Genomic DNA, 72,089 nt, shown 5'->3' with positions numbered 1-72,089 from the left:
TTCCAAGATCTATGCAAACTGAATAATGGCTGGGACGACCTTCTCCACGAGGGACTTTCTTTGAGATACTCGCAATAGTTATCTGATCTGTCAAAGGCCAGATATCCAGATCCAAAAATGTTATCTTATAGACGAGAGCGTCATTTCAATTCAATTACACGATTTTGGAGATGGATCGGAAGCTGCGTATGCGGTAACAGTTCATCTAAGAGTTGAGACGAGACAAAGAGTCTAGATTTGGTTATTTTTTTCTTTGAGTTTTCGTTCATGCCTATTTCAAGTCCCTCAGTTTGGAATTTTTTACGAAGTAAAAGGAGTTTTATTAAAACTCAGTGTGCTGATCATTTTAATTACTTATTTTCTGTTGTGAAGAGTGCACCTGCAGGTGAATGATGAGTTGAAAAAGCGTTCAAGATGACTTGGCAAGGACAATTGTTAGGGATTTAAGCAAATTTTTTTCTTCAACGAGTTTTCTATGAAGTGTCTTTGAAAAGTTCCTTTTACTGGAAAAATGTGTGCAGCGATAACTTTCCACAGAAACTTTCTGGTGAAAGAATCCCGTAAATAAATACGGTTTATGCTTTTTCTCTTATACGCGTGTTCTCTTTCTCTTGAATGTCTACAAGAGTCATATACTTTTAGCGCTTTGTTTAGCCAAAGACTGGAAACATTTTTAACACGTATTTGTTTGCAAGTGTCTTAGTACTTGACTTTTCCTCGCTCACGGCGCCCTAAAAAGGCTTAGAGCAAAATGTCCTCGTTAAAAGGTAATTCTGATTTCATTAACTATATCGATCAAATATCATAAAAAAAGTATATGCCTGCCTCAATGAAGCAAAGAGAAACTGCTCACAGCAAAGTAGTCGAAGCCAGGCAATTGAAAGCCACTACATTAGTATAAACTGAGTTTGGTCACTTAGGAGAGCAAAGATACCGATCACAGACACTTTCTAACAAGCACCACAGAAAATAAGGCAATCTATGAACTGCATGGCTTTAGGGTTGGTATGACATTCGTACTTAGCTGCCCGCTCCCGATATTGACGATGATCTTTATTCTGTCAGACATACTCTACGAAATGAATATTGATAGATGATTAAATAAGTAATAAAAGGCAATAGAAAATAATTAAAAAGCTGACGTTTTGAGTAGAAGCTCTTCGTCAGAGCGAATGGAGGAATTGTGGGTTGTGTGTGGGTCTTATACAGAAAGTGGAGCTACGCTATTGGTGGGAACATGGTGACGAGATAAAAATGAATAGATTAGTAGAATGAAAAGCGTTCGTTGATACCTATGGGGTTAATAGTGCCCATTTGAAGGATAAAATTTTGTTCAAGAGTTTTGCAGCTCTCCGAACTACCTAAATGTAAGGAAATACCGCAGATTGCCATATGCTAGTCAGAATGATTAGGTAGATTAAAAGGTCTAGCGTTTTTCTCGTCACCATGTTCCCACTAATAGCGTGGCTCCACTTTCGGCATAAAACCCCCACACAACCCATAATTCCTCCATTCGCTCTGACGAAGGGCTAATGATTGAAACGTCAGCTTTTTAACTCTTTATGGTGGCCAATTTACAATTTCAATTCGTTGATATTACCAAATGACCTTGTTACCCCCACCGACACAGAATCACAGTTTCTTTAGAAACTTACGCCTTTATTCAATAGAAAATAATGTCTGTCAGCATCCTCTTTAAAATTGCTAAGATTTTCCTTCCTTGTAATTGAACTAAAAGAAAAAATAGGCAGATAGGTAAAGAGATGAATTTTTAACTAGTGAACTATTGATCAATAGAGAGAGCGATAACTCCGATGAATGGAATTTCCTTCTGTATTTGATTTTGACGGACAGGGTAATAAAATTAACTAAAATTGATGGTGAGGATGACGCACATGAGAATATCAGCTGAGAGTTGATATTCTCTTGCAACGAAATGATGATGACGTTAAACGGGATAAGTTGAGCGTCACTGATTCACACTGTCACAGGTCACAGATAAAGTTATGAGTTAGGGCCTGTTTACACGGAGGTGGAGGACCCTAGGTTGGTGAGGTAACCCGCCTGGTCGTGGTCGGAAAATAAAATGCCTTTACATACAATCTTTCAACCCTGTGGTGCCGGGGTGAAGTTTGTCGAGATTGTTGTTGTGCTTGTAACTAGGGAATTTAAGCATAGGCGTCCCAAGCTGACGTCTCGAGAAAGACGAAAGATTTATTCTCGGAAACGTTTGTGCTTATTCATTAAAGCGCCACGCGATGTGTTACACGGTGTTAGGTTACGCGAGGAACGTACCGTTGAAAATTTGAACCTGTTTTGAACCTAAAAGATTAAGATCTAACTCTAAGTGTGAGCGTGGGACGTTAAAAAAAAAAAAGGAAAAAATATAAAAAAAAATTAAGAAAATTAAAAAGGATAATAAAAGCAACGAATATAACGTGTTGAGTCTCCTTACTTTTTTTTCCGCAGCCGCTTTGTCGTTTACAGTCCTTTTAACGCTTTGCTAATACCTACCCGTTCAAGCAGCATTATTATTAGGTATTGATAAGGCACTCTCACGGATGGAAATTTGAGGGATATCGGTCGACTTTTGTGGAATTTATCAGCCTTCGAGTGGAGATGGTTGGTGTTCGAGACAGGTTGAAGTGATCAGCCTCTTGTTTTTCTTTATACAGTAGACTGGTAAGATCACACCAGTTATAAAGAACGTCGCCAGAACAGCGTTGAAACGACCGTTGGCGATAGAGCGGCCACGGAAATATGATAAGGAGACTTAATATGTTATGTATCCGTTTTAATTTTTACTTAATTTTTTTATAATTTTTTTCCCTTTCTTAACGGCTCACGCTTATGCTTAAAACTGGATCTTATTATTTTAGGTATTGCCGCTAATGACCTTTAGACCCCAAAATCACAAAGCACGCTTGGGTCGCCTGTGTTGAAACGTTATATGGAAATGTAGTGATAACGAAATATGGCTGATTTACAACGCTAATTATTCCGAAATGTATATATTTTAGGCTCTTTGTGTGTCCGTTGCCATTTCTGGTGTTTTCTGCTGTTTTGGACTTGCTTTGCCATCACTGTTATTCCTGTTAGACTCCTTCTTATGGGACGTCATTTGTTTTTCCATAAGATTTCCACCAATAGGTCGATAACATATGAATGCGGCAGTATTGAGTTCAAAAAACTCGAACAACACAATGTTTCGTTACATGAAGTCCATGGCCACTAAAGAAGTGGCAGTGAACGTGCGTCAGACCACTTATAAATAAATTTTGCTGGGATAAGGAAAAGTTTAAATTTCTTTTTTTTTTGAGATGGGTCTGTAGAAACAGGCACAATGGCAGAACTTTCTCGGCATAAACTCGGAAAACTTTCTTGACAAAGAAAACTTTCCTAATAATGTAATTTCTGTAAATGGATTAAGCATAAATACTGTTGGAAGCTGCAATGTCGACCAGCTGAGGAGCTTAGAATATTGAACGCCTATTATTCTTGATCTTTTGTCAAACAAAAGTAGTCGCTCTGATAGAAAAGAACTATCACCGTGTGACGAATCCGCGCCACAAAGGTGGGCGCCCTCCAACATACACAAAACACGAAACATGAACAAGCCCGAGAAGACACTCCGAAACACAACTAAATGTAGGCCTAGAAATATTTATCACTGTAACTAAGACAATATGGCAATTAGAAATTACAAACAACAAAATTAAAAAACAATAAACTAAATTATTTACCCTAATTACAATAATACAATAAAACTAAATTGCTAAATTATTTACCTAAATTACTTTACAAGAGTTTACAAGAACGTAATAATTTTAAACTAGAATGCGCTAACTATATTTACAAGAGTATTAGTAAGATAAAAAGGAGGGTTTTTTTTCAGTTCAGTTCGGTTAGATTTAACCTTACGCCCGCGTCCGTGTTCTTGTCTTGCCCACAACTCACCATGCTCCACCAACAAACGGTGCCCTGCCGAAACAAACTTCCGTTTCTCCCACCAGGTTCCCGTCTCATTAGTTTTCAAATTTGCTCGTTTCCTTCGTTTCAGCTTTGCTCCGTCTTCTGAAAAATTTGCAGTTTTCAACTTTTTACTTCTCATAACTTGACTCACTCAAACTTGTCGTAACTTGACTCAGTCAAACTTGTCGTAACTTGACTCACCCAAACTTGTCGTAACTTGATTCACTCAGACTTGTCGTAACTTGACTCAGTCAAATTTGATGTAACTTGACTCACTCAAACTTGTCGTAACTTGACTCACTCAAACTTCTCGTAACTTGACTCACTCAAACTTCTCGTAACTTGACTCACTCAGACCTGTCATAACTTGACTCACTCAGACTTGTCGTAACTTGACTCAGTCAAACTTGTCGTAACTTGACTCACTCAAACTTGTCGTAACTTGACTCAGTCAAAGTTGTCGTAACTTGACTCACTCAAACTTGTCGTAACTTGACTCACTCAAACTTCTCGTAACTTGACTCACTCAGACTTGTCGTAACTTGACTCAGTCAAACTTGTAACTTGACTCGCTCAAACTTGTCGTAACTTGACTCACTCAGAGTTGTCGTAACTTCACTCAGTCAAACTTGTCCTAACTTGACTCAGTCAAACATGTCGTAACTTGACTCACTCAAACCTGTTGTAACTTGACTCGCTCAAACTTGTCGTAACTTGACTCGCTCAGAATTGTTGTTGAATGAGTTACTGTCTCTTCTTCCTTTTGCTCACAGTCTGGTAGATTCTTTGCACACCCGTTCCCAGGCAAATGGTTACCAACCGTGAAGTGGAACGATTTCTCTGAATGAATTTGTCAGAAATGATATTGTGCCTAGTCTTCTTTCCCTCAAATTTATCCACGCTCTTCGCTCGTAACTCGCCAACCCTCTCCTCATTTCTTCGTAACCGTGGCCAAATCCTTCATTAAATACGGATGCAAGGTGCGAGAAAAAAAGGGAAGAAAACTATTGAATATTTAGAATAAGGGTTAATTACATAAGTAAAGAATAGGAATTACTTGACTGATACAAATACCACACACTAGACATATCCTAAGAGAGTAAAAAAATGCATTACATAATCCTAAGTTATTTCTTTTGAATGCGTTCATGACACTCTCCGAATTTTCGCAAGCTGGCTGTTTGGCTAGCTGTTGTTTTTTGCCTAGTATAAGAAACTCTGTTTTGTCGTCATTTAGCATTAGATTGTCCGATATCCTCCAGCTCCTGAAATCACTGATGCAGTCAGTCAGACTTTATAGCAGCATCCGCTTATGGCGACTTCGTCGCCGACATTATCCAAAAGTTACGAACTTTGTAAGTCCGCTCCACGCACTTTTTCTCTTGCGCGGGATGAAAGGGGGAAGTCCTGAGCGGGTAAGATGGGCCCATCTTGCCCGCTCGGGTAACCAATCAGAACATACGATTCGCTTCGTCTTGCCCGCTCGGATAGCCAATCAGAACATAAGATTTCGCTTAATCTTGCTTGTGGGCGCTGCCAGCTCTATCAGCCAGCTATATAATGAATGAAATCATCGCGCCATATTTTATTTCTATCGCGCGATAAAATGTGACATGTCTTCTATAGGCCACAGTAGAAAACAGTTTTTTCAGTCTTCCTAACAGTTTTCTTAAGAAAATGCGGTTGTAAAACAAATCACCTCCGTTTCTGTTGCAAACAGCCGAAAGAAAGAAAAACCTTCATGAGCACATTTTTGGTTTTTGAAATTTTTTTTGGTCGTTCGGGACAGCGAGATTTTAGTCTTTTTCTTCAGACAAAGTTCACCAAGAGAACTAAGTCCATGATCAGCCATCTTGAGCTCCCCTCTACCAACTAACTATAGCTACAAACTAAATCCAATATTGAAACTATTTCGAGGCAGTTTTCTCTTTCTCTCCTCCTTTGTATTTTTGGGGTATTCCAGCGCGACATGCATGACCTGATCAATTAACGACTCACGTTTAGAGACCTTGAACGTGACACTGGGATTAGCATGGACTCTCCTTTGGAATTGAGTTGAGTTTTGTGGCCTTTTAGCATCATGAATTTGTCGCTGGTTTTTTAATTGAAATGTAAGACTTTTCCAAGGCTTTATTCTCATTCAAATGCTGTACGCAACGTAAACGTAGACATATACTTCATCTTTGTTGGCGGAGTTTACATTATAGCAAAAGAAATAACCTGCCGGCAAAAGAAAAAACCTCGCGGCAAAATAAATAACCTCGCGGCAATAAAAATATCCGAGCAGTAAAAGAAATAACCTCGCCGCAAACGAAATAACCTCGCCGCAAAAGATTATCTCGCGGTAAAAGAATTAACCTCCCGGAAAAAGAAATAGTCTCGCTGCAAAATAAATAGTCTCGCGGCAAAAGAAATAAACTCGCAGCAAAAGAAATAATGTCGCGGCAAAAGAAATACCCTCGCGGCAATAGAAATCGTCTCGCGGCAAAAAAAATAATCTCGCGGCAAAAGAAATTATCTCGTGGCAAAAGAAATAACCTGGCGGCAATAGAAATAACCTTGTGGCAAAAGAAATAGCCTCCCGGCAATAGAGATAGTCTCGCGGCAATAGAAACAGTCTTGCGGCAAAAGAAATAGTCTCGTAGCAAAAGAAATAATCCCGTGGCGAAAGAAATAACCTCGCTGCAAGAGAAATAATCTTGCGGCAATAGAAATAATCTCGAGGCAAAAAGAAATAATCCCTCGGCAAAAGAAATAATCTCGCGGCACAAGAAATAGCTTCACGGCTGAAGAAATAACCTCGCGGTAAAAGAAAAAGACTTACGGCAAAGGGAAAAACCTCAAAGTAAAAGAAATAATAATAATAAGTGATACTAAGGGTAGTGCTTTACTACGCTCTGTAATTTGTCTGTAGAACTTGTGACACCTTCTTAACAAACAAGATGCAAAGGAAAAAACAGAGCAACAGAGCTCATTGACGCCGTCGGTTATCAGTAGACAGAATCCTCATCGACAACTTCAAAATATTTTTCTCACTTCTAATTGGGTGTTTTAATATCTTTCGTTTTGGGTTTACCAAAAGCGTTGAAACCTCTGCAAAGCAGTATCTATTTTTCTTTGTCGAGACAAAGTATGAAATGGAGGCGAGACTCACCAAGTGACGTTCCTTCATGCTCTCCGAAGTTGGCGATCCTCTTCGATTATCTCCTTCTCTCTCTCGACTGCAACAAGACCGCATAAATAGAGAAGAAAAGAAAAGTAGTACCACGTCGGTAAAGTGTTTTAAAGACGATTGATTTTGAAAGAAGGTTAGTATTTGAAAACGTTCCGACCGCGTTTCCGCTAGTAGGAAGTTCAAGGAATGATAATAGTGATAATAATAGTCATAATAATCATGGTAATAACAAATATAATAATCATCATCATCACCATCATCATATTAATCATAATAATAATTGACCGCTCCCCAGTAAGGCTTTTCAGGGCCTTTTCGGTCGCCACGATATCAACAAACCTAAATTCAATCGTAGCACTAGATTTCCCAATCTTTCCTCTAAAGAGTGGCCAGCACTAAAAAGCCTAAAAAAACGCAAAGACATTGTTATCAAAGCGGCCGACAAGGGCGGCGCAGTAGTTGTTTGGCGGACCGACCTCTACCAAAAAGAAGCTTTGCGGTAACTTTCTGACACCTCTTGTTTTCGAAAGGTTGACAAACATCTCACCTCCATTAATCAAAACATGTCAAAAATACGATTAACAAACTCATAGCTGAAAAAGAGTTGCCGCCACTGTAAAAAATCTCATCGTTACCACTCCTAGAACCTCTTGTATTACTTTTCACTTAACATTTACAAACATAACAACCCAAGCCGACGCATTGACTCGGCTTGCAGTTCTCCTACTGTCATGAAAGCATGGTAGCTAACTAAGAATTTCTTTAAGTGTATGTAATTCATTCTTTTACTCTTCGGAGGCAGCGTGGCCGAGTGGTTAGGGTGCTGGACTTGTAATCCGGTGTCCCATTGGATTTGTTCTCGGTTTCCCTTAGTTCGACTCTTTGGGCAACGATTTATGCACTAGTGTGTATTAAAAACCTAGACTCACATAGTTACTTGCTGTAGACATCTATATTTATACAGGATAGCCCCTTCAGTGTTTTAAACACTGGTATCAACGTGGGTCCTGTTAACCACCCATCCCACCCCAGGGGAGAACATCCATCACGCAGTAATCTCGTGCGTGGGAAATTAACGTCTCCTGCCCCTAACCCTGCAGGAGACGGGACCTCCATTTATTCGTCCCTATCCGAGAAGACTAGAATATCTAAACATTTCTTGATGTTATAGAAAGGCAGCATATTCTTCTCAATTATTTTAAGAACCCGAGCATTGGTCCAGCCGGGGCTCGAACCCTCGACCTCTCGCACAACAGTCCAGCGCTCTATCCAGTGAGCTAGCCGGGAGGCGGTTAGTATGTATCTTTGCATCCATCTTATTTCAAGAATTCCATTCCCTTTTCTCAGTTTCTCAGACTTAGTCGTTTATGTAGTGTTGACTGATTTTGTCGACAAATCAAGGTCACTGTGCCACTTTTTCGAAAAACTTTTTCTCGTCATCATGTTCCCACCAATAGCGTAGCTCCACTTTCTGCACATCATGACACACACACAACCCACAATTCCTCCATTTTCTCTGACGAATGGCTAACGCTCCAAACGTTAGCTTTTTTAACTCTTTTACAGTGGCCAATTTACAATTTCAACTTATTTGATAAAACCAAATTACCTTGGTAACCCCCACTGACGCAGCACCACAGTTTCTTTACTGAGAAACTAATACCCCCATTATTACTTAACTTTCACATTTAGAGAATTGGGGAGAAAGTATGTTGAAGTCATACATGTTTTTCCTCAGGTGGTTTGAAAGGTACATTTAGTAAGCTCAAATAAAAAAAATGTAGAGGAAGCATGATCTTTTTTTAGTCAGGTTGTTGAAGGACAATAATAAAGAAAACACTATTGTCAGAGATAAACACAGATAATGTTGTCATTAGTAAGCTAATGGAAAGAAATTAGTGGAGGACCCAATTTTGCCAATTAATTTAGTTGCAGCTGAGGCATTCTTGTGGAAAAATAAAAAACATAATGAAGTAAAAAGAGCAGTAATATATCAGCCATTCTCTCTCATGGTGGTGTGAACTTCCCAAATTAAATGTCCTCACTGTGGTAAAATCACTATACTTGAGCTGGTTAGGCAGGTTTCCAAATTTCACAAATGAGACCTGGCAAGCTATTCCTAATAGTTATTTTAATAAATATGGAGGATTATCTTTCCTACTGAAATGTAATTACAACTCTAAGCACTTTGACAAGAAAATGCCACTTTTTTTATAGCGAAGTGTTAGACTATTTCAAGGAATTACGCAGTGGTTATCCTGATGTGTACATTAGTGAATTTATTCTTTGGAACAATAAAGAAATTACAATAGAGAGCAAATCTATTTCATGGAAATATTTGTTTGAAAAAAGAATTTATTTCATACAGGACTTACTAAATAGAGATGGTAAGTTCTTATCTCAAGAAAATTTGAAAAGGAAATATAATGTTGAACTAAACTATTTAAAATATTTTCAACTTATTGCTGCAATCCCAAACTATTTGAAGAGAAAAACAGAAATATGTTAGAGGAATGGAATATTTTCTATCTGTCTAAAAACAGATGTATCTCTTTAACTAAATGTAGATGTAAAGATTACCACAAATTACTTCAGCAAAAGATTAGGATGGGATGCCCCTCTCGATGAGGGACTTTTTTTGAGGTACTCGCAATGGTTATCGGATCTGTCAAAGGCCGAATGTATCCAGATCCAAAGATGTTATCTTTCAGACGAGAGCGTAATTTATATTCAATTACACGGTTTTGGAGGTGGGTCAGAAGTTGCGTACGCGGCAGCAGTTTATCTAGCTGACAGTTGAGACGAGTCAACGAGTCTACGTTCGGTTGTGGTTGTCTTTGAGTTTTAACTCGCGTTTATTTTAAATCCCTGAGTTCGGAATTTTTACGAAGTGAAAGGGTTTACTCAAACCGAGTGTTGTGATCATTTTAATTACATTTCTTCTACGGAGTTTGGACTCTAGTTTGTTTTTTCGTTATTTGATTTTTTACAACAAACGAAACGGAAGGAGGGAATGCAGCATACGCAAGCATGCATCAGTTGAGTTTGATCCTGGCACCAACGCACGCGCTCACGCCGTTGCCGGACTCCTCGAATCGCCTTTTTCCCTATTTTCTCTTTTGTTTGTTGTTGTTGTTGTCGCTTTTTTATCTTTGCACGAAGGGCCTAAGTATAAAGGTGGACCTCGGGGTGATTGCAACGATTACAGGCCAATCTTGGTCCTTTCAGTTATTTATACAGCTATCGAAAGGCACGCTGCAAACTCTTTACTTGCTTACTTACAAGATAATGGCTTGATTTTCCGAGTGCAACCAGGATTCTGACCAAATCACCCGACGGAGACTGCTCTCATCAAGCTCACTGACAAATTTCTGTTTGACGTGGATGGTGATAAAGTATCAGGCCTTATCTTTCATTGACTTCAAAAAGGCCTTTGACCTGGTAAGCCATAAAGTTCCATTAGATAAGATTGGAATATACAGCCGAACTGTTCGAACTGTCAAGTGGTTTGAATCGTATCTGAGTCAGTCTGTTGAGGTTAATAGCACTATTTCCTCTCTTATGTCAGTTAAACAAGGAGTACCCCAGGGTTCAATTGTTGGACCTATATTGTTCTTGCTTTTTGTTAATGACTTGCAACTCTGTGTTAGTAATTCTAACTTTCTAAATTTGATATTTGCGCGGATGACGCAACCCTTTCATATGGTACAACCTGGAATAATGAGAAATCATTAATGGAAAAGTATATCTCAGAGGAAAAAGAAAACATTGGAAATTGAGCTAGAAGAAAAAAGTACCTCAGTGAAACAAAACAAATCCATGTTATCGACTGGCAAGCCTTTAAGGAGGCGGTCGGGCATAATAATGATAGTTACACAGCATTTGTAGTGCGCAAATTCCATGTGGATGTGCTAAAACGCGTAGATAGCAGAAGGAAGTCCTCATATCCACAAAAATTATACCGAGATCGAGCAAGTTAGGACCCATAAACTCCTGGTTGTTGAAATTGACAAGGACTTGAACTCTGATGCACTTACTGGTACTTTATGCAAAAAGTTAGCTAAAAAAATTGGGCTGCTAAAGCAACTCAGCCCCCTTTTAACTCGTCCACAGCGGGAAACGTACTCTATCGCAGTAATCAAACCCACTCTTTAATATGGATTAAGTTTCTGATCATCTACAAACAAGGCTAATCAAGACAACATTTTAAGACTTCAAAAGAGAGCAGCAAGAGTAATTCTGGATCCGCCTCCCAAATCAAGATCCGTGAACCCATTTAAAACCCTAAATTGGATCCCATTCTACCAAGACTCGTACATCAACAGAAGCTCACTGCTTTATAAGAGAATAAAGGAGAACACTCCTAAATATATGAACGATATTTTGAAAACAAACTCAGATATTTATAATAGGAACACTCGATAGAGCAAGTTAAATCTAAGGTGCCCGATATATAAGAATGTTACTGAGGATGGCCGAAGTTTTACAGTGCGTTCAATTAAGGAAAGGAATTCCTCTCCTAGAGCACTTAGAGAATCTAAAGCATCATTAAAAAAGGACATCCTAAGTAAACAGGAAGTTGATTTAATGTTTTCCAAATCATTTGATTATAGATATCTATGCGTTTCGACACACTAGGTATTCGCTATTGTAAGTTATCCATATGACTTTTAGGTCTCGGCAACTCCTCCATCTATAGTAGCTTATGGATTGTATAAATTATGACTAATAATTCTTAATTTTTATTTCAACTATTGTGATACCTTCTCATATTTTACATTTTCACATTTTTAAATCGACCTATTTATACATTTTGAATTTATTTCTATATTTATCATGTGATACACGTTTTTGTTTCGTTTTATTTGAAGGCCACTGGGTCATCAGTTCATTAGTTCTGTCACTGATATGCATGTGTCACCCACATTAAATAAAGTTACTCACTTACCTTCTTACTTACTAAGTGAGTAGCGCTACGAGGCAATAACATCGTCAGCCAGTAAATTGTCAAAGAGTAGTGGCAAGTATGAAAGTTGATAGAGAAAATGAGTTCCCACCCAATATCCGCATTGTTTGGCTTTTATTGATGTGCTTTCAGCCAAGCATGTTTTGAAAAATGACAACAACCGATTCCTACTCATGGAAGCGCGTGCATCATTGATCAAGTTTTGGTACCACTGCTTTTGAACGCCTCTTCAAGCAACAGAAATCTCTCAGTGTGAGGACAGATAAAGCATTTTTAACCTGCTGGTTGCCAATAACCTTTCACTATAACCCTAACGCGAATCGCGAAAGGGTAACACGTTAAAATGTTACACACAGACACTCACGTGCTTATAAAATCTCCCTAAACACGTGCGCACAAATCACACTTCACGTAAGTTAACTGTAACGGTCTTCCTAACTAGAGACATACTCTGTCTTCTCTGAGATGACAGAAACCCTGAGAGTACGAGTACCTTGAAAAAAATGGAAAATACTTCTAAGTTAAAAAAAGAAACTTTTATGATTGAAGCTGCATATATACAATAAAAATTGATTAACTACGAATTACAAGTCAGTTTACAATTAAAATAACTTATAACCTGGTTGAAGACTTTTTCTGTGGTAGCAACTGATGAGCTGTCACAAATGTATAAGGTAAACACGTAAAAGTATCGATCGAATGGAAACTCCGACTTACCCGCTGGTAGATCAACTGCTCATGTCTTAAGAAATATTGGTAAAATCCGTATCAACCAGTCATATATTTTGGACGATTTGAAATCCGCTCTTTTATACTTTTAAAACTCTTTGATGAATGATGTAGAGACGCAATGTATAGGTATTCCCATGGTTAGATATCCGAGGGGCAAATAATACAGGGGAGGGAAGATTTTATCGTCTAGTTTGATATTTTACGTCTGGTCTAAGGTAAATGGCCACTTCTTCATTATGACATTACAGCAGTTGAGAAAACTTTCTTTTTCTTCAGCTTTAAAAATTTGATTAGCAAAAACTTCTTAGATTGGAATGTACAAGTTATCGCCCGACGAGGACTGGGAAGGGGATAGAGGAATAGAACTTAAAGCTATTCTGAATGAATCGTTAGGCTTGAGATTTCTCTGCAGTGTCCGTTCGATCTTGAGAAACCGTCGTGTGACCTTTTCCTTCTTTTCTATAAGAGCCTAAATACTTTCACTCTGATAATGATGTTAATCGAAAGGGTGAAAACTACAGTTTATCTCTACCAATCTCACCTCAACAACAGCTGAGCATTAAAAGACAAATCTAAATAATGTTCCTTTGTCCCCCTTACACTCTCTTCACCCTTATAGCTAGGCTAAGCCACTTGAATAGCTTGGCTGACTACAGGGCTTTTTTTTCTGTCCCACTGATGAATTTTCAGATGCATTCGGGCCGTGTGAGGTGACTGGAGGTAGTTTAGGAAGTTCTGGGTCTGTACTAGGCCTTTGCACTGCCCTTGATGAGGTCCACTGCTACTGGTAACCTGCAGCGATCCCCTGCTTAACCTGCAATGGACTACAGAGTATATGTATCATGCAATCCGGAGGAAGTAGCTAGCAGCGATACTTCCTATCCGCTGGTGTTACTTTCTGTTGTAAGCCTAAGATACGATTCCGCAATATTGGTGGCTCAGCCTAAAAGCAAGATTGAAATTTTTTTATAAGGGAGACAATAGTACAGTTTCACAGAGAGTCTTGCATTCTGTGAGCCAACCGCAAAGTATCTATTGTCATATTACTAAAATGTGCATTACAGTTACTAATCACCAACCTATGCGTGAGAGCATCTGTGTTCTGTGTAAGATTTCTGTCGTTTCGCGTCGCAAGTCCTGTCAACGTCTCATTGCTAGCTAATCACTTTTATAAACTTCGTTTCCATCTTCACCATCATGAACATTATTATTGTAACTACCGTTTCTTTAAGCGCGTCAAATAATTCTTTGTTTTAATATGGTATTAACTTGCGAGTAATGTTCCGCACTCAAAATTAAAAAGATCTTCTAATTTTTCTAGTTATAACCACATATCTTGATTTTGAAAGAAATCTTACAAATTGAGATTCAACTAGCTTGGTCCGCTTAAGGAGCGATGCACAACTAAATAAATGTCCACAGCTTCTGCTCGAGTTCCCATTATCTTAATGTCCCTGATAAGATCCCCTGAGGAGTTCGAAGAAAAGAGTGGCCTATCAAGAACTTTAGATTTTTCTCAACCAAAGTATCACTTGATCTAGGTATTTTCTCATGTTTTTCTTCGCTTATTTTATCCCTCCAAAGCGGAGCAACAGCTTGATAAAACGATTTCCATTTCCGGTGACAACGACTTTTGTCCTTAGAAGAGGTATATTGTCAGACGCCGTAAATTGTTTATTGGAAACGTTAAAAAGTACGAAAACAGGCTTAAGACACATAAATATAACTGATAAGACTTTATTGAGTAATTTCCTAGCGATGTATGGCTGAGTTTGTAATACTTCGAGACCACTACGCGATGATGATTTCACCCGATAAACCTTACGCAAGGAGAGAAGTTTACTGGTATGTTTTATAACATATTTCGTGCTTATTCGAAAAAAAACTTAAATTTCCCTCGTATCAGGTTATCTTAATCCATTTATGATAAAAAACCGTTAAAACCCGTTGATCTCTTACCGCAGCTACACCAACTCTATGAAATAAATTACCGTCGGTGCGTTAATCTTTCAAAAGACTTCTTAAAACTCACCCATTCCAAGAGGCTTAGAGCTTTAGAATAGTTCTATCTAGTTCTGAGCTCACCTAGTTTTATGAGTTATATTTTAATTTTAATTACCATAATATAATTGCTGATTGTAAGGCGCAGTTATAATATCATTACTGATTGTAAGATTGCAAAGCGCGAGAGAACATCTCCGTATGATTTCAGCGCCAGAGAGGTTTTAATTTATTGTTATTATTATTATCTTTAGTGTAATAGAAAAATCCGACCCCAGATGGGACTTGAACCCACGACCCTCCGTGATCTAGTCTGATGCTCTAACCACTGAGTTACTGGAGACTCTATGGTTATTATCTACCTATAAATTCGCTCTTTTTTAACGTCAAAGCAACCTTTCGCCAAATGTCTCCTTCTAGCAGCTTACAATGTTTGACCAGTGGCGATCCCACAAATCTTTGCGCAAACTGAAGGATCCGTTCATTGATATAAACGGCCTATGCTTTTTCTCTTGTATGTTCTCTTTCTCTTGATCGTGAATGTCTAAAAGATTCATTTTTTTTAGCGCTTTGTTTAGCCAGCGACTGGAAAAATTTTTAACACGCATTTGTTTTCAAGTGTCTTATTGCTTGACTTCTCCACGCTCACTGAGTCCTAAAAGGCTTAGAGCAAAATGTGCTCGTAAGAAAGTAATTGTCATGCCATTAAATAAATCGAATATCATAAAAAAATATATGCCTGTATAGATGAAGCAAAGAGAAACTGCTCACAGCAAGGCTGTCGAAGCCAGGCAATTGAAAGCTATCGCGTTAGTATAAACTGAGTTTGCAGTTGGGGAGCAAAGATACCGACCACAGACACTTTCTAACAATCACCACTGGAAACAGGGCAAGCCATGAACTAGCTTTAAGGTTGGTATGACTTTCATATTTAGCTTCCCGCTCCCGACATTAACGATGGTCTTTATTCTGACAGAAGTACTCTACCAAATGAATATAGATATATAATTAAATAGGTAATAAAAGGTAGCAGAAAATAATGTCGATCATCATCCACTTTAAAATTGCTAAGATTTTCCTTCCTTGGAATTTAACCAAAAGAAAAAAGAGACAGACAGGTAAAGAGATTAATTTTTAGTTGATAAGCTAAGGAGTAATAGAGCGACAATTCCAGTGAATTACATTTGCTCTTATCCGGCTCATCAGGGTTTGTAAAAGCGACTTAGTCTCCCCAGGCGTGTTAATGCAAAAATATCCGCAGAAATATTTGTTGAGTTCATCACATTGAGAGTCCACGCTGAAGGCTCGCGAGAGGGAAGTAGGGCCCCAAACTGAAAAGTTGGCAAAGGAATCATGTCTGGAAGATTTAGAAAGCGAAAGAAAGCTGTGGAAAGAGGATAGTGAAAGAGAAAATGTGGGGATAGGGGCGTCGTGTGACATGTGATGACTGCGATCTCAAAACTATGTCCACTTTTCAGGGCAGTTTGTGAGGAAACAAGCGCGGTGACACCTACTTTTTTTTCGCAGGTGTTTGCTAAAAACAGTCTAATAAAAAACATATTTGAGGAAAAAAAGGTTTGATTGTAGAACATGATTTTTTTTGGAAAATAGTTCCGTATTTGGTGTATTTTGGCCAAGGCGAGGATTCAAGCAAACAATGGGGCGGAACTGTGCGAAAAAGTGCGAAATCCCCCCAACCAGGCGATCAAAAACAGCTAAGATGAAGCAATACTGCTTATTTTAATAAAAGAAGCTTTAATTTCAAAATATAATTTTGTGTCTTTCAAGTTACCAAAGCTAAATTCTGATGAGGGTGATTCGAGTTTTTAACGCACAACCAGTAAAAATATCCCATTCTAAGAGCCTGCTGACGTGTAAACAAGCACGGTGACCCCCTTTTTTTTATATCATGAATGTTAATTATACCAAGTTTCAAAAAAAGTTTAATAGTAGAACAAGTTCAAGGAGGTTACCTTAAGGTAAAACATGGAATCTGAAAACAGAATACGACGTTGAGAAAACCGTTCTCAAGCTGGATTTCAATTGAAAAATCCAATTCTAGATCGCATGGGTTTCTATGTTTCACGCCTTTTAGGAAATCCAGAGAGAGATTTGCAAAACTGGAGCTGTTCACGAAGGCTCTCTGTAGAAGTTTCTTTCATTTTTGACTTTCAATTTCGCTTCTCCCCTCTCCCTTCCCCGCTATTTTGTTTTCACGCCTGGCGCGCGTGATTTTTTGTGAACTGGTTTATCGCGTCGGGGACTTTGGGCTTGGCCTTGATATTGAAAAGAGGCTGGCGTGTACATTTTGCTCTTGTATCTTAGTCTTTTTTACTTATTTTCAGTACGGAGTTTAGTTTGGGTTGTTGTTGTCTAATTCCTCAGTTTGGAATTTCAAGTTTAAAGAGTTTAATTCAACTACCTATTGTGAATTTCAATGACATTATTTCTACGGAGTTAGGATTCTAGTTTCTTTCTTTTACTTTTGGATTTCTTACATGGTGCCGAGACCCGAAAATTTGACTCACTTAAGAATTTCCTCTCTCAGGAAATGCAACTGCTGACAGGAAAACTCATGCCCGCTAGACGGAAACTGCCTTTAACAATCTGTTATCTACCAAGCTACCGTCACACCTAAAGACAACTCGACGGATTCATACATCGGACTCGCTGTAATCGACTTCAAGACCCGCTACAACAGCCACACCTTATCATTCCGACACACAAAACACCGCAACGCTACCGAACTCAGTAAACACATCTGGACACTTAAAGACGACAGCATCGGCTATTCCATCTCCTGGCGCATTCTATCTTCACATCTGCCCCACAACAGCTCAAGCAAACGATGCAACCTATGCCTTAAAGAAAATTTCCTAATCATCTGCCAGCCCAACCTATCTACACTCAACAAACGTAACGAACTCGTCTCTTCCTGCCGACACAGAAACAAAGCCCTCCTACTCAATAGCTGACTTGACACTTTTCGCACCAAATCAATGATGTCATTAAAATCCCCTGATGAGTGGGCAACTACAAAACAGGTCTGTAGCGATGAAATGTAGTTGATTTTTTTCTGCTTATCACACGTTATATCTTATTACATGTTTTGTTGCGTTGTACCGCTGAGTATTTTTACTAGTTGTTTGCATTTTGACTCGCCTTACGGGCTCGTGAAAATACAAACAACGAGTAAAAATACTCATCGATACTGCAAATACTATGTCTAATAAGAGATTTATTATCCGACACGCTAAATTGTTATTTCAGTGCGGGCGAATTTCACGGATATTTCTGGAGTGCAAATATCGCTTAACATTTGTACTCATCTCGCGCGTTACTTGTACTCTACGAAGCACATTTGGATAATAAAAAGCATTGCTTGATGAATTTGAACCTACTCTGGCGAATCAATTGAAAACTTATCGGATTGCTATTACGAAAAATGTAATGTCCTTGGAACCCTGGACGACGAAATTCTGGCTTTAATGACAGAAGAGCATATATAGCGAGGATGAAATCCAGCAAATTGGGAACTTCAGGGAATCTATTTATCAAATGATGTGGAAATTGACGAAACCATAAACGCAGTTGAACTGGAAAGGGCCGCAAATACAGTGATGTCAATTCCTCTCTCTAATTCTAATTCGTTCACTGAAAATCTGGGAATCGGAAAGGCAAAACTATCGAAGATTGATCTAAAGAAGTAAATTCTACGTTGATCCCATTTCTTTCAAACCATTCTAGGACTCGTTTGTAATTGCTGTCGGTGAGAACCCTGGTTTATCGGATTTTGACTAATTCAATTATTTGGGAAATTTTTTGGAAGCGTCAGCCACAGGAGCCATTCGAGGGCTACCGCTAACAGCAGAAAAACTACGAGTTAGTCAAATCCACCCTAATGAGACGATTTGGGCAACCCCAACTCAGATTATCAATCGTCACATGAAGGGATTAGTGAAAGTATCAGCTCTAAGCGCAGACAATGATTTTAGACGTCTACGCCTTCTTTATGATCGAGTTGAAGCAAACGTTCGAACTTTGCAAACCCTGAGAATAAACTCTGAATCGTATGGAAGCTTTTGATTCCCCTTCTGATGGAAAAATTACTTCCGAATATGCGTTTGATAATTTCAAGGGCTGTGGATGAACCAGAATGGGACTTGGATGTTTTTTAATGCATTTGACCGTGAAATTGAAGCGAAAGAGCGATGCGAGCCGATTGGAACAAACCCGACCGATCCCCTACCCCTAAGAAGCCTTTCTCAGTGCGGTCAAGAAAAAGTAAAGAGTTTTTCTCTCCTTCAGTCTTTGCTAATCGGTCTGAGGAATCTGTAACCTGTACCTTCTGTAAGCAAGGGCACCCCAGCGCGAGATGTGCTGTAGTCACTAACATCGAAGCCACAAGAAATCTGTTGAAACGAGAGGGCTGCTGCTTTATTTGTTCACGTCGAAACCACTCGGCGAGGAATTGTTCTCAAAGCAAGACATGCTGCATTTGCTTAGGAAGACATCACATGTCAGTTTGTGAGAAAGCCAACAGCCGTCTTCTCACCTCAGAAAACACAGCTCAAGGAAATAAACTAATGACCGTAAATGTCGTAAATGAAAAAAATCGCCGAGAAAGCAAGTCCTCTTCAACAGTGTACGTGTACTCAATCACGTCAATTTTGTTGCTAACAGCCAACACCTCTATGTCACAGATCAATCAACCTCGTTTTGGCTATGCTCAATTCTATTTGACAGTGGCAGTCGGCAGAGCTACATTAACAAAAGAGCAAAGGAAAGATTGGGAGTGTTTCCGAAGATAAAAGAGAAGCTACCCATCAAAACATTTGGAAAAGAAAAGAAAGACTTACAAGACTGTGGCATTGTCGAATTCTGTGTCAGAGGATTGAGTCAAAGCTTAGGTGTTCAGATGACTGCTCTTACCACTCCTCTCATCTGCAGTCCTTTGACGAATCATGCCGTACAGTTCGCTCAATAGTCATACGGTCATCTGGAAGACTTAAAGCTTGCAGATCAATCGTCCGAGGACTGTGGTTCAAAAGTGCCACACCCATACCTCTCCCTCCCAGACACTTTAGTGGAAATGAACAATGCAAGAAGATCACAATTCTTTTTGCTACACCAACAGTATTTTTTTTTTAATTTTTATATTAACATAATGCATGTTTACTGAAAAGTTTGTGTTGAGAGTTTAACATATAACTGATAATACTCTCATCAGTCTAATTTTTATATGAGACATAATTTGCAGACCGGCTCCATATGGCACGCCCGCAAACAGCAACTTTAAAATAACTTTTAGATAAGATTGGTTTTTGATAAGCGTGAACGTTATCAACCTCGCTTTATTCTATCGGCGTCTTTTATTCTATTGGCATATATGTTTTGTAACTCGTGTACTATTAGTGAATCACCTTTATATGGTTTTGTGCTGTTTACTTTGGCTCGTTATTGCATGCCTCCAAAAACTAAATTACTTGCACATGAAAGAACAGTGCAATGAACCGCACGTATCAGACGTCCCATAACCTAAAAGTGAGTACGCGAGAATTAACTAAATGTATAAAGAGAAGTCTTCACTCACCTGCTCCGATAAGAACAGTCTCCTTGAACTCAACAAATATTTCTGCGGATATTTTTGCATTAACACGCCTGGGGAGACTAAGTCGCTTTTTCAACCCCTGATGAGCCGGATAAGAGCAAATGTAATTCTTACGGCCAGGCCAGTAGGTAGTTAAGTGTTTTCTATGTTTGGGGCAGATGATTAAACATCCTCTCTAAACATACCAATACGTCCCGCCCGGTTTAGTATCAGTTCCGATTCGCTGACTTCTGCCTCTCCTCGACCACGCTTTCCACTAATTCCAAGACTTATGAGGTGCGAGGTAAGTAAGTAAGTAAGTAAGTTAGTTATGATTGTAAGTAAGTAAGTAAGTGAGTTTATTTATTCACGTTGAACACAAAAGGGCTTACGACAAAGCTCGTAACAACGTGCACGTGCTAAATACTTAGTAAATAAACCCCTTCGGCCGGCTGATACGTCGGCTGATAATGTCCGCGGCTGAGATTGTCCGAAAAATGAATATTTGGCCGAGAAGCGAGGCTTCGAGTGCAAGTATGAAACCTTGAGGACAATCTCTCAGCCAAGGATATTATCAGCCGACATACCAGTAAGCCAGAACAGGGTTTATTTATTTCATAACCTTCCCATTCATTTTCACATCGCAATTAAACTTCGCGTAAACACAGTAAAAAAGCCAGTGGTGATCTGATGGCAAATGGGCGTGATTGACGAAAGCAAAAAAAAAACAGCTTTGTTTCCTTCCATGTTTTACAGAACGGAAAAGTTGAAACTCTTGTGTTGACTATGTTTCTTTCACACGGAAAAAATCGGAGGACAAATATCGACGCGGACGGGGGTTATTGCGTGATAACTGTCCTGTGATTTTGCACCATGTGACGTAAAGTAACCAATAAAATCGCGCTAAAATTAATGGGTGGGTTCTAATAAAACGGAAGTGGTTAATGGCCTATGCTCCAACCGGAGCTAAGGGAATATATATATAATAAAAATAAATAGATTAAAACTTCTATGGCGCAGGAATCATAGGGATATGTTCTCTCGCGCTTTGCAATATTGCAATCAGCAATGATATTATAATTGCTCTTTACAATCAGCAGTTATTTTTATAATAACTAAAATTGAAATAAACTCATAAAACTAGGTAATCTCAGGACTAGATAGAATTATTGGATTAAGCTATAAGCCTTTTGGAATGGGTGAGTTTTAAGAACTCTTTTGAAAGATTGTACATTATCTGCACAACGGATGGTAATTTATTTCATAGCGCTGGTGCAGCCGCGGTAAAATATCGACGGGTTTTGACGGTTTTTTTTTTTTATCTTAAATGGATTAAGATAATGTGGTACGAGGGAAATTTGTTTTTTTTTTCGAATAACCACGAAATATGTTATAAAACATACCAGCAACGGTTTATGGTGAAATCATCATCACGTAATGGTCTCGAAGTATTATAAGTCAGTCATGCATCGCTAGGAAATTACTCAATAACGTCTTTTCAGTTATATTTATGTGTCTGAAGCCTGTTTTCATACTTTTTAACGTTTCCAATAAACAGTTTAAGGCGTCTGACAATATACCTCCTCTAACGAGAAAAGTCGTTGTCACCGGAAATGGAAATTGTTTTATCGAGCTGTCGCTCTTTGGAGGGATAAAATAAGCGAAGAAAAACGTGAGAAAATCCCTAGGTCAAGTGATACTTTGAGAAAAATCTAAGGTTTTTGAGTGGCCACTCTTTTCCTCGAGCTCCTCAGGGGATCTTATCAGGAACATTAAGTGTTATTGTCAGAGAAAACCGGGCAGGAGCAAAAGATCGAGGTCGGCGTTTGACCTCCACCTTTTAATCATATAACATTCACCTGCAAAGATTATCAACGGAGGTATTTTCAGAAGTTGGGGGTTTTTTGTTTGAAGATAAAAGTTTTCTTGAGATCACGGCCTTCCACGGGCGTGAAATATCGAGATCTTCGGTGAACTTTTGTCGAACCTATATGCATTAGCACGAAGTGAAAAAAATTGCTCTTCTCTTTCTGAGATCTTTAGCCTATAATAAGCCGATTGAAATATAATTTTCAATATTTGCCCCAGTTCCAGGGGCAAACAGGCTTCAGACACGTAAATATAACTGAAAATTAATAAATTACCATCCGTTTTGCAGATAATGTACAATCTTTCAAAAGAGTTCTTAAAACTCACCCATTCCAAAAGGCTTATAGCTTAATCCAATAGTTCTACCTAGTCCTGAGATTATCAAGTTTTATGAGTTATATTTCAATTTTAATTATTATAAAAATAACTGCTGATTGTAAAGCGCAATTATAATATCATTGCTGATTGCAATATTGCAAAGCGCAAGAGAACATATCCCTATGATTCCCGTGCCATAGAAGTTTTAATTTATTGTTATTATTATTATCTACGTACAAAATGTTTTTTTTTAACGTCAAAGCAACCTTTCGCCAAATGTCTCCTTCTAGCAACTTCTTATGGTTGTCCCGTGGCGATCCCAGAAATGTTTGCGCAAACTGAAGGATCCGTTCATTGATACAATTGATTTGTCGCCATACTTTATGATCATGACCGATATTGAGGGAAGGGACATGACTGGAATCGCGTTATATTTCAAAGGAAGTATTTTGAATGTCTAAAATAATCGCAAAAATATCGTGTGGTTAATGCTTAACAGAAAGAAAAAAATCAAAGAGTTAGTCCATGTTAGGGTTTTCCATCTGAGTAGTTAAGAAGTATCATGATGCCATTTGCGATAGATTTCCAACGGACAACGAAGGGAAATCTCCTTTACAACTTATATTTGGTTCTGTCACGCTTTGTCCTCGATACGTTTTCTCTTGCAAACCTTTCAGCGTAGAATAGGTGGTGATTATAACTGAGCTTTTAATCTGGAAGGACTTTCACAATAAAATTTTTGAAGGGTGCACCCGTAGTTTAATGATGAGTTGAAAAAAGCGTGCAAGATGACTTGGCAAGGACAATGGTTAAGGATTTACGCAAAGTTTTACTTCAACAAATTTTCTATGAAGTGTCTTTGTTAAGCTCTTTTTACTGGAAAAATGTGTGGAGTGGTAACTTTCCACTGAAACTTTCTGGTGAAAAAGTGTTGCTGTAAATATATACTGGCCATGCTTTTTTTCTTATAAGTGTGTTCTCTTTCTCTTGAATGTCTAGACGTGTCATTTTTTTTTTAGCGCCTATGTTTAGCCAGAGACTGGAAACATTTTTAACACGCACTACTTTGCAAGTGTTTCATTGATTGACTTCTCCACGCTCACTGAGTCCTAAAAGGCTTGGAGCAAAATGTGCTCGTAAGAAAGTAATTCCCATGCCATTAACTAAATCGAATATCATAAAAAATATATGCCTGCCTAAATGAAGCAAAGAGAAACTGCTCACAGCAAGGCAATCGAAGCCAGGCAATTGAAAGCTATCGCGTTAGTATAAACTGAGTTTGCAGTTGGGGAGCAAAGATACCGATCACAGACACTTTCTAACAAGCACCACAGGAAACAGGTCAATCCATGAACTAGCTTTAAGGTTGGTATGACTTTCATATTTAGCTTCCCGCTCCCGACATTAACGATGGTCTTTATTCTGACAGAATAACTCTACGAAATTAATTTAGAACATAGCTAGCAGAGTCGCGCAATCAAAAATATTATACGTAAGCGTGCTCAAAATCCCGATAGTGCACGCTGATAGCGTCAGCAAATCCGACTTCGCCAGAAATTTTCTTTTCGCGCGAGCGGCCATTGCTAGTGCGGAGAAAAATAATACATTTCGCGACAATAATGGATACAAACAGAAACTCGGCCTGCTAGTCCGAAAACGAAGACAATGTTTCGACCTTTTCCCATGGGCTAGAGTTCTTAAATGAGGCAGAAAAAGAGAAAAACAAAGGAAAAGGAGACTCGGCATCAGCGCCGTCACGATTCGCTTCAACTGATATTGTTGTCCGTTTTTCGCGTCGCATTTGATGCACAATTCCACCGGCTATGTTCTAAAACAATTGGTTCATGCTTTCAGCTGTGCACTATCGAGTTATGGAGCACGTGGGAAGTTTGGAGAGCACTCAAGAAGCTAGAGTTGCCCTCGGCTATCGCCTTGGGCAACTCTTACGCTTCTTTCGTGCTCTCCAAACTTCCAGCGTGCTCCATAACTCGATAGTGCACGCTAAAGCATGAACCAATTGTTAAATAGATCTATAATTAAATAGGTAATAAAAGGCAGCAGAAAATAATGTCGGTCATCATCCTCTTTAAAATTGCTAAGATTTTCCTTCCTTGGAATTTAACCAAAAGAAAAAAAAGACAGATAGGTAAAGAGATGAATTTTTAGTTGATAAGCAACTGAGTAATAGAGCGACAATTGCAGTGAATTGAGTTTTCTTCCATATTTGATTTTGACGGACCGAGTTGTGAAATTAACTAATAATGATAATGATAATAAACCATTTACACATCTTGAGAGAGACAGAAAATTAATTCCTGGACACGTTTGTGTTTATTCATAAAAGCGTCACGTGTTGTGTTAGGAGTGTTAGGTTACGCAAGGAACCGTTGACAATTTGAAACCGTTGATACGTTATATGGAAAGATATGGGAAACGAAACGTGGTCGATTTACAACGCTAAATATTCCGAAATGGGAATATTTTACACTCCTTGTATGTCCTTTGCAGTTTCTGGGAGTCTCTGCTGCTATGGACTTGCTTTGCCATCACTGTTATTCTATCATACTCCGTCTTGTGAGACGTAACTTATTTTTCTCTGAGATTTTCGCCAATAAGTCGATAAATATATCTTATTAACCAAGCGCGAGGGCCGTACTGGGAGAATATCGGCCCGAGGTCTTGACAGTACGGACCGAGCCCAGCGAGGTCCGTACAAAAAAGACCGAGGGCCGATATTCTTCCACTACGGTCCCGAGCAAGCTTGGTTGATAAGAGATTTATTATACGACTGAAGTTCAAAGGGACACAAGTGCAGTATCATTCGGGACTATTCGGGATAGTGCCCGGTCCAATACTGAGCGAATATTGACCGGCAATAGAGCATTTTGATTGGTTGAATTTAGTTATTGGCCTTCTGACTGCCCGAGTCGTGTAATAAGATATGAATGCGCACAGTGTTGAGTTGAAGGTAAGGATGTAAGTAGATAACTTTAGAGGTTTCATTGGTAAGAGAACGTAAAATTTGGTGTTTTTTAACGTTTTAGTCCGGTATGGGACAGCTAGGAAATATACAAAGTTTTAAAACATGCTTGTTTCGTTTTTGAGCTTTTTGCCACGAACGTGACCTCAGTTAGGCTGGCTACCCCACTGTTTAGTTACGAAGGAATCGTTTTAATATCTGCCACCAAGTGTTACATCAACTGACCCGTTATTACAAACGTCCACCCCTTAAGTTTAAACACTCAAACCAGGCTACTGCTAAACAATGCCTATTGTTACACCCACCTTGAGGCGTTTACACGGTAGATTCTCACCCTGGCTGACAGGGTTACCCTACCTGGCAGACCGGGCTACCGCTTAGGCGGGTCATCCCACTTAGGCGGGTTACCCCACTCAGGCAGGTTACCTCACGTACCTGGGGCCCCCATCTCCATGTGAACAGGCCCTTCTTCACTTTCTCACTAACAGTTTCTAACTGAACGTTATTAAAGGTTTCTCACTAAGAGAATACAGTTTATAATCTTCTGCTTCTCGCTGCCTTAAACGAACGTGGTGAATTATCGCACAGTTTTAAATAAAACTAACTTTAAACGAAATAAGCTCTCAAAAAAGGAAAAAAGGAAATTACATTAATTCTAATGCGTCCGTTATGTTTGTCCTTGTATTCGTTTATCAGCGAACGAACGAGAGTATGCAATGATTAACGAAGGTTCCACCAACATGAAAAGCACTTGATACTCAAAATTAAGACACGAATGGTGTCTTGTGATGAGTTTCAAGTTATCTTGAATTAGCTGCTCTTTTATCTTTTTCTTATACCTTGGGTCTGAGACAAAATAATAATAGTATATAGTGATACAAGCTTGGGATTTTCATGAAACTTGATAAATTGTAGATTTGAAAAAAAGACGATTATTCAGCATAAGCGTTGTGCAGAGAGCGTCTGTGCAAAATTTCGTTTGTCTATTTGTGTACATGAGCGTGCGTATGTTTCTACTTACATGTACCGCCAAGTGCTATATATGTCCACTAGCACCAAAAAGAGTACTCCAACTTTGACAGACGTAGCATAGCCTAGATAGTTATAGACTAAAATAAGTGGTCTATTCTCATTCGCGTAAAAGCTGCCGCATGTGGAATTAGCATATCGGATAACTCCGCACTCTCGTGACCGAAATGCTTATGGCCGTAGGAGTCCCCATGGAGACTCTCAAAACTTTTATGCGCGCCCGTTGCATGTAAAATCTCTCTCTTCTCGCAAGTTTACTGACGCCACGGTCACAAGAACCTACTGATTCGCTGAAATTTAGGTCAAAGCATAGCTTTCCTTGCTGTTGCTAGTGTCTTCGATAAGAGCTCCTAATTAAAAAGTCTACACAAGGGGCGTTGGTCCCGCGATATTCTCTGGTACCTCATAAGTTGGAAACTATGCTTTATTTTGCAGGGTGACCTTACTCATTTCAAAGCAGCTGATCTCTCACATCTCCTGAGATAACAGGAAATTCGTTTTATTTCTGAGAAGAGTCTGTGATCAAAGGCATTGTGGCAGAACTTTCTTAGCGCAAAGCCGGAAACATTCATCACAAAGAAAATAGCCTTAGCCAGTTGTTAATAGTACCATCATATCAGATTGACCTCCTGCATGTTCATTGGTTGTAACTAATGACTTATTAGAGGACTGAGGCGCAGATGGCGTCACCACAAACAAACAACTTGCTTTTTATTACATACTGAAAGAACAGATTTCGCTTAAGCCCGTGTCTGTTAAGTAAGAGATCATAGAAGAAGGCAAAATGTGATAACAACATCAGTGACTTATTCGGCCACGCATCCTCTACAACTTTTTTGTTTTCACCGCCTTATGTGATCTAGCAAATGCATGGCAACATGGAATATATTTATTGATGAGACACAAATTTGGCTTAATGAAATGTATCAACAAGGGAAGTGGAAAGCAGTGCTTTTCTGCAATAATTGTGCTCATTGCTGCATATATCAAGTCGGAGATTAACAATGTTTAATCAAATCTATTTCAGTTTCTCCGAACGTTTAACTTTAAGGCTCTGTAAACGACTTGGCGCGAGCATATAACTTCGCAAATCAAAAACCGTTCAGCTTCCAAAGCAATCTTCGGATAAATAGCGGGAGTTTTTATGCACTCCTTGAAAGTCCTATCTAAGAGAATAAGTAGGTGTAGTTTTCAGTCAGGTAGAGGCACGGAATAGTAAAAATATGAAACAGAGAATGCAGTGCGATTCATAAGGATTTGCACCTTCGACAAAAGGTCCTCTCATTCTTACAAAAACGGATATTGCATATCAAAAAATCAGGGTTAATCTCTTAATAGACCATTTTACAGTTGTGTACTTAGTTGCCATGCCTTTGATTTGAAGTGAGGCTGAGGGTGACATTGTTGTGATAGAGACCAGTATCTAATTAGCATGATAACAAAGAAATTTGCATTTGAAAAGCAGCAACATCCGTATTATAACAAGGTCACCCTTAGCCTCACTCCTGTCCAAAAGCTTGGCCACCAAGCCCACAATTGTAAAAAGGACAATTCCTAGTTTTTATAGTCCGCATAGCATTAAAGAAATTCCGCATGGCATCAAGGAAAAAACGGACTTGAACTTTCCTCTTCGAAACGCCGCAACCACTTGATAGGACTACCAAGTTGAAAATATGTGAGAATAATGCGCCTGGCGCTCTTGTCTCACTAAACAGATAATCGATTTTTTGGCAACAAAAAAGAATCCTAATGCAGCTGGCCCCAGGTGGGAAATTTTTGCTTACCTAAATTACCTAAACTTCTGATTATGTTCCAAGAGCGAAACAATGCTTCGCTAGTTCGCTCAATCTACTTTGCATCTTAGTTTGGGTCACCATACCAGAGCGGAGTACTAGTAGCTTCTTTTCAATTCAGTACAAGATTTAAGATGGAAACAACATGAAACCTGAAACGAACACAAACTCAATTTAATATCTTAATGAACTGGGCATAGCCTACAGCTTGTAGATTATTTAGATCGTTCCCTTCGAAATTTTTCTGGCTTTATACGAGGAAGTTTGTACCGCGCTGTCTTTGTCCACACGCGTGTTATCATCTAAAAAAAGAATTAAAACTTCTCTGTTTCCCTGGGGTAATTATCCACAAAAAGATAAGGTTTTCTCGCCTATCATAACTACTATAGGAAAGCACAGCTTTCCAACTCTGTCGTTGATGGACGTCGATTGGACCATTACGTGCCAAAGAAATCTCAAGCCAATGATCATGAATGGCATCCAATCACACAATCCATCCCATAAGTAAGCTCTGGTCGCTAATTATAGCTATTAAAGGAAAGCAAAGCTTTCCAACTCTGTAGCTGATGCACGTCGATTGGACTCAATTGGCACCGCTACGTGCAAAAGAAATTTCAAGTGAATGACCATGGATGGCACCCGATCATACAATGCACAATATATTAAGTAAGTTCTGCTCCCTAATTGTGACTATTAAGGAAAGCACAGCTTTCCTACTCAGCCGTCGATGCATTTCACGTGAGCCAAATTTTCAGTAACATTTAAAAATATTTTTGAGTCAGTTATCTTGAGATGTGGTGAAAGTAATACACGTTAAACCGACATGCATAACAAGTTGCTACTGTTCAGCAGTAGGTTTTTCTAAGGTTTTTCCTTACCTTAGAAAATAGTTTGAGCTGATCGAACGAACCACTGTTCCGTGCCCTGAATACAGCCAGGTGTAAAGTTTTCAAGATAATACACCACATCTTTCAAATTTGAACATTGAGGCATATCGCACGACCAAAAGACCTCCACTACTCTGCGTATCTCAGTTAGGGGTTCTTCTTTTGACTATTTTTATACTCAATTCTAATTATGCATATAACATTTATCAGTCACGCTTCTTATGGTGGAAACTGTTGGTTTGCACACTGCAGGAGCTTTTCACTAAGCTTGCCAAGATGGAAAATTACTTCGGTATTAAGCCGTTGAACAGTTGATGATTATCTGGATATTTTGTTGCATGTAGTAATGCAACAACTTTGGTTGCGCGCGCCAGTGATATAGTAGGAAAACTATATATATATATATGCTTCTATACATGTTTCAGTTTATCAGTTAAGGCTATTTCTAAGGAACTCAATCAAATATGTACCTTGCAGTAACAATAACGGACTGCTCTTTTGTGATAAAGCAACAAGGTCCTACAACTTGAACCTTATGCAATAGGTAATAGCCGCCGATATTCTCAGAAAGCTATCCCTGTAATCATCTTGGCGAGCCTTGTGAGAGGTTTCTATAGTGTGCAAACCAACAGTTTTTGTCATGAGCTGAACGTGACTAAAAAAGAAAGGTTGGTGCCATGCCCGAATGACAAGGATGGAAACGAAAGCTTCCTCCTATGAAGCCAGACGTTCAGGCTCTTCAAGATGGAATCGCATAGCTTAAAGTAAACACGCGCTCTGATTGGTCAATACGTCAATCGGAAGAGAGGGTATTTAGCGTGGAATCGCACTAACGCATAAAGCGATATCGCTGACGTGAGTCACGAGCAAAAGTTATTGTTACGAACGTAAAAACGTAAACACAACTAGTGCTACGAAAATATGAAAAAATATGAACAAACTTATAGAAAACGAATGTCTTCCAAATTTTGATTTGAAATTGAAATTTTTAGAAAATTGGAGGAAACCACTCACGCTCAAAAGTACGAGAAAACGCATAGAAAAAAATCAAAATGCCAGAGACGAGGGAAGAAAGCCAAACGACAGTTCTCGCCAAGGAAAACCAAACAAGCGTTACGAAAGAAAACCAAAACAGGTATCAATAACGAAAAAGGTCAAGCATCTTTTCCCGAAATCCGAAAGATTGTAGCCTATACAGACGACGAACTGGCCTCTTTTAGATACAACATGGTTTCAAAAAACACTAGACGGCAAATTCACAAATTCGAGTGGTCGAAGAACTGTCATCCAAGCGCTCAGTATGATTTCGACCCAGTGGAGATATCAGAACTCACTGGCCACTCCAATCCGGAATCCATATCCAGCTACAGCCATAACCCTCTGGAAAAACAGCGGCGAATGTCGAATAAGTTGGCCATTTTCAACCCACGCCAAGCGCGACAACTAGCAACGGCTATTCAAGTCATGCTTTACGGGAGATTGTTCTCAATAGCTCAGCCACGCCAAGCAACACAGCAGCTAATAGTGACCTTGACAGCAATGCCAGTCGTTCTAGTTACCTGATGGCAGGAGCAGTTGGCGGAATGTTTACTGTAGTAACTTTTAATAATTCTCCAGTAAATATTTCCATAAACTTTCAGTCCAGCATTGACACCAACGAGCGACTCCCTGCGATGAAAGAAAAACAGTTAAAATTGTGACTTTTAACTGAACTGTTTTTCGCCAGAGTTTACCGAGAAATTCCAGTCTTAATCATCATATTTTGAATACGCTTTTTTTTACAACTGTAAAGCACTTACCGGTTATTTGTAGACCTTGCTTTGATACCGGAACGCTTGAAATTTTCATTTCGCTTGAGGATTTGACCATTCAGTTGTTGATTGTCGGCGCCACATTTTGCCAAGTTGAGTGGTAGCAGGCAAATCTCTGTCTTAAATAACTCCGTATTGTGTACTTTTAGTTTTTTTGCTGAAGATTGTAAAATGTGCGGCACCGCTTTCTCCACGAGTTTGAAATAAAAGTGGTTTTCATTCTAAAAATATCTTGTTCCCTCTATTCGCTAGATATTGACACCTGACTTTGAAAGGATTTCCATTGTTTGCGCACTGGCGTGGCGCACAAAAATACAGAACATCTGGTTTCGCCCAGTGATTTGATGGCTTTAGCTATGTGATTCAAGAAAAATTCACGAGGTACAATTAAAATTGTCGACGGTTCAAACGTGAGCGACTTACCTTGCTTTCCTTTCCCTTATCAATGACAGTTCTGACAGTTGACTTTAAAATGGCTTTTTTAAGGGCGCGCGTACGGAATAAAAACAGACAATAACATTGCCGTTTTAATTTCTTTTTTTCTTATTTTTATTCAGTTATGCGATTCAAGAAAAATTCACTACCTGACTCGTGAATTCCACATTAAATTTCACTTGAAAAATCGATATCGCACGAATCGCGAAGCGATTCGTGCGATATCGGTTTTTCGCGTGAAATTTAACGTGGAATTCACTCGTCAGGCAGTGAATTCCTCTATAGGATTACATTTGCACTCAGCCCTTGAAGACATAATGACTACAACAAAGTATTGTTCAGTTGTACTTAGATGGAAAGTTACTCATGCATACTTTTTGGTTGCTTCAACAAGCGATAGAGTAGGAAAGTCTTGTTTTCATGCATTTATTAGTTTATCAATGGGCTATTTTTTAATAAATCAAGCAGTTATGTACCTTGCAGTAACAACTGACTGCTCTCTTATAATGATAAAATAACAATGACTAATGACAACCTTACAGTGATCAGGGATAACCCGATAATTATCGAAAGGCATACCTTTTCAACATTATCACTCGGGAATGTCACCAACCTTTCTTTCTATCTTAATTTCCATTCAAAAGACTCTTTCTCAATTTTATTTCTACTACAATTAACAAAAACGCTCAGTGTTACAGTATTTCTTAGTTTACGGTTTCCTGCATAAACCCTCAGTAACAAGTTCACTTCTTGGTGTAAATCTGCAAAAGGGTATATTAGGAAATTCCCGAGTGATAATGTTGAAATGGTATGCCTTCCGATAATTATCGGGCTATCACTGATCGCTGTAAGGTTTTCCTTAGACATTGTTATTTAATCATAAGAGAGCAGTCAGTTGTTACTGCAAGGTAGATAACTGTTTGACCTTCTTATCTGAGACACTTAAATAAACATCATGAAGGTAAGCGCTCTGCGTGATATCATGGCCTCTTGAGCAAACTGAATGAGCTTCGGAATGCAATCAAATTGGTAATTTTGTTACTGGTGCATGTCTAATGAGATGTTCAATGTCATTAAACAACTTTTTTATCGAGAATTGCGAGGTATTTTATTCGCTCGAGCTTTTTGCGAAGACAACTCAATTTTTTTCTCGGAAAGGTAAGCTCCGTTTTAGAAAACACGAGGAGGAAAATAGACAAAAGTAACGATCTTTCTGTTGGTTTTTGATATACATATATATCGCTGTTTCAAGTTGTTCATAGTTCCGAAAGATTTTATGACCATATTTAGTTATCTTTGGAGCCATTAACCCCCTACGATTTTGCAATGCTTCACTTAATTTTACGGCATACATTCGTTAATGTTGCTACTTTATATGTTTTCTTCGCAATAAGAAGAACAGCAACAGAACTGAAATGCATGGGCTAACATATAATTTCTTTAATCTATTTTACCTAGATTTCTCTGCCATGTCTCTTAGGTTTGGGGTATTGTTGCTTATGTTGGTGCTTCTGTACAAAGTGAGAGTAAATGCATCGCTACCTTAATAACAGCATAGGCTGAATTGCTAAGGTCTATAGTGTTACTAAGGTTGAGATCGGACGTCAGCCATTATCAGGCGCCTCTGGCAGCCGCGTAAGTTCATGTAACGACCTCACCTTTTCCCCCCACACATCCCACCCCAGGGGAGGACATCCATCACACAGTAATCTCGTGCGTGGAAAATTAACGTCTCCTACCCCTAGCCCTGCAGGAGACGGGACCTCCATCTATTCGTCCTTATCCGAGAAGACCAGAATATCTTTCCATTTCATTGATGTTTTAGAGAGGTAGCACATTCTCCTCAGTTATTTTAAGACCATGAGTATTGGTCCGGCCGGGGCTCAAACCCTCGACCTCCCGCAAAACACAATCCGGCGCTATAACCAATTGAGCTAACCAGGAGAACCGTACAGCATTCAATAATGTAAGTATAACCATCCGCACGCATGTACAAGCACGCACTGATGGAATTATGCACACACGCGAAGCAACAACCACACCGGGGAGTCCTGATTTCTTGAGTCTGAAGTATGTCGCTTATATTGAATATCTCAAAAATGACTCTGTAAAGTTGACCTGTGCATGAGTTTTCATGTCATGAACCAGCGGTATGGATCGCATTGAGAAATTTCTTCAGGGTTATGGTCTGACCAACAATCGGAAAGAGACATTATTGTGTTTTACACGTAAGACTGCCAGGACCGGAATGTAATATTATGTGGTCATTGATAGAATATTTGTTGGCTTGTTTAGTGTCACTGTTGTTAGTTTTAAACCTTTTAACTGTCTTAGTTTTACTTCAGAAGTATTTCTGAAATGTAATGATTTTCATCCCTTCTATTCAATAAAGTTTTATTTATTACAAGTGCGTATTTATCATAAGACTGCTAACATAAAAGTCAGTCAGATCTATTTAGAGGTTTGAAAAGCATACATGTACGTATTTACTCATTAAGCTGTAGGGTCTAAAAGTTACAAACTCAACGAGGAAGAAATATAAAACATAAATTTTATTTCCTAAAGTTCTTGCGGGTAAGTAATTAGGAATTAAAAAATTACTTGAACTGTAATAAAAGAAATTTTAATACCACACTGTTGAACCTTATTAATTTGTAGTTATTTTTCCGGCCTGCTCTTTTGATTTCCCCACTATTTTGTTCACAAAACATTTCGTTACAATACTTCAAGCTGCCATTTAGTTGTGTGTTTGGTTTTGTTACACCACGTAAACAAAAATGGATTCCTGTAAATGTTAAGACTTTTCAAAAGCAAGTGAGAACAGCGGACATTTACTCTGGAAATTTAAATGCTCTAGTTATACAATTTTCATGACTGCTCTTCCCTACTTCTGTAACGAGCGCTGAACGGCAACGGACAACTACATTATATCTAGCAGAAACCAAAGAGCTGCCTTTAATGCAAAAGATCAGCAACCGATACACACATTTATAATTATAAACTGTGTGTAAAGCAAGTATAAACACGAAATACATAGTGACAAATTTTGGAACATTAAGAGAGATGAAATACTACAATGTTCAGAAATATTTTAGGGCTTTAAAGCCTTAAAGGGCAGTGCAAATTAGCCTCTATATTATCACTAATTGTTTACAGTCCACTATAGGAAATCTTTGAATTACCAATTCATGCAGTTTTAAATAAAGGAGAAAAATCTCAGGACTTCAATAAATCACTATGTCGATCATAAGAAATGCCCAGAAAGACTTAATCAGTTCTTAAATTTAATCCAAGGCTTAACAGCATTTTGAATTAATCATGTTCAGGTAATGACATTTTCAAGTGAGAGTAATTTGGTGTTAATCAAGCACAAGTAAATTCTTCCCAGAAAACAAAATTAATTCGCAAAAGAACATAAAGCAAGTGTAATTTAACACTGTCTTGTGTTACAACTTTGCACTTGTTTATAATTCTACATTTGTGTTACGTGAAAAATGCACTCACTTGCAGCCAACTGGAAGCGCATAATTCTTTCATGTACATAAAAATGTGTTTAAATTGTACTTAATTTGGCCACTCATGATAAAAGAGACAGACTTCTTAAAAAAAGACACTTACTTGATAGTTTTTATGAATTTGGTTTCTCCCCAGCTGATGCAATGTTTGATTCCTTGTTAACAGTAAACCCTAAGGACTCCAGCATTTTGTAGATGATTGTTGTTGAATCTGAACTTTTTGCTGAGGACAAATAATTATATGCATGCTCCGTTTACTCTTTCCTCTTTCTGCAATCAAAGTTAGCCATAGTAATGCACTGCACCCCTTTTAAAATTCACCAAACCTGACTACATATTAAAAAGTAAATGACAAGGAAATGCTGTTTTGTTTCCTAAAACTTCTCATTTTGTACTTTGAATGGTCATATTAAACATGCAAATGATGTATTTCTGAAGTCAGTTTGTCTACTTCTATAATCGACCTCTCGAGAAAGGCATAGCTTACTTACCCACAAAATGCTTTCGTAAACAAAAAACTTCAGCCCAAAAATCCCCAGCAATGCGCATGCCCTGTTTATCACGACCTGTTTTTAAGGTACTGAAACTTTTGAAGGATCGTTTCAAGCAATGAAATGATAGAACATCACGCAGACTCACCTCGGCGCTCTTTGCATTTGTGTCAAAATCCTCAGCTTTACTTTCGATCATTGTTCAATTGACGTGAAGAGGTACTAGATTGTGATATGATGTTGGACTTCGCCTTCAGAAGGCATTGAAATTCTTAAACGTTTTTGCTTTGTACCTTACGTCCAGGCATATCATCCTGCAGAGACATCCATGAAATCTGTCAGGCATTCTATCGAGTGGCCGCGGGAAGAGTAGCACGAGTCAACAAAACGTGCGGTGATAAGTGCACGTGAGGCAAGCACGTGAGGAAAATACTTTCAGGTTAATTAAGGGGTATTGAAGACAACAAACGAAATGAGTATGATAACAAGAGTAGTACCTTTTACGCCGAAAAAACTGTTTTTGAAATCTCATCGCGTGGAGGCAAACACAAAGTAAGCTAAAAATGCAAATATCGCGTTGAAGTTTCAAATATTCGCCTCATTTGTTGGAGGAATCAGAGTTGAAGATGACATTTCATAACTTATTTACCTTGTGCTGTTTGAGTGATTTCTGCATTTTTCCACCAAACTCGCCTCGTTGAAGGCTGTTCAGTGAAGATGGCTCAAATTCTTGCGAGAATGCTTCGCAAGCTGGGGAAGATCTTGCTAGGTGTAAACTCAGTCACTGAATCTCTCCTCGTCCTCAAGAACGTCGCTCTTTCACCGCCGCTAGCCAATTATTTGTCAGGTATGTGTTCCAAATTGTGTTGAAGTGCTTGTATAATTTTTTTTGGAATGAAACACTTTTTTTCGAGTTCCTCTTTGAAGTTTTCATTGACTCCTTTTTTTGGAGGTTTTTATACCTAACTTTTCTGAGTCAAAATTTAGCGAAAATTTAAGAACTCCCATTCCATTGTTTCAGTCTGAATGTTTGCACACTCTTCTGCAAACATAAACCCTTTAAACCCAAGAGTGACCAGTATCTAATTTCTCCTTACAATATCATCCCTGAATCACTCATCAAGGTCAGGAGAATTAAGGAAATGATCACCAACTCAAGAAGCTCTTGATTGCTACACAATTTCTCCCTGCCAGCACCACAGGAAATGTATCGAGACAATAAGAAATTAAGCAATTTCATAGCAACGGCGTAATACCACTTAACATCCAATAATGAAGTTTCGTACTTGGTCTTTCAGTCGTAAAACCTATTTCCAATTTATCCACGGTAACATTTATTATTAAAAGACTATAGTGTAGTGTTTTGCAAGGATTTCCAGCCCTTCTGTCTGTCGACTCATGCTTCTATCTCGCGTTCAGACCTACCTATTTCATCAGACAACCGTCAGAACCTGTTTGGTGTATTGGACATGTCTGGTTTTTTAACTGATAATTTATTCGAGAGAGAATTTTTCGGGAGACTAATTAAAGTACTAACTACCTATAACCGGAAAAAAAATTACTAAAAGACTAATTCCGATTATTTGTACCTAGGGCGGAATGGAAGATTTTTGAAACTCCACAGGGAAAGTCAGAAGCGACACTGAGCCGGGAATTAAGACTGACTTTTGGAGACCACAGAGCACGATCTTCCTTTAAAATTTAAGGAGAGACAAAAAAGCTTGTTGATGGAATCTTTACATTCTACTCGTACTCCTACTATCGTTTCTCTGTTTGAACCTCAGCCTTTCTTTTGGAGGTTCACTTCCCGTATGGTCTGTTGATCATTCAAGCGACAAATATGATTCAAATCGTTTTGAACAGTCCTTCAACAACTGAAATGTTTTCCAAGTTACCCCTCAGCTATGAGATTGTGTTTAAACTATTGAACTCCAGGATGGTTCAATTATTAGATAACAAAAAAAAAAGAGAGAGATGAAATATTATTAATTTTTTTTTAATTAGGTACTAAATGGCTTGACGATAACTTAAAGAACATTTAACACTTCTAAAAACATCCTCACTTGAGTTACACTTTTGTAATACTTTTTCCTTTCATTTTTGTTCAAGCTCCTACAAAATTAACTTAAGTCATACATTAACAGCAAAAGTGAGTAAATAAATGAGGCAGATGAACATGCATTATCTGACCTGTGCACTTAATACATATGTGCGGCGGAGTAAATACGATTAGTGGCTTAGCATTGTCATAACAAAGAAGCCACCTAGTAAATAATATACTAGGACTTAAGTCAATAATTAATAAGTAAGACATGCAACTGGATGCTGAGTTAATAGTTAAGTCATGTTTGTAAGTACTTGTAAACTTAATAATATTGGAATAAGATAAGTTACGGAAACTTCTGACAACACGGGTGGCGCAATATAACCGTAAGCATGCTTTCACGAGATCTTATTCCGCATACCAAATTCCCTCCCTTTCGGACAACATGGACGATCAAACAGTGCCGAACAAACATAACGAGTGCGAGTTAGTTACTTTGATTTTTTTTCCATCAGTTTTTCTGAAAATGTTCTTGGTTAAGTAAATGAACTATTTCCATGACACAACAGTATCTAATCTTTCTACTTCTATTGCAATAATTAGAACTAAAAGGACTTGATAAGTCAGTGCTACCGGTTACAAACGTGTGTCCAGCACCATATTATCTTCTTCGTCTTGCTCTGTTGAATAAAAGTAACTAATTATCAAGACACTTCAGTTACACACTGTTACCTTAAAAAAAAATAACAATAAGTTTTGGAATAACGAAGAAGTTTTTCCTCCACCCAACGTGATGAACGAAAAATTAATTCCCCAAAACTTTAGAAATTAGCGGAAACGGAGGCCGGGTAAAACATACCTTCGTCCATAATCTGCTGGTGTCGTGGTGATTCATCTTCCATAGACTCTTCACCCCGATGTTGGGAGTCCTCGTTATCTCGTTTTGACTGCAGTTTTTTGTCCTGCATTTGAACTTGGTTTACTTCCTCAGACACTCCTCTTGGTTTCTCTTGTTCAATTTCTACCTGTTTTGGACCTTTGTGGTCCTTTTCTCGCCATTCTTGATTAGAATCAACTTGCTGATTTTCGGTTTCTTCATGTTTCTCTTCTTGCTCTTGTTCATCTTGCTCATTTTCTTCTTGTTGCTGTTCACTTTCTTTTTTATTTCTTTTCGACTTCTTGTCTTTTTTAGAACCAACCTCTAGCCCATGGTCGACTTTCAGTTCTTTTTCCTCTTCTTTCCAAGTGCGCTGCTGTTTGGATTCTTGGCCTTCCCCTTTTGGCTTTTCTTGAACAGTTTCATCTTGCTCACGCTCAGGTTTTTCATGTTCTTCTTTCAGCTCTTGGTCTACTGGCTGCTGTTTACTAACTTCTTTGTTTCCCTTTAAATGACCAGGTCCAACCTCCAGCTTTGTGCTAGGTTCTTTGTGCTCATCGTTTGGTGCTTCGTCTCGTTTTGATTCAACTTGCTCCTGTTTACTGGTTTCGTCTTGGCCTTGTTTTGGTTCATCGTCTTGTTCTCGTTCAGCTTGCTGCTGTTCAGTATGTTCGTCTTGGCCTTGTTTTGGTTCTTCGTCTTGTTCTCTTTTAACTTGCTGCTGTCCAGTAAGTTCGTCTTGGCCTTGTTTTGGTTCTTCGTCTTGTTTAGGCTCAACTTGCTGGGGTTCAGTGGGTTCCTCGTTTTCTTCGCCTGATCCTGCATGTTGTTCCCTCTCTACCCGTTCCTCCTGCAACTCGTCCTCACTATCAACAGCGCTCCCCATTTCTTCTAGATTTTGTACTGTGTTCGATAAAGAAAACACAGAAAGGAAATAAGATTACAAAGTGCTCTCTCTCGTGGCTTTAGTTCGCTAGATCGCCAGATTTGTTGAATAAGCCAAGTTGTGCGTTTTGCATTTGGTAACCGTATCGTGAAACTTCTCAATCCTTAGTCATTTGCGTTCCGCTTTTGCTCTTTCCGAATATCTCTTTTCTCTTTAAGAGTGAATGGTCACACATTTGGTGGCAACAGCTGAAAAATAAATTTCGCCCATATTTAAAAGTTAGGTAGGTCTCAATGAGAAATAAATCACTGCATACTTCGTTTGGCTGAATATCGACTTATTTTTGATTAAATCGATAATAACTGAGTTCCGCCAAAATGCCGCTTTTGAAGCTCAAAATTTCAACGAATCTTGGAGAGTCGCGCCACGAATTGAAAACAGTCACTTGGACCAGTGAAAAGTACCAAATCTTGAAAAACAACATTCAACATAGGTTGACAGCAATTTGAGCAATTCTTGATTGTTTATTTACACAATCTAATTGAATTTATCCGATCATCTTCTAGCTCCCGGTTAGCTCACCGCCTCCCGGTTAGCTCAATGGATAGAGCGCTGGACTGTTGTGCGGGAGGTTGAGGGTTCGAGCCCCGGCCGGACCAACACTCAGGGTCTTAAAATAATTGAGAAGAATTTGCTACCTTTCTATAACATCAAGAAATGGTTAGATATTCTAGTCTTCTCGGATAGGGACGAATAAATGGAGGTCCCGTCTCCTGCAGGGTTGGGGTAGGAGACGTTAATTTCCCACACACGAGATTACTGTGTGATGGATGTCCTCCCCTGGGGTGGGATGGGTGGGATATTGGGCGCACTTAATTTGGAGCCTCGCTCCGTTGTGCGACCCTCACCATACTCTGGTGAAAGTGATTAAATAACCTAGATCAAAAATAGGTCAAAAGTAGCCCGTTACTGATTAAACTATGTGCTAAACAAAATAATCGACTGAGAATCTGGCTTTTGGAAGGCGAAATGTAGTTCTGTTCGATCTCTGAAGGAATTTTTGGGGATATGATTAGGCGTGATTTGTTGACGGTGCCATCAGTTAGCAGAAAATGTACATATCCACACGCAAACACGGTTGTTTCGCATTTTACATCGAAACTACACCTTTTTCAACAGAATATCTTCTTACCCTCCCTGTTGATGTATCATAATAGAGGATTGCAGTCCTGGAAATGTTGCATCGATCGCTCTCAAAGTAGCGATATAACTTATAAGGATAGTCTCCTGATAATGATTGTTTGAAAGAACTACTCTTTGCCTTCCAAAAGCCAGATTTTCAGTCGATTACTCTGTTTATGTAGTTTTTGTATACTAGTTTTATTAATTATATTTTTTGTAAATAATCTTGAATTAATATTGTTATTAAACGAAGTGTGTATCCATGAGCTTTACTTAAATTTTTACTAGACATTTTCACGCATTTTTTTCGATTTTTAAGCAGTTTATCATAATTTTTGTATATACTTTTAGAGATTATAGTGAATAAAAGTTTTTCTTTTCCACGATGATACATGTAACTTAATAAATAATGATGACAAGTATTCATACTAATAAAAATTAGACTGTGTCTACAAACAATCAAGAACTTAAATTTGAGTGTTGTTTTTCAAGATTTGGTACCTTTCATCGGTCCAAGTCTTTTAAATTGGTCACGCGAGGCTCGTGTAAAATTTTGAGCTTCTAAAGCGGCATTTCGGCGGAATTCAGTTATTATCGATTTTCTCGAAGATAAATCGATATTCAGCCAAACGAAGTATGCAGTGCTTTGTTTCACTGTAAGGCCCACCTGACTTGAAAAAGTGAGCCGAATCGATTTTTCGGCTGTTGCCACATTTCGAACCTGTTCAATCTTTGGCCACATTTGCCCCTACAAAGGACACAAGTCAACACTCTGGCCATAATAGCAGTTTACAATACAAGCCCCGAAAAATTAATCACAGGAGTAGCGAGAGCGTTTTAAAATAAAGAGCCACAAGCAGAAAGATAATTAGAAGCCAGCAAGCCTATTAACTGCAATCTTTGGTTCATATCAAGGTCTTTACAAACTAGCAGACAAGATAAGTATGTAATCGTGGCTCACCACTATGTAATACAACAACTTCAAACTTAAAAGGAGTGAGGAGAAAAATGACTCATTAGATTCGCCCCAAATAGCAGTAGGTACGAACCTAAATAAATAAGGAATAAAACCTCCTCTTATGAGGCCGATTTGTTCAAAGCCTACAGAAAAAACGGCGTACGTTTTGGTTTGTTTTGACACGCGCGGAAGTAAATATGGTGGTCAGCCGCTCTAATTCCGAGTTCTCTTTGACGAAATTACAAACGAAAATTTTCACAAGACAGTACATTGTTGAATTCACAATAGAAATAACGAAGCTTGTACACTCACTGAAAATTAGTCAATAATAACCCGCTAGGAGCCTGTAATGGCATTTTCTTTGTTAGCTGTCCTCAAGCTCTACTGAGCAAACTTAGCGAAGCTAGCGCTTCCAGTGTTGGTATGTGACGTCATATTGACAGGGATCATTTGACGGCGGCTTATACCAGAGAGCGATAGAGCCACCCCCTCCCTCCTTGATGATGCAGATAATTACACAAAATATCATTATAAACTCACACCTCATTTACTGGGTGTAATGTAAAGAATTGTACCTTGTGTAGAGTAAAGGCTGACATAGTGTGCTTCAGGGACGTGTCCCAACACAAGTGTCCTGCCTTTGTCAACAGGGCATTGCGGCCGTAAGATAACATCGTGAGAAGCGTTAAGACTACTGACCACACGAATGCAAGTTTTGTAGCAGTTTGCTGCGGCACATAGAATAACATGGTCACCCCATGCGCCATCTTGCTCCATGTACGTTAAGTAATCAGCCCATGATTGATGTCCATGGACGAAGTGAAACAGATCTGTTCCATTCGGCTGTGAGAAAAGCAAAAAAGAGAGAACGAAACTTGGAGTGTAAAGTTAATGGTACAATTGACCAGGTTGAGTACGTTGGAAGGAGTCATCGTATGAGAAAATAACAGATACTAAACAACAGTAAGAACGGATAAAAACATATCAGAGTAATGATCACAAGGATCTGCATTGGATGTAGCAGTCTCAACTCCTGAATTTGCCCTGAGAAACATCGAATATCTAATGTCCACCTTACCCAGAGTCAAGGTTATCCAATTAGGATTGTCCCTTCTAGGGGAGATTCAAGTGTGAAGTACTTTTAAAAAAACCTCGGGTTGGCCGCTTTCTCCACAAGACAGAGCCCTTTCATTTTATCAAGAAGGTTTGAATTCATCCGTGACCCGGACATGGTCTATAAAAAAACACACTTGAACAACACAGCGTTTTTTTTTTACGAGCAATCCAGAAGTACTGAACAATTATTCTCAAAAAAAATAAATGGTGAATAGGGGTGAGTATCTTCCGAGGCAAAGAGGCAAGTTAATTATCCACCACTTTCACCGACGCTTATGTAGAAAATAATCTACGTCTATACCAGAATACGGTGAATGGTACTTGCCAATCAATTACCAAGGAGCGCGCGGTGTGATTTATACTAAACGATGAGTTCAAGGTATTTATGATCTTTATTATCCCCTACAGAACGAGTAGTGATGTGTTGACCAGTTGGCCCACATGTGGATCCAACCTTTACGGTGCTCCTAAAGTAACAGTGGTGAACACAGAGTGCAAGACATCAACTCACTAATTTAGGGTTTTTTCTGAGGTATTGGACCAATAATTGCCTTAATTCGTCATGCTTGATTCTGATTCTCATAGCAATTTCCAGTTGATCTGACAAAGCAGAGAACATGCAATCTCCTGATCCTTCATTGTCGACGATTATGAAGCCCTTGTCTGAAGCAATTTTCTTCAACTCAGTATTTAGATCTGTCTTGTCATTGCTTGCATCGAGTTGCATCTGCTGAAGCTGAGCAATTAACTCAGCAGAACCTAAGTGAACAAACGGATGGATGAACAGAGGATAAATACCACCATGCTCATGATTTAAGGGGGCCGAAACAGAAGAATTCTACGTTACAAATACTTTTTCTCTAGGTTTCCACGAGTTCTTAATAATAAGTTTCTTTGATATATAGAGGAACGTTATAGAAAAGGAAGTAAAAAGTAATTCCTAGCCAACTGAGTTACTTCAGGTTGGTTTTCACATAAATTGGGGTCAAAATGGCAAATATTACTTAAAATAACTAGATAACTCTCCGTAAACTCATCCAGATCAGAAATTCAGAGGAACGAGATTTTGTTTAGACTAGCGTTTGAACACAGCCAGGTGTCCATTTCAGCACGTCTCCCTTGTTCTAAACATCATTGAGAGGCAGTCTCTCTAAAAGCTGTAAAGTGCATTTCGGCAACATTCCGCTTGGTTCGCGGTTCGGTTGAAGACTTATATCTAAACAATGATCTCTTGAAGCAATTACAGCCTCCTTTTCAACGAATTGGGTATAGAGAAATCCCGTAAACAATCGTTATCAGGAGGTGTTGACTATTCTTCCGAGTTATATCACTATTGTGAGAGCGATGCAACAATTTCAGAACTGCAATACTCTATTGTGATACAGCAACATGAAGGATGAATGAATATTATGTTGAAAAAACTGTGGTGAAATGCGAAACAATCGAGTTTGCGTGTGTATGTATACATTTTCCACTAACTGACGGCACTGTCAAATCAACGCATTTCATCCAATTTTAAAATTTAATGAAATCGCACTGAAACATTTCCCCAAAAACTCCTTCGAAGATTGAAAAGAACTACACTTCACCTTCCAAAAGCCAGATTTTCAGTGGATAGTTTTGTTTAGCACATAGTTAAATAACGGGTTACTCTTGATCTATTTTTAATCAAATTAGATGAAGGTCGGATAAATTCAATTAGTTTGTGTATACAAAACAATCAACAACTACTCAAATTGCTGCCAACATAAGTTTTGATGTTGTTTTACAAGATTTGGTACTTTTCATCGTGGCGCGACGTTCCGAGATTCGTCTAAAAAATGTTGAGCTTCTAAAGCGGCATTTGGTGGAATTCAGTTATTACCGATTTTCTCGAAAATAAATTGATATTCAGCCAAACGAAGTAGGCAGTTCTTTCTTTCACTGTAAGGCCTACACAACTTGAGAATATGAGCCGAATCGATTTTTTGGCTGTTGCCGCGATATTGCGAAAGTGTGCGATTCTTGGCCACATTTGCTCTTAATACCTTATCAAAACCATTATTTCTAGAATTTTAACTGTCGAACAAACACGTAAATTCTATGTTGCTATGCGTCTGTTCAATGATGATACACGGGGAGCAACGGAGTGTCTGTAATGTTCTAAGCCCATTTTTCAGTGAGCAATTTCAGAATAAACCCACGGCAATATGGAATCTATTTGTTTTTGTAATAAAAATAGAAATATTGTCAATGGTGACTTTGTCTATGGATATTTTCTTCTCTAGATCATACCAAGAATCAATTAAATTAGATTCAAACTTACTATACATGTACAACGGAAAATTGCAGTCATTAAAGTGTTTCAAAATATGGATGATTGTAAACTTCAAGCTAAAGGTCAAATTTCTTTTTACACCTTCGTTAGAATATAAAAAGTTGGAAAAAAACGTCAGCTGAAACTTTTTCAGCTACATAAATTCCTCATTGTTCTTTGATCATTCTGTTCTGTTCTTGGTTTTTGACTGCCAGATGTTGCATTCTCAAATTTGTTGCAGTCTGTGAATAAGTGAATTGAGTGCGTACCTTCTTCGATAACTCTCATTTCCATTCCCTGGTCTTTAGCTGGCACAAAATAATAACACAAGCGACAAAAACGTCAGCAACAAACATATTGTTCACTCATGACGTAGTCATATTTTTCAATGAGACTGAGTCTGACTAAGTGTTAACATGAAATAAACAAGCTTGTTATTAAATATAGATACCTGTCTATTTCTTATTCACTTGACTTATGGGTCAATTTGATTTATAAACACGAGGCATATCTTTTCTTAGAACTGTTTTATGCGTAGCTTTATAACATGAAACAGAAACAAAAAATGAAAGAACGTGGAATAACACTATACAAAATGACGAAAGATTAGTTAAAATTGTTAAAGGTTACCTTCATTTTGATTTCGGCCGAGTTTTGCTATCAGATAATCCCACAACGGTCGGAGTTTGGCATTGATGACACCTCGAACCTTAATACATCGAAAAAAAACAAAAAACACACAGTTGTAATCACTGCACAGTGCTTTCCCCCCACTCCCTATATCAGACCTTCGAGTCTTTGATTTCCCCTCGAATGCGAATGAATATAGAAATGGCAAAACTAAACTTAATCGCCGAATATATATTTTTCAACCGTTCAAATAATGACCTCGTGTACCTGTGGGGTAGAAAAGGTGTAGAGAATGGGATTGATGGCAGAGTTAACCGGCAGAACAAAGACTGCGATCCAAACTGCCAGGTCACCACGTACACGGAAGGACTTTTCCAGGAGAGACCTCACTCCAATCACCACGATAGGCAACCAGCAGACACAGTCGGTAAGAACGATGAAGAACACTCTTTTGGCGAGCGAGGCCTCCCTCCTCAGATCGGCTGCCCTCTGCTTGGCTTTCATTTTCCTCTCTCTTTCGGTTCCTTGCTTAGCCAGGCGCCGGTTTGATGCGCAGGACTTAAAGATTATCATTGAGTAGGCCACAATGACAAATAAGACAAGGGAAAAGTTTAGACCAACAAACATGGCAACAGAGTACTCCCAGCCTGAGGGCTTATCAGCAGAAAGCTGCAATGGGAGACAAACAACTGATCTGCCATAAAAATGATGACCCCTCTGGCGACTACCAAAGTAATCGAAGCCTACCGTGGGAATAAACGCAATTATACCACCAACAATCCAGATAAAGACGCACAGAAAGTGCGTAACCTTAATTGTAAGGGACTTTCCGCTGTAGGGGTACAGAATATTTTTAAGCCGGTCGGCAGAGAGCAAGCAGATGAGCATCAAGGACACCTCGCTTGACAATACGGAAAGGGAACCTGTCATCTGACATGGCAAACTTGAACGCCAATAATAGTCATGCAAGAAATACTGCCCTGTCCAAATGGCATCCATCACACCTATAATGATCAGGTAGACACCCATCAGTCCATCAGACCAGGCCAAATTTATCAACATGATAGCCTGTATCTTGTTTTTCTCCTTTTTTTCCTTAAACACCAACCGCCACACGATCACAAACACAGCACCAACCAATGTCACAACTCCTACAACCCAGAGACAAATCCTAGGAGCTCGATCTTTGAACATCGTTTCACAACTTGCAAAGCTGTCGACATAAGCAAAGTCGCAATCTGCGTCCTCCTTCGTCAAATGGCAACACATCAGGTTGGTGTCCACAGTCCTACGGTTCATAAAAAAGAGTTGAAATGAATAAAAAAAAAAGAGAAAAAGCGGAAATTTCATTCGTCACAGGAGCTGTACTGGTAGGAAAATTAATGAGTGGTTGTAACATTCTTCAAGAAGCATAATCGTCTTCAGACAAGTGAAATTTTTCAATTGTTCCACTTCTACCATCGTAAATATTCCACTTGACTTACGCAGTTATTAGATTCTTCATGTTGGAAAAAAATTCCCCTGGGAGTTCTCGCATTTCGTTGTAATGGAAGTACCTGCAAATTAAAGAAAATTCAGGTAATTCAGTTAAACTTTGCCCGCTATTTCATGATAATATCATTATCATTACCCTATGTTTAAACCACTTGCGGTCTTTTGGCTCTCTCTTTTCCTTTTTCCTGTCCAATTCTCATTAGAAATCTTACACCCATGGGCGCTAATCCGAGAATTTTCAGCACGTGCAAGTTGCACCCAGTCTTACAATCTCTATCTCCTGTGAACTTGAAACAAACTCTTGGTGTAGTTTGAACACACCTGGAATATTATCAGTTCAGTCAAACTCACAAGAATCGAATAGTTGGGGCGACATCTTTGAATTGTTCGTTGGTCACTGTGCGGATCTTATTGGAATAAAAGCTCCTGAAGAACGATAAAGTAATTAAAAGCGTAAAGCGTCAATTAACAAGCATTGAAAGGAACCTCATTGTGCATGAGGCCATGAAGTCGTACAATAATATGACGTAAGTATTTTCATGACCTTCACTGCACAATTATTGCTCGATGACCAACTTAAAATTACCTTCAAATTACGGAAACTTTTCCAAAGATAATCGTTTATGCAAGTCGCATTTAAATTGCAACTTATCCATTACTGAGTATGAGAGCTATCTTCGCTGTGACGAACACTACATAAGCAATAGGGAAAATGAGGCCTAAAAAAATTCAGGTCTGTACGGGATTCGAGCCCGTGACCATTGCGATGCCAGTTAACCAGTGCAGTACAGTATCCCAAAGGTCATGAGTTGGAATCCAGTACAGGCCTGACTGTTTTTTCAGTCGTCATTTTCACTGCGTGTAACAGAGGTTGTCACGAAGAGTCAAACATTCACAGACAACAGTCAAAAAATCAAATTGGCTCATATTCTAGTGTTAGGTAGGCCTATAGGTAAAACAAACCAAGACATATATAAAGGGGTAAGGGCTAACGAAGGGCCAACGCTCGAAACGTCAGCTTTTTAACTCTTTACAATGGCCAATTTACAATTTCTACTTAGTTGATGTTACCAAATTACCAAGACATATATTACCAAGACATATATAGTTTGTTGAAAAATTCTTTGTTCTTGAGAAAATTGATAAAACTCAATTTACGCACAATTAGCGTCGTTCTAAGGTCGAATTTAGCTCCTTTTTGGAGGCCTTGTTTGTACTAGTAAAAGCAGTGAAAAACCTACTTATTCCAGAGACTCTTAGAACAATGTCTCACCTATGTTTTCACAAAAAGTAGAATCAATATTTAAATTTGAGATAAAATAGGGATTTTTCTATTTACTTAAGTGCCGTGTGAAAGGTAGGGGAGCTTCAAAAAATTATTTTTATATGTGCTAAGTGAAATAAAAGTTTAAAATTTGAAACAAGAGAAGTAGAAGTGATGAACACCGTTTGTAGAGTTATTTTTCTGGGGATTTTGGGCTGCTATGCATACGAGGGCTTTAAATTTATAGAAATTTCGCTCTTCGGCGAAGTCGGCGACATAGAAGAACAGACAGACGTTGTTTATCATTTGCAGTCAGTGGGGATAATGAAGGCTCGGAATGATATAAATATCGTATTCAAAGTACTTGCAGAATGAGAGAAGTAGATTTTGTTCTCTCCGAGGGCATTTATTTTGTAGAAATGAGTGGACAATGGTTGTCACTGTGTGACTTATGTTACGCAATTGTCAGATCTATATTCCTATTACGCAAGTGGTTTTAAATTTCTTAAATCGAAAAGTTGCAGGAGATTTTTTGTGTGAAATCCAAATAGAAGGAATGAGAGGTTTTGCGTTCGGATAAAAATTCATACTTTTTTTAACTTGTTACTACTTATAGGCAATTAGCAATAAAACGTAACGTCACAGTTCATTTTTAGTTCTTATTAACCGAGCGGGAGAACTCTATAGGAGAATCTTGACCGAGGTCGCCAGTACAGACCGAACCCAGTGAGGTCTGCACCAGCGACCGAGGTCAAGATTCTCCCATACAGACCGACCTAGCTCGCTTAATAAGATGTTTATTATATGGCTTTGTCTCATATGCCAATTTTTTATATGCTTTGTACCTTTTATTTTTAGACCGGCCAGATGCCGATCTAGATGGGAAAATCTAGACCGCTTTCAATATTGATTTCAGCCAATCAAATTCGTGAATTCGGTAGTTCCCAGTCCTTGTGAGACACAGCCATATAATAACATCTGATAAAGTTAGTGCGTAAAGAGTAAACAACCGAGTTTAAATATTTTGAATGGAAATTTTTTGTTCATTTGAATCTCTTGTGGCTACAATCCAAAAGACAGAGAAGGGGCTAGGGGAATAGTTCCTTTACTGTCGTGTGACAAGGAAATAGCAGGCCATTTGGCTCTTTTTTCATTCACTAGTGTGTTCACCGAGTATGACTTGATCTTGAGTCCAGCAGCTGTTTTACAATGACCCAACGATGCTGATACATAAACCTTATGCCCAATTCGTCGCTCAAGACTTGGTCTTGGGTGGACTCGAGGGGAAAATACAAAATGCAAAGTGCCAGTCAATATTTCCAGGCAAAAAGCGAAGAAGCTTTCTCATATCCCATTCCTCCTATTTGGATTTCAGATAAAAAATTTCCTGCAACTTTTCGATTTAAGAAATTTCAAACCACTTGCGTAAGGAATATAGATCTGACAATTGCGTGACACATAAGTCACGCAGTGAAAACCATGTCTACTCATTTCTACAAAACGAATGCTTTCGGAGAAAACAAAAACAACCTCTACTGTATTGCAAGTACTTTGAAGACGTTATTTATATCATTCAAGCATTCATTATTACCTCTGATCATGACTTCAAATGATAAACAAAGTCAGTGTCACCTTTTAAGTCGCCGACTTCGCCGAAGAGCGAGATTTCTATGAATTTAAAAAGCCCTCGTATGCACAGCAGCACAAAAACCCCAGAAAAACAACTCTACAAACGGTACGTTTATCATTTCTACTTCTCTTGTTTCAAATATTAAACGTTTATTTCACCTAACACATATAAAAATAATTTTTGAAGCTACCCTACTTTTCACAGTGCACTTAAGTAAAAAGAAAAATCCGTATTTTATTTCAAATTGAAATGGTGATTCTACTTTTTGGAGAAAACTTAGGGAAGACATTGTTCTAAAATTCTGTGAACAAGTAGGTTTTTCACTGCTTTTACGAGTAGAAGCAAGGCCTCCAAAGTTGGGCTCAATTTTACCTTCGAACGACGCTAATTATGCGTAAATTGAGTTTCATTAGTTTTCTCCAAAACAAAAGAATTTTTCAACAAACTATATAAGTCTTGGCTTGTTTTACCTATAGGCCTACCTAATACTAGAATATGAGCCAATTCGATTTTTTGACTGTTGCCGTTGATTTGTGAATTTGTCTGATTTTTGGTAACATCTTCTCTTACTTAGTGTTCGTTGCTGCGAGGATCGCTCTCGTACTCGTTCTTTAACCACAGTTCAAATATATGACTTTTATATAGTCACAAACGTTTATCCATGACTGTCGGCTTGATTTGAATATCCCCATGAGTATTGCCTCATGTCTTCCTCGTGTGGTTTGCCTGGTATGTGTGTTTGAACACTCAGAGTTTGAATCTGAAAGGACCACCTTGGTTTTGGTGGTTTAAAGACCTGGTGTGTCCCGAGGTTTTGTCTGCTTTCTCTTCTGGTGGTTCTTTCTAGTACTTTAAAAGATATCTTATTCAGCCGGATTTCACTTCTGCCTCGTAAATACTTCATCTTCCAATCACAAATGATTTCATTCATACGATATGACTAGTCCTCAGGGGTGGAAGATTATCCACGTTTTTGGTGTGGACGTTTGCGAGCCTCTTGATTTTGCTGAGCCGAATTCGTTTCAGATAACGGAAATTCCTACGGTTCCGACGATTGCATCTTTCCGAGACCCTTATTGATTTTCTAGTACCTCGCTACCGTTAATAAGAGGAAAGATTGAAAAACAGATACTTACATAGTCATCATGTTTTTCATGCCTTCAAAAACTCCACGTGGCAGGTAGTCAATGTTGTTTTCATAAACAGCCCTTGAACAACAAAGAAGAAAAATCATTATTATCAGAGGTGTAAAACAAATTAGAAGTAAACACTTATTTTCATAAACTTACGCCATCTCTATTGATTCTTCAATACTTTCTCCCGAAATATCTTCAGAAACTTTCCGATTTTGAAAACATTTTGAATCCTTTGGGGTAAGGGAAAGAGTTATTACATCCTTAATTCTATTCTTTTTCTGTCTTTTTCTAGAGAACTTCGGGGTAGCAGTTGGTCTTTTGGATGACATGGCATCTTGTTTAGAATTCTGCCGAGCTTTCTGAGGTTTATCCAGTCAAAGAGCACGACCTTGATTATTTTTGAAAACCTTTAAGCAAAACTGGTGGAAGGAGGAAGGGGGAGTCTATTCGCCCCGCTGACCCTCTGTACCACCACAAAAATATTAAATAAACTGTACCAGGAGCCCATCACCCAGGTTGATGGGCTCCTGACTGTACTTTCGAGAGTTACCCCTCCGTTTTTTTTTTTTTCAGTTGGAAGTTCTCAAACCAAGAGTAAATAAAGGGAGCTAAGCAATTAGGTGAGCAAATGATTATCAATCACAGATGCTTAGATATTAACATGGTCAATACTAGCTCCTTGCGCTGTCAGGTGTGGTTTCCATGAAATGTTTACTTACAGGTCGCTCAGATTGGAGAGGCCTTGGAACTGATCAGGTGACAGGGCTACGAGGCTGTTGTTATACATGTATCTAAACAATAAAATGCACAAGGCGCTCGGTATAGCTATAGAGTCTTAGATAGGGAGAGGTATTTGTTGACTTTAATGGTCTTTGGTAGCAAGCAGCTGATTAAGAAACTTAAAGACTCTTTTAATTAGTAACCTTGATCCAGCATTATTTGTCAAGGACCTCGAGACTGTTTCTGTCCCGAAACCTCTCTCGTATTATAGAAACTGGTTTATCAGTTATTAGAGTCAGTCGTGTTAAACATGCATTTATTTTGGCGAAACCTCCTTCAAAAGTGAATTAGTGCTTTGGTATCTACCAAACTGTTTTAATTCCCTTCAGCGTACTCCAACACTTCCTGAAAAAACATACCAAAAATGTATTCGGACCAAAACGTTGCCGCGTGTATTGTGACAAGAACAAGTAAGTTCTATCAAGCCATGCCTCTAACGAAAGAACTATGCTGGCTGTCGGTTAAACAATGTATATACCTTGGTAACGCTATTGTAACATTTAAATACATGATCGGACGCGAGCCCACTTACTTTTGCAATCGATCTAGTAAATAGAGCTCATATTCCTAATCACAGCACCCAGAATTCTATGCTTTTAAGCAACCCTTTTCTGGAACATGCGGAAAAGCTGCCAGAAAACTTTTAGTTTGAAACTGGACTTTTTAGATCCATTGTTTTCATTGAAATCCCAAGTTAACTCAAGATAGATTGATAGTGTTTTAATAGCCACTAAAATATTTTAATCTCTACTCTCAGAAAAGTTTGATTTGGGATAATCACTAATCATCAGTCATCGTTACTACCATAGTGTTGCCGCAAAGCCCCAAGGGAAGGGCGTTATTAAAGTATTGTTTAGGATGTGTTGTATTACATTGTGTTCTATCACCTTTCACATTTGCCCTTGATTATTCTTAGTAGACGACATCTGTTCCCAATGTGAGTATATTTTTCGCGTTTTATTCAGTTAACATCATTAAAAAGACTTATAATATGTCATAAGAAGATGCCAGAGAAATAGTCCGTAGGTAAGCTTATCATTAGGCTTTTGCCAACACTTCCCCGTGTAATTGCTCATTAAACAAGTTACGTGATTTAACCTGGTTTTATTAACAATCGTTAATCACTTACAATGTTTTTATCGCGGTAAGATTTTTGAAGCTTGGCAAGCGCTGAAGTTTGTTACTGGAGAGAAAGCTATAATAAATATGTAAAATGAAAAAGAAGGCAACTTAATTGGCATTTGAGATTCTTGAAAAGTTTTACTTGTTCTGTTCGAAAAAAGAAGACTTCAATTTATCGAAATAAAACCCAATTGGTTGCATTGTTTTGAGAACTTACAAATCTTTACGCGTCCTAGCTGAGTATACAAACTGTTTACTCCTGATCTTGAGAATTTAGGAAAAAGATGCCATTTGCGCGTCCACTGATAACATGAGCCTTTTCCATATCATGATATCACTTCTCAGTTTAATTTACTTGATGATTTTCTTGTGATAGCCACCAAATTTAAATCTGCGAAGTTTTGCTTTTAGAATGGTCATAGTGCCCTGGGCTACTTAAAGCTCTATGAGAAACTATACATTATAGGTTGCTTTACAGTGGAGTCTGTAAAGATTTTTGCACGTTTAAAACAAACTTCTGTTTCTTTTATTCCGATCACGTCCAAATAAACGGTTACAACAACAGAGAGAGAAAACAAAATACACTATTATATATATGCTAATTCCTAAGAAAAAAATTTTGAATAACAAAAGGAAAAAACACACCTGGACCAATCATAGATCAAATTAACTATTCTGGCGAAATATTTCAAATTTAAAATAACAACGGCAAACATAATATGCATAATAGCAACACTCCCACTTTTGACGTTGCTTATTTGACAGTCTTCATGCCTAGCTTAGTAACAAGTTTCTCAAAGCGATGCTCAGGCAAAGGTTTCGTAAGGATGTCAGCAACCATCTCGTCCGTGCCAATGTATTTCAAGGTGATCGCTCCGTCTTGTACTCTTTCGCGAACGAAGTGGTAACGTATATCGATGTGTTTTGTCCTGGCATGGCCCACGGGATTTTTAGCCATCGAAATAGCCCCTTGGTTGTCTTCATATATTTCAGTTGGTCCCTCTGGGGGTTCTCCCATGTCTGCCAATAATCTTCGAAGCTAGATTGCTTCCTGAGTGGCCGTACTGAGTGCTACATACTCTGCTTCTGCTGTCGACAATGCGACGGTAGCCTGCTTTTTGCTTAGCCAACTTACTGCCCCACACGCCAGTGAGAACACGTTTCCTGAAGTAGAATGACGGTCATCCATATCACCCGCCCAATCTGCATCTGAGTAACCAATCAGCAGATTTCTTGTAACTCAATCCAAGATATGCAGTTGCTTTCAGATATCTGAGGACTCGCTTTGTTGCTGTTAAATGAGTTTGTGTCGGATTGGCACAGAACTTCGACACAACTCCCACTGCTTGGGCGATGTCTGGACGAGTTGCGATCGCAGCATAAAGTAGACTTCCTACAATCGATTGATACGAGGTCACATCAACTGGTCTGCTAAAACCATCTTCCTTTTGCAGCTTGACGTTCAAATCAGCAGGTGTAGACACCGGTTTTGCTTCTGTTTGCCCAAACTTCTCGAGCATCTTTTCGACATAATGTCCTTGATGAAGGAAGACTTGCTTATTTTTCACATCTTGAACGATACAGACCCCGACATAGTAATGCAGCTCTCCCATATCTTTCATCTTAAACTGCAGCTTTAGACTGTCCTTGACACTTCTCATCTCCGTGATGTTTCTTGCTAGAATCATCAGATCGTCAACGTGGACCCCAATAATAGTCAATGCATTCTTTCTGAAAAATACGCAGCGATCTGCAGAGGCTTGAATAAAACCAATCTTTTCAATGCACTCTCGAAGAACTTTGTTCCAACAACGGGAAGACTGCTTTAAACCATACAGCGATTTCTCTAGCTTGCATACCAGATGCTCCTCCCCAGGTTTCACGTATCCTTCCGGCTGCTGCATGTAAATTTCTTCATCAAGTTTACCGTTGAGAAAGGCTGTTTCTACGTCCATCTGGTGAATCAGCAAATCATTCTGAACTGCAAATGCTAGCAGACAACGTATTGAAGAGAAACGAACAACAGGCGAAAAAGTTTCATCATAGTCAATACCATATTTCTGGGTGTAGCCCTTGGCCACTAGGCGTGCTTTGAATCGTTCCACTGTACCGTCACAGGAGTGTTTCAGTTTAAACACCCATTTGCACCCAACAGCTTTCCGACCTGGAGGTAATTCAACCAACCTCCATGTCTTGTTTTCAATCAGCGAATTGTATTCTGAATCCGTCGCGACTTTCCACTCTGCAGCGTGATCACCTGATCTTGCTTCTTGTATAGATGTAGGTTCATCAATCCCAGAAAGATGATAGGCCACATGGTGTACGCGGTGAGTTGCCGTGTCTGTGTATTCGTCATAACCATATCTGACTGGTGCTTTTCGTGTTCTTACTGACCGTCGAGGTTCCCCTGGCGAGTCATCTTCTAAATTCTTCATTTCTTCTTGTTCTCCTTCATCTTTTCCAGGGTTTACTTCGTTTTGCTCTGCTTCCTCGCTCCTTGGGTCTGGCTCTGTTGCCATGGCTCGCTTCTGGCCGAAATCGTTTTCATTAAACTCCACATCTCTTCGGATATACATCTTTCGGTTCGTCTCATCAAAAAGACGATATCCCTTTGAAGTTAAGCTGTAGCCCACAAAACGCATCTTCCTCGATTTCTTGTCAAGCTTTCGTCGTTCACTGCCTGGTACGTGGGCATAGGCCATACACCCAAATACACGCAAGTGGCCCACATCTGGTTTCTTTCCATACCACCGCTCATAAGGAGTTTCATTCTCTTTTAGCGCCGTCGTGGGAAGGCGGTTTCTCACATAGGCAGCTGTAGAAACGGCTTCAGCCCAAAAGATGTCCGATAATGCCGCATGCGCGATCATCGAACGTGCAGACTCGACCAAAGTCCGATTCATTCTTTCTGCTACACCATTCTGTTGGGGTGAGTGTGGCACTGTCAGCTCATGTCTAATTCCTTTCACCTTCAAGTAGTTCCGTAATTTAGTAGACAAATACTCACCGCCATTATCCGTTCGCAAAGTTCCTATTGCCTTGCCGACATCGTTGGTAACGGAAGCTTCAAATTCTGCAAACTTCTCTAACACTTCTGATTTGTGTTTCATGAAGTGTACAGCGCAGCACCTTGAGTAATCATCAATAAACGTAACAAAATACTTTGCTCCTCCAATCGATGGCGTGTGCATAGGACCACAGACATCACTGTGCACCAGCTGTAGTCTTCGCGTCGAGCGAATCTCTCCCACTGCGGGAAACGGTTTTCTACACATCTTTCCTGCCAAAAATCCTTCGCAGAAAGACAGTTCAGTTATTTTCTTGATGTTAATCCCTCGTACGGATTCACTCTCCACACATTTCTTGAGGCGTAGCTCGTGTACGTGTCCAAAACGTTGATGCCATAGGTCGCTACCCTGAGATGACTCAACTGAGACGTACGCAGTGTCCGTAGTGATTGCAACTTGACAGTCTAGTTGATAGAGTTTATCAACCAGTGATCCCATTCCACGAAGCTTTCCATTTCCATCCCAAATACAACATTTTTGGGGACCAAACTCTACAGCGTTGCCCTTAGAAACTGCAGCTCTTACAGAAAAAAGGTTGCAAGTGAGTTTAGGGACGTACAGGACATCATATAAGACTGCTTTCTTGGATTCGGTTGCTTGAAACAGCATATTCATTCGTACACTCCCAGATCCCAACGCTTTCACAACACGGCCATCACCCAGCGCGACATTTTCAGGCTCCGCAAATTCCTGAAAATTCACCAAAACATTCTTTTCTGTCGTCATATGACTTGATGCGCCCGAGTCATCGGATAACCCAAGGACAACAATTTTTGTCTGTAGACTCCATGCTCTCAACAGACGCCATAAACGCAGTAGCATAAACGTCTTCACCTTCGAAGTCAGAATTATTCGGTCGGCACTCGTCGCTGTCGACTATTTTTGCTTTGTGCCATTTAAATTTCTTGGGACAATAACGGCGAATATGACCCGCAGCACCACATTCAAAACATGTTGGCCGATCGCGTGGCGTATCTCTCCTGAAAGCCCCCGTTAGCGCTGATTCAGCTTTATTCAAGTGACCGGATAGCTCAGATTGCTTCATTTCTTCGTGAATAAGTGCTTTGTGGACATAATCCAGGCTAACTCCATCTACTCTTGCTTCGATAGCGGTGACAAGGGTCGCGAAACTTCTCGGCAAACTTCCTAACAAAGTCACAACTTGATCCTCTTCGGAAATGGGCGCTCCAATTGCCGCAAGTTTATCAGTGATATCTTTCATGAGCTTCAAATGTTGTTCCACCGGTGTACCTTCTTTCATCTCGGAACGAAAATATTTCTTCTTTAAAAATAGTTTGTTCGCGAGTGTCTCTCGTTCAAAATGTTTCCTTAACGCATCCCAAGCTTGCTTTGGTTCTTCGCTTGAGGTGATCAAGTAAAGCTGAGCGCTATCAATCGCCAACACAATTGTCGAGAACGCCTTTTGTAGCCTCGATTGGTAAAGTGTTTGTGCCGTTGGAGTCGCATCGTGTGCGAGGACTTCTGACCCTTCTACCAAGCCCCATAATCCTTTCGCCAACAATAAATGTTTCGTATATGAGAACGATAAATAAATGTTTCATTTGAAATTTCCAAGTGTTCCAATTGCTCCCGTTAAGTTTGTCGATCAAGAACTTTTCCTCCATGTTTCATTTACGTACTCCTGGGCCCATAACCTAAAGATTTTTGCACGTTTAAAATAAACTTCTGTTTCTTTTATTCCGATCACGTCCAAATAAACGGTTACAACAACAGAGAGAGAAAACAAAATACACTATTATATATATGCTAATTCCTAAGAAAGAAATTTTGAATAACAAAAGGAAAAAACACACCTGGACCAATCATAGATCAAATTAACTATTCCTGTGAAATATTTCAAATTTAAAATAACAACGGCAAACATAATATGCATAATAACAACAGTCTGTACTGAGTGCCACTTACAGCCTTTTCATCTCAGTAAGGTTGCCAAAAGCATCCACGGGCAGACGCTGAATTTTGTTGTTTGACAAATCCCTTAGAGTATTTATTGAAGTAAAGTGTAAACTAACAATTAAAAACATGTTTTCATGAATGCCCCTGAAAACCTTACAATGATCAGGAATTGTTAATATGCAGCAGATTGACTCATTGAACAAATATATCTCAGAAGTAGACTGATTGACCTTTCGTTTGCGACTAATTTATTAGTTGGACAACTGACCACATTCTGAGATGTAACAGTAAATAACACTTTATTCAATTATTTCATCTGATCATCAATTTCATCATCAATTATTTCAGCGGCTCAAGTCGAAGCATTAACAAGCGATCTTTTCAAGTAGTTAAGGACCGCCATCATCAAAAATTTATTTTGGACCTGTAACTTTTTTCTTAATTTTACAATCAGTTTTACTTACAGTTCTTTCATCTTGGTATTATTGCGAAGTATCCCTTGAGGCAAAGACTGCAAGTGATTGTAGGACAAGTCCCTGACAATGATTTAATTAGAGAATGAAGTGATATACAGGTAAGAGAATAGAACAAGTCAAAGTTCCAGTAAAGGTTTTTAAAGGAAAAATTCTCCAAACTAGAACAAGTTTCCAAGTCCTATAAATATGCGTCATTTCCAAACTTGCTCGGTCAAGATGGCTGGATATTGGCCGAGCTCTTTTTCTGCGTCTTGGCTCATGAAAACGCGAAAAAAGAACGAGGCCTAGGCCAATATCCAGCCATCTTGACTGAACAAGCTCTGTTTATAAAGAATTTATAATAAAGCAAAGAGATTTCGCTTTCATAATAATCATTTCGAGAGCGGGGAAAGAGAGCAAACTGTGTTTTTAGCACAATAAACCCTCAAGGTTCATCGACAGTTTTTTTTGGACTGTCCTCTCCCGCTTTTTGCGATTTCATCGCATAATAGTCACAAACTTTGTAAGTCCGCTCCGCGCATTTTTTTTCTTACGCGAGATGAAAGCAGGCGATCTCGAGCGAGCAAGATTGGTCCATCTTTCCCGCTCGGGTAGCCAATCAGAGCGCAGGATTCGTTCTATCTTGCCCACGGGTGCTGCGAGCGATGTAATAAATAAGTGATATCCTTACTATATGTGCAACTACTTCATTTGAACCGTATCGGGAAAATTATTTTGATATGACTGTCAACTTTTACCTTTCCATCGTACATGACTGTATTTCAAAATATTTCACAGCTAAAAAAATTTATTTAATAACGCTTAACCGAATAACTCGTCATGATACCTGTTAAAAGGTTGTATGCACGTTAGCTTACAGACTAATTTAATTTTGAATGAGAAATGTTTGATTCACCTCGTGACAAAGCACTCGTATTTGTATCCAAATTGTAATTATCAACTCAGTTATATATTTGTAACTTAAAGCATCCTTCCTTCTTGGTAAATGCTGACGTCCGATCTCAACCTTATCATAATGATTGTAACTAAACACGTCTGTTGTTTAGAGTGCTTAGACTATTATTATTTATTTATCATTCCAATTCCATACCCAATAAGTTATCATTTCAGCTGCGTTGACCTCACCATTTAGACTTTCTGCTTCTTTATTATTACAAGAATTTGCCCCATGTTGTTGATTGCTTGTTCATTTAAGGATTACAGAAAGTATCAAAATGTACGAAACTAAAAGGCACTGAGACACTCGCCTGCGTCTCTCGCGTCCTTTCTTTTAATTTTTGTCACATTTTGACGTCACTTGTGACCTCTTACAGAACAGACACACGACAATACCTACTCTTTATTTATGTGAAACGTGAGGAAGGTGTTGGAAAGCAATCGTCATTGGTGGCCTTTTAAATGGGGCTCGAGGTTTCATTTGTGTTGACAACTTTAAAAATTAGAGTATCAGAAATGCGAAGATGAAGTCTCACCACCCCTCCTCCTCCTTCCCCCCTCCCCCCTCCTCACACCTCACCAGGCCCGTCATCCAACCGGCTTATCATTCCTTGATAATCCACAGAATCAACTTTAATCGCTAAAACTAACCGATCATTTTCATTGGAGGTTCATGGATATTATTTTTTTTATTTCAAATTTGCGAAGATTCATAGAGTAAGATAACAATGGACCTCATACAAACTTAATGTACAGGATAGTGATATTTGAGAGTAATGTTTGGAAAACAAGTATTACTTACAGTAATTCTAAGGCAGACAATTCCAGAAATATGTCGCGTGGTAGCTTTTCTAGCCGATTGCCGCTCAACCGCCTACATTGGAAGAGCAAAAAATTGGTTTCAAATCTGACTTTCAGTTAGACCAGCACAATTTTTAACATGAGAAATCTATACGTAATAATTACATATATTAGGGAAAAAATAGCAGAAAGAAGATTAAAATAAGTGAAATTTTAACATCGCGCGCTATTATTTTACCTGAAATGCATTCAGATAATTGGCCACAAAGGATAACAAACTTTAACAAGACTACTTCAACAACTCATTCAGCTATAAGCTTGGAAAAGTGTACGGATTCATCTTAAGTAATTCAAAAACGTTATGTAGAACACTCGTTCTACAGCAATCTGCAAAAGTAACTTGAACTTATCCATCGGAGTCATCCACGACCATAAAAGCGTGGCTTTCATAAGAACTCGACTGTCGCTTTCAAACTTTAGACGCGCGTTTTAAGCGGCCAAGAAAAAGAGAAACTTAGCAGTTTTTAAGTGTCTCCATGATGGTCTGTTTTGCTCGATACCTCATCATTGTTGCATTAGCTGCATTAATGAAGAAATTCAGACTTCAAACGTGAATGTGAAAGTAGAGGTTGGTTTTCCCTCGACGCTGCCAATCATGGACCAGCTCCTGAACTGTGATTCGTGACCTTTTCCTCCCTTTATTTAAGACCAACATCCGCCACAATTGTTTTCATCGTGTTTCTTATGGTATTTACACTCAACGGTTGACTTCTAAAGCCAACATTTGCATTCAAATTTCAGTTCCTTTTGACACTGGACAAACCGCTTGAAGAGAGCTACCAGATACCCTTTTTCCACAAACTGGAGCTGTAAACAGGTGTGGTAGGAAATCTATGTTATTCCTCTGCAACCAGCCCTGTCTCGTCTTTGTTGGACCCTCTGTAAACGTTACGAACTCCACGCCATTGTAATTTCTGCATAGTTGAAATTATCTTTTCCATTATGTTCTCGACGGCCACGAAAACCAAAGGACAACATTATTAGCTACTGCACAGAGCAAAGAAGGGCGTGTGGAGTTTGAGAACCAAAAATTTCTGCCTCCCTTAATACCTATTCTTCTTCTTCATCAGTTAAACTTTGCACTTCAGTTGGACACTGGCCCATACCACAATGGCACAACTGCCTTGTTTTTCTCCTCTTAGACTTGCTTGGAAGAATGTAAATGGAACGCCGCCCAGTTAGCTCAATGGATAGTGCGCTGGACTGTAGTGCAGGAGGTCGAGGGCTCGAGTCCCGGCCGGACCAACACTCAAGGTCTTAAAATGATTGAGAAGAATTTGCTACCTTTCTATATCATCAAGAAATGGTTAGATATTCTATTCCTCTCGGATAGGGACGAATAAATGGAGGTCCCGTCTCCTGCAGGGCTGGGGTAGGAGACGTTAATCTCCCACACACGAGATTACTGTGTGATGGATGTCCTCCCCGGGGTGGGATGGTGGGTACAAAAGGGGTTATATGTCAATGGGGGCGAAAGTTCTGTTCCTTTCTCCTGCCGTTCCCGTGGCGAATGGATTAAACTAAATTAATTAAACTAAACTAAACTAAACTCTCTGGCACTTATATTCTTTTTTATATAATTACGAGAGTAGCCATATCAATGTTAACAGTTTCTTAAGCTATCTCACCATTTTTGGTTGTAAACTTTCGAGAGACCAGTTCAGTTTCTCTAGCTCGTTTCCCTCAATTCTGTTGTCGATATTTTTTTCTTCAAGCCGCGTTTTCCGCACATTCAGCTAGTGTTACGTGCACGAATGACCAACAGATGTCCTCTAACAAAGCATCATATATGAAAATAGTCTCCCGAGTACGGTATAAGGCACGCAACAAAAATGTAACAACAAGCAGTTACCCATTTTCATTATTTTTTAATTAGTTTTACACTGTTTAATCTACTAAGGTTAAAGATTAAATCAAGCAGTTCATAAAGCAGGCTTACAATCCTTCATGCCGTGTAAGTGTTCGTCGCCTTTATCAACTTCCAATTCCAAAATCCGCCGACTGAAGACCACAGCGCTTGGCTTTCTTGATTCATGGCTTTCTTTCCGTGTACACAAATTCTTCCGAAGGACTTCATAGTGAACTCTGTATTTTTTATCTCCTTCCCCTCTCGGCTATCGTCTTTTTCTTCTCTTTCCTGTCTCCGGATATCGCAAGGTCAAAAGGTCATAGCCTCGTCACAATATCGCCTCCACAAGTTCAGTCAGCCGGCCACGAAGGTAAGCCCTCAGGCAAATCTTTTTTTGTAATTCTCACAAGCCAGCTTTTATACATTTACTTTAGGTATCTAGAATGTTCTATTACTATTTATAGCGTATTACAAGTTGTACTATTTTGGAAACTGCTGAGTTACATGAAAGAAGTTTCTGGAATATTACAGATTGCAGATGATTCTAGAAAAGTCTGGGATTGCGAGACAGACTCAGTGAAAATAATTCGATCCTCGTAACACTAGGAAGAAGTACTCTGAACTGGAACGGGTTGTTTTTCGCGCAAAAGTAATCCGTTGTTCGTCACACCTTATTCTAATTGTTACAAGAAGGTCAATTTCGATAAAGCTGATCAGAGCCGAGTTAGAATTTCATGTGCAGAATTATTAGATTAGTAAACCAGAATTTGGCTATCAATCGATCATGTCTGAAAAACCAGAGTAAAAGCATTTGTAGAGAGTGCAGCCTGAAAAGTAGAATCCAGTGGTAAACAGGGCAATATTGTCTTTATTGAGGCTTATGCAAGAGGTTCAGTTTGTGACTTATGGTATTTTATATTTCTATCATGACTTACTGCTTTAAATGCGACAAGGATATTTCATTTGACCCTGATAAAGATTTGCACTCAGCTTGCGAGAAGTCAGTGATATCACTCATACATTAGTTCATTTCGGGATTACATCCAAACGGATGATTTTATAGAGAATAACCCGCTCTTGGGCTGAATGGAGTTTTTGGCAAAGTCAAATCGGATTGATGATATCAGTTCCCCTCTTTTAAGTTGTTTTCTTCGCCTTTCGACCGGTCTTGTGGTTCAGGACGACACAAAAGATAACAAAGGTAAGCAATTAATGACGAGTAAGTGATAGATGCATTGCGTCTTGCACCTTTGTCTGTACTGATCGACTATTGATCAGATATTGCATTTGACGTTCAAGGGCACCTGTTACAGGTGAATATGCAACCAGTATCTGGGTGGTGTAACTGGACTAACTGATACGAAGTTTTCATACTGAAATTTTGGGATTCATTTCTGTAGTTAAGGTCCTATTTATACATATTTGAACGAAAAATTAACCACTCACAAGTATTTCAGCTTATATTGCTCAACAAACAAGCCCTCAGGCAACTTTTTGATGTTGTTGTTTCCCAGCCACCTGTAAAACACCATGCACAATTCTTTTCTTAGCTTGAGTCTGTCAAACCAGATAATTTTCTGTCAGCGAAGGCAAGCTCTAGAAATCTACCTATTGTATATCTTTAACAAAGAGGATTCTAAGATTGTATCATATCATATGCGTTGAACTTAAAATTGATTTGGTAAGTCATCTATTCTGTGATTTTAACTGAAATCGCGTCTGATTATGATAAATCTTGATAAACTACGGAACATGGAGAAGAAATCTGAAGTGGTTTATAGATTTATATTCAACAAGGCACCTTCCGACGAGAAATAGTATTGTCGGGCGGGAGGTGTCAACCTCCTGTCTTCACCAATTTGTTCAAGATGATTTATTTTAGCACTTGTCTTTTTAAAAATTCAGGTGGTTAATTGGCATTCATTCTCATTCTCAGCTTCAGGGCCAATTTCTTACAGATCGATTAGCTTGAAGGGCTTGAATATATCAAAAGGTAGAGTCTCCAGTTTGTTGAAGTCCAGAGTTCTGTGTAAAAAGATAACAACAATTGAGAAGTATTGAACAAGTTAAAATCTTGAAATGACACAACATTTTGAGTTTTGAAAGACACTTCTCAACAGTTCGTCTGTCATCTCAAGGTTAATTTTTTAATACTGAGCTTTATACGTTTTTCACTTTTGAACTTTGCATTAATTGAACTAAAGCTATCAGAAAAAACTGTCGAAGCATGTATTTCAAATTCACAATTTATTGTGTTTGGAACATTGTTGTCCGAAGACTTAAACTATGGCTTAAGGAGTAAATACTGAAAAAAAATTCAAAATAATTTTATTCGATTTATCAAGGAGAGAAATATTTGCAGAACCTATTTGTTTTCTTAGACTCAGGAAGCAATTTTTATCCTTTTTATTTCCCTAATTTAAATTTTCACTTCCTCGACCATGAACATGCCTCGCCAAATAAAGAATAGTTCTTACAGCACTAGTGAAAATTTCCTGTGTAGTTTAATACTCAGTGGCTTTAACTTTCAGTCCCCGTATTGGAAAAGGGTGTGGTGATAAATACTCTAAGAAACCTCAGTATTAGCGTATTTACACCGTACACATTAAGATTGGAATGAAAACCCAAAACTACTTAAAGTACCCCTGAGATCAAAATTTTCGTACATCACTTTGTTTCATTTTCGTGTTCAGTGTCTCTTTCACATACTCTGCTAAATTTCAGTCTAAGTCGAGCACCAGAAATATCTTTTTTCGGGCCGTTAAATTCGCGATTTCGCGTCCGCCCTTAGTTGACCGTGTTCCGGAAGTTGACTGCAGGACTCTGAAGAGGAAGTGACGTCAAAGGCTCAACGCGAAAATCTCAGACGGCAAAATGTCAAGCGAACAAAACAGAGTGCCTTACTCTATTCTTACAAAAACTCTACAAAAATGACGAGGCATCGATGCGTAATTCAAAGCTGAAGTAATCGTGCAGACCATGCTGCAGGTATTTCTGTATCGGAGCCCTGCAAATAGGTCAGAGCGGGAAAAACGAATGCGATTTATGCGAACTCGCCGAGTAAACTTCAATCCTGCTGGAATATTTGTGATCTGCTCCAAACACTTCTCGAAAGACTGTTTCGAGAGATCTGTGTAATTTTAAGAATCTAGGCGAAGAATTCTGTCGGGTTCAGTGTCTACCGTTAAAAAATAGGACAACAAAATCCGTCCTCAGTGCGATCTCGACGAAAGGGAAGCCTACGAACCTCCACGGGTTTTGTCACCTATACATGTGAGCTGCTCAGTATCCGCCTTTAACAACTCTCTCGTAGAATAACTTACACGAAGGAAAGTAATCGGTGAGCATTGTAAATAAGAATGATAAAATAGCCGAGTTGAGGAATGAGATTTCTGACCTCAAAGAACTCACTTTTGTACAAAAGAGATGAAAAATATAATTGTGTGCTCTGACTCTAAAAAAAACTGGCTTTAAAATCAGCGAAAGTAGAACAAACAGCTTAATGCAAGGGAACACGGCAAAATCTTATTTTTTTTACCTGGTTTTATTCGTTGTTTATTCGCCAGTTTGAATTTCCGCCATTTTGTTTTTGAGTATTGTTTACCGCTGATGCTTTGTATCGCAGGCGAGCGCCCAAGGCGCGAGAGTTTTCCGGACGAGCTCCAGAGTGGCGAGATATAATGGGGAGTGAAACCTTTGGAATTCAGCCGTTAGAAACGTGTTGTAAATTGCAAGGAACAGCGCTTGTTGCTAGGAACAGAAATGCAAGAGCAAGAGCAAATTTTTAATGAAAACCGTTGTAATGACTGCTCTTATGACAAGCTATTATGACAAGCCTCTAATTTGAAATTTTCAGGCTAAAGTAAACTTTAAATCTTTTTGTACTCAAAAGAATATTAGAAAAATTTTGTGAAAAGTCGGGTCACACTGTTACTGTTGACAATATATAGGGAAAATTTCAACTTGAATGTAAAAAGAACGGCCAGTCTATTCAAAACAGAGCAGCCTTCTGTATTGAAAAAGAAGAAGAGAATTTCTGAAAATCAGCTGTATGGAGCCAAAGGGTTGCGAGCCTCGAGTGGCTCGAGCGATAGCTTCCAACTTTCGAAACACTTCGCGGCACAGCATCGACACTTCATCGATAACAGGAACACCGCAACTATTCCAACTATACTCTCTGCAACTATACCATCACAACTATACTCTCTGCTTCTGCGTTAGCTTTAATGGCACAGATTAGTTCAGAAATACGTTTTGACCCAGTACCGATACCAGCGAATGAATGGATGGTTATACCACCGATGTTCTGTGCAGCGATGCCAGTTGGTGCTGTTACAAAACAATGTAGTCCTTTCCGTCGAATTTTCCCTATAATATATCGCAGAAAGAACGATTTTCCACTGCCAACTTTTCCAGATACAAAAACACTATAGCTCTCCTCAATAATTCTTTCCACTTTCCGATGATTTTCACTTAAAAACGCCATAAGCTCTTATTGTTACTTGTTTGTTTCTATTTCTAACGCTTCGCGCCTTCGACCAAAATTCTGTGTGAGCCTAGATTGGCGCTAAATTTGCCATCAAATGACGTATTTTGTTGCCATGGCAAGTACAACGAGCATCCTGAGAAGTACACGGCCCCTTATTATGGCTTTACTAATTTTTGATTGGTTGAAAAGGGTCACGCCCCCACATGTTTTACTCCTCGGTATTTCTCGCCACTTCAGGGCTCGCCCAGAAAACTCTCGCGCCTTCGGCGCTCGCCTGCGATACAAAGCGTCAACAGTAAAGAATACTAAAAAACAAAATGGCGCAAATTCAAACTGGCGAATAAATAACGAATAAAACCGGGTAAAAAAATAACATTTTGCCGTGTTCCCTTGCTTAACACACATAGAGCGAAGAGACTCTTTAAAATGTAGGCTTGCAGCCAAAAAACCGAGAAAATGAAAGTTTCTCGGAAAAGCTCTCAAACTATCAACCATCTGACAGCCAAGTCAGCGTGCTATCCAAGGGTCTCAAAGTCATCCCAACACCCGTGACAAACGAATGTAAAATCAGGCCAACTTTGCGAGATTTATTTGCAAGACGAATGCCCCTTCGTTACACCTTCCACGGACAAAACAAAGAACCACTTCCGTTTCATATCAAACTGAATGCCACCGGTTTAGTGTTCTATGGCCCTTCAGAGCTACTTGGAAAATTGTCATATCACAACTTGCAGACTGTATCTAAGCCAAAAAATACTTTGTAACGCAATGAGGTCACGGTTCTATTAGAGTTGAAACAAACTCTGCTTTAAGCCTCACCGAAGCAACACAACATTAGAGCATAGCTAGCAGAACCGCGTAATGAAATTCAATCTACGTACGCGTGCTCGAAATCCCGATAGTCACGCCGATAGTGTCAGCAAATTGCTTCGCCAGAAATTTTTTTTTTCGCGCGAGCGGCCATTGTTAGCGTGGGGAAAAATAATATATTTCGCGACATGGATACAAACAGAGACTCGGCCTACTTGTCCGAAAACAAAGACAGTGTTTGGACCTTTTTCCTTGGGCTAGAGTTCTTAAATGAGGTAGAAAAAGACAAAACAACAGAAAAGGAGACTCGGCATCAGCACCGTCACAATTCGCCTCAACTAATGTTGTTGTCCATTTTTCGCGTCGGATTTGATGCACAATTCCACCGGCTATTTTCTAAAACAATTGGCTCATGCTTTAAGCTGTGCACTATCGAGTTATGGAGCACGTGGGAAGTTTGAAGAGCACTCAAGAAGCTAGAGTTGCCCTCGGCTATCGCCTCGAGCAACTCTTACGCTTCTTTCGTGCTCTCCAGACTTCCCGCGTGCTCCATAACTCGATAGTGCACAGTAAAGCATGAACCAATCGTTAAATAGTCATCATGAATAAGACAGAAAAAAAACAAAAGAGGCCAAAAATGCGACTCAACAACAGAGTTCACTTCAAACTCAAAGCACCGATAGTAAAAGACGCGCAGGAAAGGGTTAATGAGATCATTGACCAAATGCATGGGGGCAAATACTAACATTGATGGCTTGGAAATGGCTTTCAAAAACTCCCAATATCCGCTTTAAAACACAATCAACCATTGCCATAAACATTTTCTATATATAACCGGATCATTTCTTACAAAAAAAGAAAATCCCTAACGACAAGCAAAAATAAAATTTGAAGGCGATAAAGCGATGCGACCACAAAAGCCACCGGGTGAGCCCGTGCCGCTCTGTGTTTATCTTTATTCACATGGCAAAAATTCATCGTTTGCCGGCGCAAAACTATCCACGGAAGCTTCGAATGATTTCAGGGACAATTCATCGTCAGAGAAAGTTCACATTTCACGACTGACAACGAAACAGTTTTCAAAAAATAATATGCGTGCTTCTCTGTCCAGCGCACAAATAAAGATGTGACAAAGCAAGGCATAAGTTTCTTGAGTCTTTGACGTCATTATGGCGTTTTCTGCTGTACAATTGATGGCTCGGCTGGAACATGTTTTCAGCAATGGCGGACGATTTTTGGACGACTTTGAAGTAATAAAAATTGGTCATCGAAGGTTTGTATTGAGTTTTTCATGGCGAAAAGGGTTTTGACTTGACCCAATTTAACATTCTGTAAGCAAATTAGCACAAAATAAGATGGTCAATTTTCGTCTCAAGGACACTTTAACTTACAGGTTCTGAAATTCTGATGTGACCCAATCCGACCATCGAGGTAACTGGTCAGATGACAAATTCCTTAAGTTGTTGTTGTTCAGGAATCTGCATGGTCAACAAGGGAACAATTTTAGTAAAACATTTATTTACTACCTTTGATACAAACTTGAAAGGACTGAAAACAAACGCATACCCCACGTGGACTATTTAATATAAAATGAAGAATTGATCCATTATGATGAGAGATTTGAAATCGGTATCTACGTGCACCTGGGTCGAACCCAGACTGTTTGGCCTCTTGCGTTCTCCTAGCAGATAGAATTTATTCGAATTATATGAAAATAACAAAGAAATAAGGAAAAAAACTGACATCAGAAGAGAAAAAAATACTCGCTTTCAGCACTCCTTTTTTGGTGGAGATTTTAAAACCCTCTGCGAAATACACTACAAAGATCATTCTCATATTCACCCTAAAAACTGAAGACAATGTTTACGGAAGCTTCTTTTCATTCGGCAGTAAGGGAGGGGGGGGGGAGGCGGCGGCGGTGGTACACAATGCCTGAAATTTTTGCCCGAGTGGATAGAGTAATCAACAACTCAAAATAACGCCTGTTGCTGGGCCGTACTAAAATGGTTTTCCTCACTTTAGCTCCATCCTTTCCATCCGAAGAGCAAAAGTACAGACTGACGAATATTTTAAGGGAAAGAAAAGGGCTTCAAAATCTTAAAATCGATGACAGAAACAGTCCCAACGATAGATATGGTGATATTTCGTCGTGCCATGTAAGCGCGATTTCAATGACTTGTATTCAAGCTGTTTTTCGCACATCTGTTTGGCTGCCAATTGGCTATGTTTTCTACATATTTGACAGCTCATTTACCATGGTTTCATTGGATTTCACCTTTCTTTTTGTTATACAATTGCCCAATGAGTAGTTTCGCTTCTGGATCGGCCGTGCCTATTATCACAGGTAGCCCAAGCTCGCAAACTGAGTCCTGGTGAATATGCACCTGATGTAATATATGCTTTATTAACCATGCCTGTTCGGTCAAGATGGCTGGATATTGGCCGAGTTCTTTTATTGGGCTTTTATGAATCCGAGACGAATTCGAGGTCCTTAGAAACGCAAAAAGAAAAAAAAAAAAGAAAAAACAAGGACCGAACAAGATTGGTCAATAAATAATTTTTTATATAGTTTACGAATTGGGCTTCTTAAATAGTCAAGAATGAGTTGATTATTTCAAGATCCGGGAAAGAAAGGCAACTATGTTTGTAGCACAATAAACCCATGATGGTCGCTTACATGTATGTTTTCTCTGTTTTGACTGTCTCATGCCTGCCGCTATTTACGACTGCATGGCTGATGTTGTCCAGAAGTTACGATCTTTGCAAGTCCAGTCCACGCACTCTTTTTTTTTTGCGCGGGCAATCTCGAGTGTACAAGATGGGCCCATCTTTTCAAATCGGGTAGCCAAACAAAACTCATGGTTCGCTTGCTATTGCCCACGGGCGCTACCAGCTCTATGATAAGTTTACGTTATGCAGTGGCCGAAATATAAGGATTTGCATGGGAATAAACAGTCGCGCTCTCGAGCTAAAGTCTGAAATCGTTTTGAAAAAAAAAGACAAATTTCCTCGCCTAACTAGACCGGATGTTTGTCTGTATCGTGTGAGTTTCTTGGGCTGATTTAAAGTCGCTTATCTCGGCGTTGCCTTCTATAGAAGGCAGAGCAGCTATACTCAAAACCAGCTGAACAGTCTTGTCAGCCCAAGAAAAACACTAGACGTCGTATGGTTATGGTAGACATTCGCGGGTGTTCTTCACGAAAAAAAGGTGTTAACGCATTATTTGAAGCGTAACCACCATAAACTATATATAAGTGGAAAGGTTGTGAAGTAACAGTGAAATGTTCAGCAAGCAACCGTGGACGATAATCCTACTGTGACTTGTACGTTGGATCAGCAGTGATCTAATCGGCCCAAAATAACGAATATAAATATAGAGGCAAGACAGATACAACGTAGATAAGTTTCAAAACGGAGCACTAAATACACTATTTGACAAAAAAAATCCGTTTTAAAAGTATTCGAATCCTCCTTATTTATTAAAGGAAAGCCAATATCACTCGATCAAAATCGCCACACCGCTCATAGGCTCGCCGGCTCGTCTTTTAACAAAAGGCAGTTTTGTGGAATATCATCTGTTTCGCTTCTTTAGATCAATCGTTTATGATAACTAAGCACCTAAGTTCTGCCTTATTTAGCAACTTTTTTTACACTGAAAATTATTTTTCAGTTTGACACCTTTGAGACAATTTATGGGTGGAAAGGATGGCTTTGGAATAGATGACTCGTTTGTGAATTGTTCATTCAGTCGGTCAGGGAAATTTTACGGGAAAAGCCAGGGAGTTTTCGGCAAAAACCTATGACTGTGGCAGCTATGGTAACGGGTGCTTTGGTATCAATCTTCTACTGTTCTGTCGTCTCTACATTTAAACGAGGATTCCGTGAAGGCCTTAATCAAAGCGGAGGCAATAGAAACAAATGCTGAACGGCGCTTGAACAAGTGCACATGGCTCAATGTTGCCTCCCGATATTGCTGCTTTTGTCGTAGCGCGGTCTAATAAAGTTAATAGCTCAGATGGAGTTAAAACTCACTAGCAAAGATTCTAGGAAACTGACCTTTATTTCAATAAAAAAGCTCCGGAAAATATCAAAACTGCTTCTTAGGACACAACGAATATATGAAATTCATATCTCTAAACTGCGGTTACAGAAACGTATTTGTACAGTTCAGATATAGGAATTTCATATATTCGATGTGTTTGATTTATCATCTTACGGGTTTATGTCGAATTAACTTGATGCCCTGCTTCCAGTTGGCTTGTTAGCTCAATTGGTAGAACGCTGCCACTGGTATAACAGAGGTCAGTGGTTTGAATCCCGTACAAGCCTGAAGTTTTTCAGGTCTGATTTTCACTATTACTTAAGTAGTGTTCTTCACTGCGAGGATCGCGCACAAATACGTTTCTGCTTCTTAGGCTTGCAAACTTTGCGAACTTATCAGATCACAATCACAGTGGAAGGCCAATTCTGGCCACAAAGCCAGTTCGCTTTTTTTTTTCTTTTACAACCGCCTTTTTACAACCGCCTCCCAGTTAGCTCAATTGGTTAGAGCGCTGGACTGTTGTGCGGGAGGTCGAAGTCGATGGTTCGAGCCCCGGCCGGACCAACACTCAAGGTCTTAAAATAACTGAGGAGAATGCGCTACCTTTCTATAATATCAAGAAATGGATAGACATTCTAGTCTTCTCGGATAAGGACGAATAA

The 72,089-nt window shown here is 39.1% G+C and overlaps 2 protein-coding genes and 1 pseudogene across 2 annotated transcripts; 1 reads left to right on the top strand and 2 right to left on the bottom strand.

Annotated features, from left to right (window-relative positions):
* Window positions 1–15,885: 15,885 nt before the first annotated feature.
* On the top strand, window positions 15,886–19,206 carry LOC148742284 (uncharacterized; annotated as a pseudogene).
* Window positions 19,207–37,582: 18,376 nt separating this feature from the next.
* Window positions 37,583–60,745, bottom strand: LOC148742282 (uncharacterized). The gene is made up of 14 exons (XM_088747104.1): window positions 60,738–60,745; window positions 60,179–60,250; window positions 58,429–58,500; window positions 57,974–58,045; window positions 52,987–53,052; window positions 51,797–51,868; window positions 51,078–51,149; window positions 47,399–47,473; window positions 47,038–47,109; window positions 45,821–46,841; window positions 45,554–45,632; window positions 45,193–45,231; window positions 38,468–39,388; window positions 37,583–38,288 (listed from the first exon to the last, which is right to left on the bottom strand). Exons 1-14 carry the CDS (start codon window positions 60,743–60,745, stop codon window positions 38,245–38,247), a joined length of 2,685 nt encoding a protein of 894 aa, XP_088603230.1. The 3' UTR covers window positions 37,583–38,244.
* On the bottom strand, window positions 42,055–44,939 carry LOC148742283 (OTU domain-containing protein DDB_G0284757-like). Its single transcript, XM_088736490.1, has 3 exons — window positions 44,933–44,939; window positions 43,139–43,386; window positions 42,055–42,354 (listed from the first exon to the last, which is right to left on the bottom strand). Exons 1-3 carry the CDS (start codon window positions 44,937–44,939, stop codon window positions 42,055–42,057), a joined length of 555 nt encoding a protein of 184 aa, XP_088592616.1.
* Window positions 60,746–72,089: the final 11,344 nt, after the last annotated feature.

The sequence above is a fragment of the Stylophora pistillata genome, chromosome 1 (genome assembly GCF_964205215.1).
Source record: "Stylophora pistillata chromosome 1, jaStyPist1.2, whole genome shotgun sequence".
In the NCBI taxonomy this organism is placed as follows: domain Eukaryota; kingdom Metazoa; phylum Cnidaria; class Anthozoa; order Scleractinia; family Pocilloporidae; genus Stylophora; species Stylophora pistillata.
Note: the sequence above shows the minus strand (reverse complement) of the source record. Positions and strands in the feature narration are given on the sequence as shown.

Excerpts from the sequence above, each read along its gene's own strand:
- LOC148742283 (XM_088736490.1), bottom strand. Across the intron at positions 42,355-43,138 it reads TCAGAAAAAACCCTAAATTA|CCGAATGGAACAGATCTGTT; the intron begins GTGAGTTGATGT and ends CTTTTCTCACAG.
- LOC148742282 (XM_088747104.1), bottom strand. Across the intron at positions 46,842-47,037 it reads ATGAAGAATCTAATAACTGC|GACTGTGGACACCAACCTGA; the intron begins GTAAGTCAAGTG and ends TATGAACCGTAG. Across the intron at positions 38,289-38,467 it reads CCAGCAGATTATGGACGAAG|AGCAAGACGAAGAAGATAAT; the intron begins GTATGTTTTACC and ends TTTATTCAACAG.